This window comes from Cololabis saira, chromosome 5, assembly GCF_033807715.1.
Source record: "Cololabis saira isolate AMF1-May2022 chromosome 5, fColSai1.1, whole genome shotgun sequence".
In the NCBI taxonomy this organism is placed as follows: Eukaryota; Metazoa; Chordata; class Actinopteri; order Beloniformes; family Belonidae; genus Cololabis; species Cololabis saira.
Window position 1 is genome coordinate 12881739 of NC_084591.1, and position 66163 is coordinate 12947901.

Here is a 66163-nt window from a genome sequence, read left to right on the forward strand (position 1 = left end):
TTGCAGCTTGTTTTTATCAAACAAGTTTGCCCCACTGAAACAACCGCCCCGCATCAACCTCTACTCTGCAGTGTGCGGAGTGAGCAGCAGATGGCAGTTCTTACTCAAGAAGATAAATGGGCAAAAAAAAGTACGAGCCTGTCCGCACGAAATGACTGACAGCTAGATTAAGGGGAAGCTGTTTTTCATATGCATGCCACTTGAGGAGAGTAATTAGAACTGAACTGAAAATGACATGCTATTTTCAAAGCAATATAGACATGACTGGGAGCTCAACGACACCTACAAAAGGAAGATGTGGTCAGACAATTATCTGTGACACCGCAACGATTAATCACAGCACAGCCTGTCAATGTCAAACCAGTCTGAACAAAAAAAAATAAAAAAATCAGTCAAACGCTATTGATCATGCCCACTTTGGGTTCAGCTTTGCACTCACACTTTATCAGATGGAGCTAATTGGGAACATATTCAGTCTGTGGCCCTGCGAGATGTGCTTGTCAGGAGTCACATTCCTGCTCCGATTCTCTGATAGCAAGTAGCGCCTGCAGTCTGGATGGAAGACAGGCAGTGGGAGTAGATTTTAGGAAGGGGGGGGTGTATGGCAGCACATTCAGATCTGAATAGGTGAGTAATAAGCATGCATCCTGAAATTCTCATTGGGCATGTCGCTCCGACTGGATTAAATATGTGCTGAGGATTTATTGGGCATAAAGGCCTTCTGGGGACTCAGAAAAACTTCACACAACCTCCAACTGAATTTTTCTTTTTATTTACATTTTTTAAATACATATTTTCAGGCTTCATCCTTTCATCCAATTTTTCCTCCCTTTCTCAATCCTTTCAGTCCACCATGTGTATAAATGTGTGACATGACAGATTCTGGGATTGTTAAGATGTTTACTACTTTGGCCTGTAGGCCTTATGTCAAGGAGGAGGGCTGAGGGAATATATCAGAGCGATGGAAGGAATATTCAGATCTGTCCTCATAAAAAAAAAAGAAATAGCTGAATGTATTAAAAGTATCCCCAAAGAAACTAATAAAGAATTTTCTTATTATCAGGACATTTTTATGTTCTGCTCACAAGGCCACCCTATAATTTATCATTAGTAACTACAGTATGATATAGTGGAGTAAAGATGTAGGGAATGCATAATAAAAATACAAGTACTTTTAGTTTGTAAGCAAAAGGAACATCTAAAGAAAAACAGGCAATATTCAATAATCTTTAGTACATCCATCCATTTTCTATAGCTTCCTCCCATGGAGTGGGATGTGGGGGGGGTTAGAGTCAGCTCAGCAGTCTGCAGATGAGAGGCCGGGTACAAGCTGGACAGAGACAAACAACATGCACACTCACCTCGACAGGCAATTTAGAATCACCGCTTTACCTTACATGCATATTTTTTGGACTGTGGGATGAAGCCTGAGTACCTGGAGCACGTGTAAATGAAACAGAAACCATCTTGTATTTGAAGCAGGAACTTTCTTGCTGGGAGGCGACAGCACCATCGCCACATAGCTCATCATTTTGAGGCATAATAAAAGATATGGCATTGGTCTGTGTGGCTGGCTAGGGTTAGGGTTGAAGCTACAACGTCTGCAGAGCCTAAAGAAATATATCTGGAAGGATTACCTTTTTAGAAAAAAGTTTATTCGCCTGATAGTTTGAGCCCTGAGAAAGCAAGAGTGAATTTATAAGGTGTCAAAATGGCCTTCTGAGCGCTGCATTAACTCAGTGTACCCTTTTAATTCCTTCACTGCCAAAACATCTTGTTGTAGTTTTCCATTTTCTTCTTGGTTTTTAGTAAATCTTTTCAGGAATGTGACAACATTTGGGAATCTTTGACACATATTTGCGCACGTACAAATATTCCTTCCGTCTTTTCCAGACCTCATCATTTTAAGTAACATCTTTACATAGACTGATTGAAAAATCCCACAGTTTGTCATCGTTAAAATCCTCTAGACCTTCCATACTTGGCTAGTAAATCTGCTTTTAGGAAATCTTTACATATGTCTCTGAAGCTATAAGTCATTTTCCCTCGAAAATGATCCCCATATGTTCAGCAGTGTTCCAGGCTTCTGATGAACCAACAACACACACAGCACAAGAGGCTCTGGGAAGAGGATGGACAAGCAGCAATAACGCAGAATAATAAATGTAGCTGCATGTCTAGACCACATAATATGCATTAGAATCTAGTCACAGAAATTATGTGCTTTATAACTCCAAAACCACTGACTTGTGTTTCCATGGATGAATGGTCGAGAAAATGAAGCAGCACAACACATGAAAACACTCTCGAGGGCACTGCAGGAGCGCGAGTGAGTGGATATGCTCTTATGGGTCAAAGGTGAACTTTCGTCTCTGCTGCAAGCTGAGAAAAAGAGTCGTTAGAAAGAATAAACCTGTCGAGCACAGTAGAAAAATGAGTTTCATAACTGAAACCTTGAGATTTATTCCCTTTTTACACATGAATACTAAGGTAATCTCACTGTTATTATTATCTTAGTAACTGATAGCTGGGGTTCCGTCTCAGTCGGCCAACTGTCCACATTTTCTCATTAAAACAAAATGCAAACTTTCATGATAAAGTCCTGCTGGAGCAATTATTCCTGTGACAGTAGGTGACCTCTTGCACTGCACATCATGGTGACCCAATAAATTCAAACTTGGACTATTCAGATGAGCATAAAAAGAACTTCCTAGTATAAATCTAAATCGGACGCATACCTCTTTCTCATCAAGCATGAGTGAAAAGTAATACCATTACCAGGAAGCAGACCATGGCAGTATATTTCTCTTTAAAGCAATTGGCGATGGAAACTCTAATTAAGGTGGTGGAAAGAGGTGGCTACCTACTACTTTAAAAAAATCAGCGCAGATGTGCAGGTAAGTAACCATGCGGCAAATCCTGGCAACACAGCGCCTGCCTCAGTGCAATTTCCGTCTCTAATTGGACTTCCCACGCAATGCCTGCTTCCAATCACTGCAAAGGCACACTGGTAGGATGGCGGACAGGAGTCGGACGAACCGGGAAGAACTCAAGGACAGAAAACTTAGCAGGGCAGGACCTTAAATTACTCATTCACACGCAGTTTTTTTTCAGCAGTGAAACGATTCGAAATATTTCACTAAATGCACAGAAGTATTGCAAAACAACATTAGCTGTATGTACAAACTATGTGCAGGTGTCTGAGCCTGCAAGCGTTATTATTTTTCTATTTCACAGCTGGTCAAGATCAAATCCATGTAACCTTACTTTTTATGGAAACATCTTCAATACGAACACGCCTTTTATATTAATCGGTCATTCATTTTAATTATTTCTCCAACTGGTTTGATCATTAATTGATAGTTGGACATATTTTCAAGGGAACAATAGCTTTCAAATTTAACTATAAACAGCAAGTGTTGTTTCTATATTACAGGTAGTTGAAGTTTAAAGATTGTATTTTGTGGATGGACTAAATAACGTACCTAATCATCCTGCAAGTGATGTATAATTTAAGCTTCACGTGACACCTGTAACCCTGAACAGGAAGAAACAAATACAGATGATGGATGGATAGACGGACGGATGAGGTTAGTGTTAAAATTGATTAGGATTTAACTTATATGACATGGAATTTCAATGTTCAAAATAGACATGTAGAAAAAAGGCAAATCATTTTCCTTGTTGTGTTGGGGAGCAAAAGCATCAAGTAGCACGCAAAAGAAATACTCACATTTTTAACGCTCCATTTTGCCTACAAAAATGAATCAAATGTAAAAGATAAGTAAATAGATAATAGTTGATAAATAGATAAAATAAATATGCTTTTGTGAATACCTGGAATACCTTTTATTGACACTACCCATCCTAATAAGTCACATTTGAGCCGCATCCATTGTGTACACCTGATGTTGTACAAATAGCTCTCTCTAAACTCTGCCAGTGGCATCCTTATTTGAGAGTTCTTGTCTTCTTTTGGATTTCTTCTCTTTCAAAGCTTGCCTCACCTGGATCCAATCTGTACAGTAACACAATCAAAGTATCCTAACATGAAAGCTCAGTTCCTCCCTTTGATAGTGCATTTCTCGCCACACTTGTTCCTTTCTTTTCTCCGTGGTTAGGCTAACAGCCATGTCTGGAAAAAATTCTGCTTATAGTAGGGACTCAGTCAGTAAGCATTATGCAAATGCCCTTGAACGTTCACTGGTGCTCTGCTTTTTGCCTCTGCAGACAAGAGAATGGTCCCTTTGTCTGACAATATGTGAGTGTATTGAAAAGAACCAAAAATGTTGCTTTCTGAGAAACTGTAAACAGTTTTGTGAAGAGCATCAGGAATCTCTTGTTGGGAGCAAATAACATCAGCAATATACACAAGCCATTCAAGATGAGCAGAATAGAATAAAAGCCTTTAATCTAGTTGCACAAGCACAAGCAAATTCTCATCTGTGAAAAATGGAAGAGAGTTGCTCTTTTTCTTCATTACTGGATTGCGTGTATCCATCCAGAGCGGTTTATTGCACCTTCAAGTGGGGTTGACACTTAGAGTTTGCATGCTGCCTGCTCATCATCCATCCCTCTCAGCATCAGAGTATGTCCAGGTTTGCAGAGTGATTTAAGTCTAATAGCTGCATTTTAAGAAGTCCTGGGGGATTGAACTTCTGAGTCAACATGCCAGACCCCATTTCCTCCTCACTTGCAGCTGCCTCTCAACACCTTAGCAGCTCCAGCCATTGTGGATCTACACATGCGACTTGTGTAGATTGAGAAAACCCTGCAAGTGACCCTGCATAATGCCTTAGATATACATGGGGCAACTGCGCAAATGGACGTCCTCTTCCTGCCAATTATTAAGTCAATGTGAGTGGGAAGTTTTTGCTTTTGTTTTCCGGACAAAAATGACAAAATTAAAAATAGGAGGATTTTCTGTTGCTCTTTTCTTCCTCATTTGTTTTTTTCTTCTTTAAATCGTTTGCGAGCACCCCCTCGGTTGAAGCTGAATGTCAACCTTCATCTTGTGGATTTTGAATTGTGGTGGATTATTATACTCTAATCGAAACCATCGTCTTTTTTTAAATTTCTTAAAGACAATGTGATGTTTGTCACCAAAATGCATTTGTATTTAATTGATTTGATAATTTTCTTTATCCATTAAATATCCCATGTGCCACTGGCAACTTTGTCAATCCACCTCTGTGATCAACAGAGAGTTAGAGAAGGCCAATTTTCATGAACTTCTACATCAACTCATAAACTGAAGGAACTTCTTAAATTGAATTAATCTCAGCCAAACGGAAAAAACAAGAAAAGATAGAGGCTTTGTTGGCTATAGTATCCCACAGACGAAAGGCCGAGACAACAACATAAATGTGTATTTGAGTGATACAACCATTCTCTCAACCCTTTTATTTCATGAATTTATTTGTAAATGAATTATTTTTGTTTATATTGTTGACTTCATTCTCCTCTCCTTCAGCTGAAAAATAATGCGTATATCCTGCATTACACTGCTATGTATAGCTCTTACAAACTAATTAAGCTCTGATGTCTAATGTGGTTTTTCAAAAAATATCACACTTGAAGAGACTTTTTAAACGCAGGTTTACCCATTGTGTGTTGAGAGCTGGGTACACAACTGTACCTAGATCAAATATTATTGGCCCACCCACCTCTCACTCTTCATAGTGCTTTGATCCACACCATAGACCCATCACCCACAGGTTTTCTTTTTCTTTTTTTTTTTATTAATACTCAGAGGTTCCAGAAATAACAGGCCATAAGCCTATAAGCCAGTTTTCTCATCATTGTATGGAGCTTTTTTTTTTAAACATATGTAGGCCCGGCAAAAATAGCGTGTCAATCACAGTTAGCAATTTTAGCTTGGCTGGCTTAGCTCATGCCAACTTATGATACTAATTAATATTACATTCTGATCAAATCTGTCCAAACATCCTCATTTCAAACAATCATTTGAAACAATATCCTTTGGAGGTAATATGAGGAAATATTACTAGGACATGATCTTTAATCGCCCTCAAGAATGTGGATGTAAGTGTGTACTTTTGTGTTAATTTTGCTCTTATTTTTACATTTGGAAATGTATAATACTTAATCCAGACAGGTGGGATAAGCTCCAGCCACCAACAACTCTGGACAACACCAAGTGGGTGTAGAAAAATCCTGTATAAATGGATGGACTTTATTTTGTGAAGCACACGTAGTCATAACAAACACAAAGTTAACATATTAGCTAGGTTTCTGTAGTTTAACAGCTTTCTCTGCTTTTACACATTAAAGCACTAGAGATCTGCTGCAAATGGAAAACTTAACCTAATTTATTTACTTTATCACCGTTAAGAGGGAGAGAAAGAGAGAAAGAGAGAAGGACAGAGAGAGAGTTTGCAATGCATCCAGGTCGGTTGGTAGGCAAAGAAAGACCTTGTTGATTTTTCTGTGTGTTTTATGGAAAACGGTGGATTTTCATATTAACATCTGCTAAAATGTAAAAGATAGTTTTGCATCTTAGGAAGGTCTGAGTGTGAAAAATGTGTTCGGATTGGGTGAGGAGTGTAGAAAAGTCAGAGTCAATTTCATATAACACACTGCAAAAAGAGCCCCTTTAGAAATAAGCTTAATATTCCGTAAATCTGGTAAAAATTGTCTTGTTTTAAGCAAAAACCTCTTTTCCGGTAGGGTAAGAAAAAATATTCGTGACTGGAATTCTAAAAACTAACAAAACAGTCCAAAATAATCTTCATATTTTCTTGAAACAAGACTTTTTTTCTTCTGCTCATCCCCTTTTGCAGTGCAGCATAAGGAACAAGAATACAACAGATGATGATAATCCTGTTGCCAGCAATAATGCTCGTCTCGCAGCATTTGCTCTTGAAATTTTCTTCTCGAAACTCAAAAGCCAGATGGAAGTGGGTGTTAGTTGTTATTTGACAAGTGTGGAAAAAAAAAGCTCTAAAGCTTCAGTTTAATAAAATTTAGCATGGTGCTCTTTTTCTTCCTTTCATCGTAAAACTTTGCACAACAAAAATAGAACACTATAAACATTTGTGTTCATCCACATGCAGTAGTGTCAACACTCTATTCTCAGAATCATGCCACGGCATCTTATTAGCAGGGACTTATTTTGTACATGAGGTCATCCACATCCACATCAATTCTTAGCAACCATGAATATTATAATGTAAAAGCTCCAACTATGTGTATTTTTCTAGCCCTAAACAGGTATTTTGTATCTTCAAACCTAACCATGTGAATATATTCAAACCATAACCATTCACATGTGACAGCAAAGTACAAAGGTGAGAATCACAGGAGGGAGTGATGTGTAAAGTTAAAAGGGCTGAAGGAAAAGGTCATTTGTACAGAAAGTTACATACAAAAACGATCATCCACTCATCCTCCTACAAGCGGGAATAAAGTGTCAAATGCATGTGAAAGACATCCTCAACCCATGACACATCACAGGGTAATGCCATCAACTTAAGTGTAAATGCCATCACTTAGTAAGGACAATGTAGTCAACTAGCAACATAGCAACTGATTCACTGTATACATAAAATGAAATGAGTGGGGAAAATATATAGTCATAACATTTTTTTCATCTTTCTATGTGATATTGAAGATTTTGTGCAGCTGGCCAACATACAACCCTGTACTGTAGGTCTGTTTTCTTCCTGCACATTTAAACCATTCACAGAGTAGTTTCAGTGATTTTATCCCACGTCCATTTCTCCTTTAAATCTGCTTAACATGTTTGCACCAGATTCAAACGTCCATACTTTTTCATTTTCCTATTTTCCACAAACAAAATGAAGCAGGGATAGTAAATGTCACTAAATTACAGGCATTTGCATAGTTAGGTTAGCAGATACCCATGTATAGCCTGACCAGTCATCGTTTTCCTCTTCGATACAAAGAATGAGTCTGGTTGCTCTGGATCCGACTTGATTTCCAGGCCGCAGTACCAAAGAATGAAGCCCAGTCCCCGCCCGCTGCAAATGGTTTGGTACGTTGTGAATGTGAGGGGCATCAAACCCATTTCATGAGAGAACATTTTCCCAAAGTGAATGAGTATGGCGGGCCAGGCTAACCCTAGTATATTATAATCATGAAAACACAATTAGAAGGCAGAGCCAAGGCAACATTATTTACAAAGCACCGTAAAAACAACCACTGACCAAAGTGAGGCATATAGGAAGGAAATTACATCAGAAAAATAGAAATATCTATTTTAAAAAGTGCAAGACACAAATGAAAGCAAAAGTGTAATAATTAATAAATAATTACTTGGAAGTAACAACAATCCATGCAGTGTTAAATGGAAGTGCAAGGAAAGTTTGCAATACAACAGCACCTGGCATTATTTGCTTTCAGAAGTAATTATAAAACATAACCACATAGGTGGATGCAAACCCCTAATTTTCCACTGACATCAAAACTGCCCGATGGTTCCAGTGCACAGAAACATTAATTTGACCTTTATCTTCTTGCGCTTTGCTGACATTTCACAGGTTTTTTTTTGCTGCTTTAGTTCAGACAAAACAAAATGAAAACAGTGATTTGGTGCTAATTCCCCTAACGCAACGATCATCAGCATGCTTTTGCAGGAACGGGACGAGGCAAATGCCAGCGTTTGATCTAGGATTCATGGCGGTGCTTTCCCGAACTGAAACCGAGGACTGAGACGTCTGTCATAGTGCTGACATTTTAGACATCGTGTGTTGAAACTTCCCACGAACAACAACAACAGCTCCCGTTATCCACCATCCAGTGGCCCGGCTTAGACAATGTATGCTTCTCCTCCATGTGACTTTAATTGAATGATTAGATGTAATTCAATAAGCTATCGAAGGGCAGTGCGCGTGAGTTTGAGGCGTAAAGCAAAAGAGCACTGGTGAGTGGTCCCTTTGTCCATGACCCTCCATCAGCTACCTTTCAGGCGAAATCACGCGGACTGGTCGGCCTCCGGCCAGCACCTCCATGTGGACCCTTCCACTCTAATTTCCTTGGCCACCAATTTCAAGAACCACACGGTTTGCAGGTTGAGATCTTGGGCTTGCGATGTCTTGTGTTTGCCATGTGAGTCACTATCTTTAGACAGAGGTCAACCTCATAAAACATCCCAGTTATTATTGTCTTAGAACAGAACTTCTACAAATCCATTTACATCAGGTTTAAGAAAAACATGTCATTAGTCAAAGCATCGTGGCAAGTACAGAAGTTTTTACAAGTGTAAGAGGAAAGATTTTAGAAACATCAGTAAAATAAGGTTGTGAAATCAGTCTGAATTGTGACACAGCTTATCCTTGAGTGAAATATTATCCGTGCATGCGGACTCATTATCCCCACGTTCACACAGCTGTTTACTGTCAATCTGCACCACCTCATGCAAATTTGCCAGGAAATGGCTGGCATGATAAAAAAGAAAAGGAAAATGTCGCATACCAAAGCCTTTCTATGAGGCTGAGCAATAGTTCTATAAATTATCTCAAGTCTGCTAATGCTCATAGTAAATCAAAGTCTCCAGAAGGTCTGAAGTCTGTAAAAAATAGCTCATTATAAAACTAAAGGGTCACGAGTCCTCAATTGAATTTAGAAAAATAAAATAAAAAGTCAAAGATGATCATTAAGATTTTTTTCTCTCTATCTCTCTCTCTCTCTCTCTCTTTCTCTCTCTCTCTTTTTTAAATGTCATTTTAAATCCATGTCCTCAGAAATGTCAGAAAAAGATCACCACCTTAGTGGAGCTGACTCATGGAAGCCCCCCTTGGCAAACATGTCTGAAAAATATGCGTATTATCCAACATGTGTCTTTAATACATGATCAACCAACATGCCAACTGTCATATAGTTAAAGATAAACTGCTCCCCCTCTGTGGTGCCAAGGAGGCACCACAGTAATACCCTCTACTGAACAGAGGCCTGCAAGACAACCACCATTCCCGTTCTGTAAAACTTTTAAAGGTTTGTTGCTATAATTGTTACAGACTCCTGGGTGCAGTCATGACTACTGGAGCCTACTCAGATCACATCTGAACCCACAAATCATAATTACATCAGCCTCACATGCGGTGCTTTTGTGTGACTTAATCAACACCGTCTTTCTTTAATAATACACTATGTAATACACTACTGGAAATTGGGAGATTTCTTTATGCCTTATTATCAGTTCAGTTAAACTTTATTGTACCCAAAGGTAAATTTGCCTTGCAATAAGGTAGGTGGTCTAGCGCAGTGGTTCCCAAACTGTGTGGCAAGTCCAAGTGTGCCGTGGGATTTTGTGACAACCATAGCCTACTGCAATATAGTATACAACTAGACAAAAATAATTATTTTAATTTACTATATACTACTTTGAATGCACTCATTCCATAATACAGAGGCAAACTCTTTATCTAAAAACTATTTTAAAAAATCCTCAAAGAGGATCCCACATTTCGCTGTTCGCGCAGTTGCGCAGGTGGGAATTTTAGACTGTGACACATCAAAGGCAGTAGGTCAACACAACATTAAAACATAAACAAGAGGGAAAATGGAGCGCTTTCTCGTGCGGAGCAAACCACCAATCTGGTTGAAATGGGTGCGTTTGATGAAGCCCAATTTGATAAAGTTTAAATATTTTTGTGAAGTATTTTGTTAATAAATATTTCACGAGTAGAATAGTTGTCTTTGTCATATCTTATTTGGCATTAGTAAATAATAAACTTAACAGATAAACAGATGATATTAGTGATAACACGTGTTATAAGGCTATTTTGCACAATAGGTGTGCCTTGACATTTTTATTTGTCCTTTGGTGTGCCTTGGGCACAGAAAGTTTGGGAACCACTGGTCTAGCGAGCAGCAACAAGAAACCATTAGTACACATACAACATACAACATGAACATAAACCATAATCACAACATAAAATGCTAAAACCTTATCAATTCATTTAGTATTACATCTATCAATTATGGACAGGTTTGTCCAAAAATGCATCATAATGCATTTAAAAGGTTATATACAAAAATACCCAATGGTGTATCAAAATAAACTACGAAAATATAAGAGTTTCTTCATGTTTTAAAATAAAATACTGTATTTTTATAGTTTAAAAACACTTGAAATACTTTCCCAAAGTTTCTATACTTGGCTGATTAAGTGGGCAGGCTCCAAAGCTGTGGGTAACTGGGGCATGAATCTAATCAGAGAAAAAATTGACATAACAAACTATGTCATCAAATAGCAATGTTCTTTTTTAAAGAAAAAATCACTTTCCGTTTAAAAGAAAAACTACACCAATGCCACTGAATTATGCTAAAAGTGCACAATGGTTCTGAGTTATGACAATGGTAAATGTGTATCACTATTAACCTGTTGATGTGTGATATATGAAATAACACACAGAAATCACACGTTTTTAAATTTAAAGTGTTTATTATATATTGAAACTTAAAAACAGTCACAATCTATCCTAACAGTTTTCTAATTCATATTTGTGTACCTTTATGAGTACATTAGGTCATTTAATTTATGTTTCTATTTACTGTATCTATTTTTTATTGCATAAATCAATTCTTTTTATTATTGTTTTGATTATGTGGGTGGTACAAAGGTATATATCAACTATGCAACATCAGGAATATAGGCGGTTAACACCTGAACTGATGTGATCCAACATTTATGCAATTTATTTTAAAGCTGAAATTGCATTTGTGTGTCCACTACTCCATGAAAATATAACCCTAATATATATGTGTTTGTTTTCCTTATTTATTTATTAATTTTATGACTGAATGAAAACAGATATTAGATAACAAAAAGAGTATTTTAGTGGACAGGAATCACCTTCAGTACCTCTACACACAATTCAACTGCATGAAAAATCAGAAGGTAGTTCAGCATAAAACATATTCACTAATGGGCCTTTTCGACTAGTACCTACTCAGCACGCCCCGACTCGGGACGGCTCGTCAAGCCTCGTACCGCCTCCACCCGCTTTGTCCTTGTTTGTTTTTCGACGCCCAGGTGAGAAGTGGGCGGGTTGGAGCGAAGCTGCTGTGACGTATTCGATTGTGTGATCTAAACAGAGAAGACAACAACACTAAAGATGTAGAACTTGGAGGAGATGATAGATGTGCTGCTGGGTCTGTGGCTTGTGTTTGATATCAAGTTAAAAAATGGGAGTGAAAGAAGCTTCAAGCGGCAAGGTTTTTTTAAAAATTTTGTTCGACAGCGCTGATGAGAAATAAAGCCTGAATTATGGTTCTGCGTTAAATCGACGGCGTAGCCTACGGTGCGCGACGCCGCGTACCCTACGCCGTAGGCTCTGCGTTGGTGTAACGCGGAATCAGCCTTCAGCTGAGTGCAGTGAGCGGCCTGGTAGATCTGGTCGTTCCTTATCGCCCGTCTAGATCCCTTTTTAATTCCCTCCTCAGCCACCAGGATTATGAACATCTGCACCTCAGAGTTGGATCACCAAACAGACTTCTGCACTGCCATTGCCTGTCGGATAAAATGAGGAAGCCGCAGGCTGCTCTCGCACTGACTCCCGCTTCCTGATTCAAACGTCTGACGGCCCCCCGACCAATCAGTGGCGTGTATTGTGATGATGTCAGATACAAGGCCGACTCAGCACGCTTATGGCCCTTTTCGACTACCTACTCTGCGCGCTTCTACTCGCCACGCCCCCGTCTTGCGCTTTTCCACTACGGGTCGAGACGGGTAGAGGCTGGCCAAGTATTTACTTTTTCTATCTCTCTCTCTTCAAAGCCTACCGTCTTACAATGGTTTGAGATCCACTTCAAATATTTGTATGATTAACAACATCAGCCGGGTGACCTTGACGCATGCATTTAAAATATTGTTTCACATTGTAGGCTGTCTAAAGAGAATTGGTGAAACTTACATTCTTAATTCTTGAGTCTATAAGGTAACAAAAAGATAACCTTTTTGAATTGTAAAATGGGTTTGGCTAAATACAATCTTTGACTAAAACTAGACTAAAATGCCATCAGTTTTCGTCGACTAAAGCCGGGCATAAACTGTGGGATTATCGGCTTGTTTTGAGCCGATTTTCCAGTCGTGCGACTATTTTTTGGATCGGGCCCGATTTCGACCCAATCGTTGGTCGTGCCTCGTGCAGTGTACGTGGGGTAACGACGAGAGATTAACACCTCACGACGAGCTCCCGATCACAAATCGTGTGCTCGCAACAAAATCAAACGTGTTTGAAATCCTGGTCGTGCTACGACCCGATTTGCCTCATCCTTTCGCAAAGAGCATGCGCAATCTCTGATGTCACGTCAAAAACTATTATTTGTTACGCTGCGACCCGCAACGTACGGGGCGTGACGCCACGTGACCTACGCAGTAGGCTCTGCGTTGGTGTGACGCAGAACCATAAATCCGCCTTTAGTGTGTGTGCTGATCTGAACACTTCTCTTCTGTGTTGTGCTCATTTTGCTGGGACGTCGGGTCCCTCCGCCGAGACACAACTTTTGCGGTATGCGTTCATTGTTGTGTCTAAAAATGATGCGCAGTGCCCACCCAGTCAGAAACGGTACAGATATTTTGGGATTTTTTTTATATATATATAAAAAAATAAAATTATAAAAAAATAAAGGATCCCCATAACCTTTGATTGGGTGGGCAGTACGCACGTTTGGGTGGGCATAGCCCACCCCTGCCCCAAAACCGGCCTCGAGTTCCAGTAACAGAGGTCCGACGGGAGGATTATGATCGTATAGTGTAAGCAGACGGGTCGCATCCGAGCATCGGCTCGTACAGTGTGAGAACATAAATCGTGGGCTGTGAACTTTTGAACTCAGCGATCTAGTCATGCAGTGTGAGATGGGGCTGTCTCAAACGATTTAAAATATCGCACAGTGTATGCCCAGCTTAAAACTAGACTAAAATGTCATCAGTTTTCGTCGACTAAAATAAGACTAAAATGCTCAGACTTTTAGTCGACTGAAACTTGACACGACTAAAAGGAGTATGAACATAATAATAATAATAATAATAATAATGATTGGATTTATATAGCGCCCTTCTAGGCACCCAGAGCGCTTTACAGAGATCATTATTCATTCATACACATCCTCACTGGTGGGCCTCACTAACGGCCCCTCCGACCACCACCAACATTCATACACATTCACACACATTCACACGAGGCAAGGTGGGTAAGGTGTCTTGCCCAAGGACACTACGACAGCAAACTGGGACAGAGCGGGATTCGAACCGCCGACCTTCCGATCATTGGACGACCCGCTCTACCACCTGAGCTACTGCCGCCCCTGACTAAACTGAACTAGACTGAACATGACTAAAACGAATAAAATCTAAAATGATAGCTTTACCCAAAGACTAGACTAAAACTAAAATTGAAACAGGCTGCCAAAAACAACACTATTTCCAAGCATCTCATACTATCACAAAATAGCTTGTGTTGATTGGCAGAAAGTTGTTACCTAACATACAACGGAAGGCATTGGTAAGTTGAGACACTATTTTCATAGATTTTGTAGCCCAACACGATCAATCTCACCATTACACACACATTACTTCCCCGTATTTACCATGTTAAACAGTCTCCCAACACAAGGCATTGATGATGTTATATTCCCTGCATGCCAGGCAGGTCTGTCTCTCGTCCTCCGGGGTGGGACGGGCAGAGGAAGCCCAGCAGGTGTGGCTCATCAGTCATCACCGGCTGCTTAAAAGGAGGCTTCATCCCTTCAGGGGTAGGCATCCCCTGGTCCTCGAGTGCCACTGTCCTGCATGTTTTAGATGCTACCCTGCTTTAACACACCTGATTCTAATTAATCGTCGTCATCAGCTTGTCATCCAGGGCTGCACAATTCTGTTGATGACACAGGTACTTTTATCACGGTGTGCTGAAGCAGGGTAGCATCTAAGACATGCAGGACACCGGCACTCGAGGACCAGGGTTGCCTACCCCTGCCTTAGACCAATGCTGGATCGTACCAAAGATACTCTATACAGAAGATAGCGCATTACCGTTACTGCCAATGGTATGAAATGGTATACACTTCCTGTCTCCTAAGTGGGCGTGGTCGCCCCTCTGACCTCACTTCCTGTCTCCTAAGTGGGTGTGGTCGCCCCTCTAACCTCACTTCCTGTCTCCTAAGTGGGCGTGGTCGCCCCTCTCCCCACATCGTTTTGGAACATACAACACTAGATACAGTACAACTTTCTTACAAAAAGACTTAAATAATAACAATAACAGTATTATTAAGCAAAGAAGCAAGTTTTATTTTAGTTTTAAACTTCATTTTGGCAGTTCTGCAGTGGCCGACGACTCTGAGGAGAGCTATGTATTATTATTATATTATATTATATTATTAGCTATGAGAGCCAAATCTCGCGAGAGTGTGTTGCTCAGACAGAGACAGGTTTCAAACAAAGATCATTTTCTCCTAATTTGTCGGTCTGAAAATTGCCATTTTGGTGTCAGAATGTTCAGAAGGTTTGTGGCTTTTGAAAAATGGGTCCCATATTTACTTAGGTTACTATGGGGCGATGGAATTGGTAATAATCTGTGCTCACGTTCACTTTTCCCATAGGACTCAATAGACTCAGGACCTACTTCCGGTCTCCTAAAGGGGCAGTGGGGAAACCCACGTGACACAGATACAGGAAACACAACCGTAGTGGGCTGTCTCGTTTATTGAACGTCTCTGATCGTACTCAGTACCGGTGGCAATCAGGCCTCCTCCTCAGGAGTGGCTATCTGAAGATTAACAAACGCTGATTAATATTCTGCCCTTTCCACACCACAGCCTTGCCGTCCTCGTGAACCCTCCAGCGGTCGAACAGTCGTCTGAGCGGGTCAGCCCGTCCACCCTCCAACGCTCCAGCCCACCAACCATCCTCAGGGAAAAGGATAAGACTCCAGAGACCTCCACCATCCAGCATTTTCAATAAACTTTCAAACTTACCATCAACTGGTTTAATTGCTGCCTGCACCAGAGTCATTTCCTTGCCATCATGACAGGTGTCAAAACAACTATGAAAACACTAATCTTTTTTACAGGCACTGCACAGCTGATGCTGGATAAAGATTTCCCTAAACATCACAATTTAACTCTTGTTTGGAAAATTCAATTTCTGACAAAATACAATTATGCTTGGACTTTTATGAAACACCTCAGACGTAGCCATCCTTGTGACCGGACTGGGGTGGATCTGAACAAGCATGGACATCTGAGTGTTAGCCATCGCAGAAGTAAGACAAGTTGCATTTCCTCGATGGGGATTTGGACCGCTGACCAACTCGATCTCCACTGACCTCAAATTAAAATGTCCAACTTTGCAGCAGAAATAATCATATTTCCCACCTAGTTAAAAACTGTTTGCGTCTCCTAAACTCTATTTCACATCTGTGATAACTATACAGCAGGGATATTCAATTGGCGGCCCGCGGGCCACATGCGGCCCGCCAGGAGCTTTTATGTGGCCCCTGGTCATATTTCAAAAAATATTTTTTTATAATAGTGATGCACCGAATGTTCGGCCGAAAATAGCAAAAAAAACACTTTCGGTGTTCGGTGCAATAAGTGGGGAAAAACATGACATGCCAGGAATGCGTTCACACAAGGTGCGATTTTTATTTGTAATGTGTGCAGAGAATGCATATCGCATTTAAGTTTAAGATGCTTGGTAGCCTTTTTTTAGTTGGTTAACGATGCATAGTGTTTGTACATGTTAATCTCTGTTGGCCTGAAATTTTTTTCATTTGAATAAGTGAGGACTTTGCATTTCAGATGGAATTTCTAAGCCTCCTATAATTCGTGATTGTTTTGTTTTGCTGATATAATGCACAGATGTGTCATTAATAAAGGAGCTTATGGTTAATATTTTGGTTGCTTATTTATAACATCAAACTGGCTACTATGGACTAAAATGCTTGTGCTCAATGCTTAATATAATATTCAAATAAGGAAATCTTGGTGGAAAGTGGTGCTTTGTCATTATGGCATGTTTTATTAAAAGTAGGTCAATATCAATTTCATTAAGTTTGCACAATGCATGGTTTCAAAATGAACTTGCATTCAAAATAATATTTCTTTATCTGAATATTATATTTAACATTCACAATTACTAAATCTGGAGACAATTAATACATAATTCATATGTAAACTAGATATATTCAAATGTATAATACAAATGTATTATATTTACATAAGTCTTCGACTTTGAGTGCAAAATACATTTTGAAAACCCCCACATTTTCAAATTGTGCGGCCCTCTCCATACAGTCCTTTTGCAGATGTGGCCCCCGGCCGAATCTAGTTGAATACCCCTGCTATACAGGGAGTATTGGGGTATATTAATGGGTGTAATGTTTTGATTGACAGCTGGCATAACCAATAATTAGCTGTCATCATTTGTGCTACTTAGGGATTATCACTGTATTGACTTCTGAGCATAGCTGCAGAGCTGTCAATAAGGACCTGAAAGAGCATTGTTCATTCATACTTTTAAGGGAATCGATTTTATTGTTCTGCTTATTTTACTAACCGTCTCCTGTGACTGGCTGTGGGTTTGCCTGGAAGGAGCGGAGGACGAAGCTTTGGTAACCGGCATGCAGCTTGTGCTAACTGAGCGTCAGCCAAATGCCACCATTTGAAACGGGAGATCCTTTTGCAAGTATTGGCCGGTAGCTCTGCAGCTCCTCTGGAGCGGATCAGTCGAAACAGCTGGGAGCTACAAGCCAGCTCTGCTAGAACTGCAGTCAATCAGCCCGTCAGGCCAGTAGGATCCAAGCCTGCAAGTGTCAAGTGGAGGGGGAACAGTGAGCTCAGCGAAGCTCTGCTAGTTCTCATTTCAGCTCTGGCAGCACTTGTTGCTGATGTTTGGACAAAATGTGGTTAAATATTACTAATATAGGCTAAATATGAACAATATATTTAAATATAGTCATACATATAGTTTAATATCACTAATGTAAGTAATATGAATTCGATCATTCATCAATCATCAGAGGTTAACCGAGGCTAAGCCAGCCAACCTAAACTGGTTAACTGAAACTAAAGTAAGGTAGTCGTGTTCCAGCCGACCGACGAACCTGCTCATTTCAACTATTTATAAGATGGCACTAAAAAAAGGACAAAAACAAAAAGAGGCTTCAAAGCACTCTTCAGATAACATATGGATGGCATCACAAGTCTGTGGTTCTTAACCATGACTGTGAGGCTGTATGCATTGTTTTCCTGTCAAAGATGTCTGGGACAATATTTTATAGTATTTATAAACCACAAAAGACAAAGCACTTTAGTATTTTTTATAAAAACTGTTGAACCTTTTTACATAATCTCCCTCATATACAAATAAAAAATATTGTTTTGTATTTGGGATACACATTTTCCACACAAGCATCATTCATATTGTCCATACCTTCTCATGTATGGTTTGTTCTAAGCAATATTGTTAAAACTTAATATTTCAGAAACTAAAGAAACTAAATACATAATAAAACCCCCCAAAACAAAACCAAAAAACGTGTTGCTCTTATGTACCTCCAATAACCCATTTTGGCAACAATGAATAAATAGGCTCTAAATTATATGATTCTACAAGAAAGAGAAATAAACAAACCCAATCAATCAATACTTTGCAAACTTGTGTCTTAGTTTCAACGCCAGTGCAACCCTGATACAGCTAAATGGATGTTGAGTGTCTTCATAGACTCGAGTAAATAATCAAAGCAGGGCGACAGACAAAGCTGAGACATTGTGTAAGGTGGCAGCGATCGGATGTAACGGCCGGCGGCTTGAGCCGGGCTGTGAACTAACATTGTCCTGCGGTGGTTCTTCGGCGGTGGGTGGGACTCCAAGTCTCTGCAGCTGTTTGAAAGAGGACAAGGCAGCTGTTCAACAAGTGTCCTCTAAAATTAAGTGCGGGGAGCATGACTCTGATTAGATGCCATGTGAAAGAGCCTCTTTCTCGTCTCAACAAGAACATTCCTGACAATTAGGAGTATGAGTACAGCTCTGTTTGTCTCTTGGAGGCGACCCTGTCCGTTGGGTCAGAGACTACCTGGGAGTCTGTTTGGAAGCACAACAACCATGTGATGCATCTGGATACAGCTCTGCTGTGCCAACAGTAACATTCACAAAGGGCAGGTTGGGAGCCACAGATAAATCAAGTTTCTAATCATGAAACATATAAGATCCCAACAATTACGGTGAATATTGTCACTGGTAAAAGGATGAGCAGTATAGAAGCGAAACAATTAAATGACTGACATGTTAGCGGGGCCAGCATAGCTTCAAAAGTGTTTGGAGTTAGGAGACCTGCTCAGCTGGAGAGCTAACCAACAACATAAACAGGAATATCACTTAGCCAGGATCTTTTATGGCACAACCACAAAACCAAATCCGGATATTGCCGCCTGGGATGCTGAGCATTCCTCAACTTCATAACAAGTGAAAGAGACGGAGAGTATACGAGCGATGAAATGTCAAATCAATGGTTTGCAAACCCAAGTGGAGGCCAGGGGTTATTTATAAACTAAGAAACAATGAAAATGTAAACTTTTAGAGGGATGTAAAAGCAGCTCAACCTGGCAGCCCAAGAGGACCATTAGCCTAAACAATATTTAACTTTTCTTTATGTAACGCAGAGAGCATATTTCCCTCTAGACCAAATCCTTGTCCTTTTAGGGATGGCATTGTGATTTTCTGGTTCTGACTAAAATAACTCAGCTATGTAAACTATAGATGGAATTAACATTACATTTTATATGGAAACCTAAACTATACCCTTTTAACTGCAAAACCAGACATGGAGCAATCTTTTTCATAACACAAATGAGTTATTTTCACTTTAAAATTAGAGTTTCGGTTTCATCTGAGAGAATATTTAATTATCTTTAAGGTAGTGTCGCCAGTCTCCTGTACCTACTATTGTCAAAAACCACCCAAAGTAACTTTGGACTCACGTCTCAGTCAGCTGACTGTGTCACAACAACGATGGCCAGTGACGGCTATAGGATGAAGCTAGCTCACAGCACTACAGTAGAAGTTATGGCAGAGACAAAAACAAGAGAATGACCGAGCAAGAGATTAAACATCTTGGACAGTGTCATGAAATTAACTTCAACTCTGTGTCTTTACAAGGAATCACTGAGTAAGAAATTGCAAAAGTGCCTTTTTACGGCTCTAACTGATGAATGTTATCATTATTTACCAGAACCTTCCTCACATTAACAGATACTCACTTGCACAAACATGCACACACAGATGTCCCAAAGAAGCTCTTGAAAAATAAAAACTAGGCACATAGAGGGAAGGCAAATGCACGCTCTGATAAGATCATTATAATACTATTATATCCGCACATAGTCAGTAATTGTTTGCTGCTGTAAGGTGGTTTAAAAAAATCACATACTGAACCCTCACAAAGGTTTAAGGCCGAAGAAGGCAGCGGCCTTTTGGATTTTTTTTCTTTTGGCGGGGAAAGCAATTTTTCCATGAGATGAATGACTTTGGCGGCGGGCTTTTTTTCTTCATATATGCTACAGTTTTAACTCTTATTTGTGGATGCAACATTTTTTGCTCACAAACATTTCAAGTAGTATTACTGCGTCTGTGCAGTGATTTAGACAACAGACACATGTGTACAGAGAATTCGGCCAATTAAAATAGTTTTCACGTTTACATTTCCAAATATTCCTAAATTGTTGAACTGCTCGCACACACAGTCTTGCACAGAGCGGCGAACCCCTCCTAAACTTTATTTCTAAACAATCCAGCCTCTCTGGGATGCTGAGATTATAAACCCTATCATGTTACTAACCAGTATGGCAGTTTGTCTTATATATTTTCTACCTGTCCTTTAGGGCTGTTCGATTTTGCCCAAAAATAAAATCTCGATTTTTTTCTCTCAAAATCCGATTTTCGATTACGATTACGATTATTTTGTGAATTGACAAAAGGCAAAAGGCAAAGAAATGATTTCAAATATGCTGTTTTTTTATTGAACATTTGCCCCATTGGGCTTTAAGTGCAAACTTTGCTCTTATTAAACCAAAAATGAATGAATAAAGTGCAAAACTCTGTAAAATAAGTTGAAAAAAAGTTTTAAAAAATATAATAAAATATAAAGTTTTATCTCTGAAAAAAAAAATCAGCAAATCAGCACTTGCAAACATACAGTAAGTTATATTTCCAATTAAATAAATCAAGACATTTTCTAATTAAACTAAACTGGGTCTTTGCATGCTAAATAATAATGCAACCCATGAAGGAGGTAGAGGTGTGTAATGTCAGTCATTACATTTGCTATTCACATTTGCAAGTTTTTTGCTGGAACACGAGCCGGTCTACCGCATCTGGCTTGAGGGATGCCCGGTGGCATGTTCCAACGCCCCCTCCTACACTAAAGAGCCTCTCCGATGGGGCACTTGTCGCAGGTATTGAGAGGTATTTCCATCAATCATTAATATGGTATCAATCATTAATATGTGTGCAGACAATGTTAAAAAAAAAAAAAAAAAAAAAAATTTTTAAATTAAAAAAAAGTGAAAAATCGATTTTACGATTTTCACATTTTAACATCGTTCTAATTACATAATCGCGATTACGATTTAAAATCGATTAATCGAACAGCCCTACTGTCCTTTATGAAAAATCTGACTCAAGAGAACTCTTTCAGCATTTAAAAGGCCTTTTCACTGTTTTCAGTTAAATACAGAGAGTAACAATAAGTAATATAGTACACACAATTTTTATTGAAATGTGACATCTTCACTTTTTTTTTTTTTTTAAATGGACTTGGCATTGACCAAATACTTCGTTTTGGAGCAAATGATCTGAAAACTGTCAAAAGAGCCCAAGTTGTACTCAGTGCTGACTGAATACTAACAAACAAAGCTACTTTATCCTTTTCATGAACCTGGACCGATAGCAATGTTTGCTTCGCCTGCTGAACGTCGGCTTCTCCTATCGCCTCAGATTGCTGCTGGCATGGCGGTAGACCTTCAGGCCTAACTGCTACTGGAAACGATAACGATGATAACCGGCTTGTGTCTCCCCCTTGAAGAAACAGGGGCCGGTGGAGGCAGCTGGGTCGGTCACTCGGTCACCCACATTGTCCTCTCGGTCAACCTCCTTTAAAGTGAACTCTATTGGATTAAAGATGGCCCGGGGGGAAAGTGGGCAGAGGTAACCTGAACACAGGGAAGAGGGGGGTCGGACAACTGTTTCAAGTGAAAGTGGAATTTCGGGCATCTGTGTTTGTTTGTAATTGGGTATGTTTGGAACAGAGTCTAACATCCTGAAGAGCCTAAGGGGTAGGGCAGAGGTTAGTCATCGTAGCCCCGGTGTGCACTCCTCTCGTGCTTGAAAATTGTCCACTGGCTTCTCCTTTTGCTGAGCATCTTTACATTTCAAAGGCATCGGGTCGGAGAATAAAAGTGATATCGTCAACAATGACCTCCTGTTCAAGCTCTCGAGCAAAGTATCCAAAGCCGGCTAGGTGTGAAGATGTCTGCACGCCCTTATTGCAGAGATAAAAGACGCAAGCAGGCTTATGATGACAGCTTTTCTCCTCACCTCCTCAAAGAAATTTGATTTGCTGAAGCCGGCCTCCACTTTGCTATTGTTTTCCTATACCTGTGATTTGAAATCCGATTCATATGATTTTCAGTCAATATTAAATATCAAATAGCTTTTTGAAGTGAAACACTGGAAGCAGATCTGCAGAATATTTGAATTTTCCGTGTGCTGCAGAGCGACACGGGATAGCACAGAGCTACAGGAGCTGCCTCCTACGGTCCACCTCTGAAACTCCCTGGGTGAAAGGTTACTGCTGTGACAGTGCCGGCTCATCTGAGGGTCTCTCTTTACCCCAAAAGCAAAACACTGGAGGGTAGAATGCTGGGCTTGTCTGGCCACCCCAGTTCGACTCCCCAGGATCCCGGCAGGGAGGCGGAGAGCCCGGGATCAGGGCTCTCCCCCTGCACAAATACAGACGGGGTCGCGGGTCATCTGGGGAGCTCACACAAGGCTTTCATCCCATAGAAGCTCATTTCAGGGGAATGTGGCTATTCCTCCATCTAGATAGAAGTCTTCTCTGAGCCCTGTGTGGCGGCGCTGAACCCTGGATTGACAGACTTGTTCACTCAGACCCGTTTGTTTTGTTTTGGGCCCGCGTCTCTGAGCACATCAGTTTGCTTGGTCCAGACACTGCTGTGGGAAGATCAGGCCGGGTCAGCACACACATGGGATCCCGTTTCAATCCAAACACTTACTAAAACTGTATCGAACAGGCAGATGAAGGAGCACCAGAATTTAAAAGAGATGTATTTTTAGCTTGTACTTTGCATGGCCCTGAGTTGATGGAAGCAGATAATATGCTATGCTATATGACAAGATTATAACATACTGATATTTTTCACACAAAGATGACTAACAAATAAACATTTTGTATGTAAGAGCTTTTGGTGGACACTAACTCACTGTGTATTTATTTTCCTTTGCCTCCATAAACTAATGACATATGTAATTAGGCAATTACATTATGTAGATATATGGCATGTGATGTTATGTTTTAATTAAACAAACTTCTTCTGCTGCAAACACATAGCTGTAACAGATACTCTTATTAGGTTCGATTTAAATAATCGAAAAGGATGCAAACATCATGAGTCTTTCAGGTAAAATACCACAAGAAAAAAAGGAAAAAAAAAAGAGCGCTTGAGCTACAGGAAACAATTAACACACGCACAAGGAAATGTAATAAGTGCTATTTTAGGAGTCAAAGCATTTGACTTGCATTAGGCTGGCCTTGAATGTGAGTCTCTGTATGGAACTGCTCAGGAGCTGCAGCAGCCAGAACCCTCTGCTAAATAAGTGTCCAAAAATAGTTTAATAATGTCTCAATCGCATTTGATTGGTGTCAACAAGAGGGCAATGACAGAATACAGTACTTTATAGATGTAAATTGGGGTGCATTGTGGTTACTTTGTAGACAAAGCTCATCTGACTCTATGTAGACACTGAGACTTACATCAAAATGACAGGAAATCAGTGCAGTGTCTCGAAAATACTTGTCATGTAACTGTCTGCAATAAATTCAGATGGCATTAACGGTGATATTCATTATCTTCTCTACATATTTTTTGCAGCAACTGATCTTCTGTAAAATCCCGTTGGAGATGCCCTCGGGCTGCCGTTAAATAGTGCTTAATGTAGGGACATTTACCATGACCAAAGACGTGTTTATTTCCTTTCTTCTTTTGGAGGATATTAGTATTTTGTGGGTGTGTTTGGGAGAGAGAGAGAGAGAGAGAGAGAGAGAGAGAGAGAGAGAGAGAGAGAGAGAGAGAGAGAGAGGGAGAGCGAGTCAGATTTTTTATACCATTTGCTGCGCAGGTCCACAACTGTTCAATTTCATCCTGTGAAGTCTTCCACATGTCTTGAATTTGAACAATCAACAAGCTGCTACAGTTTTGGATTATTAGGGCGATACACCTCAGTGAATATGTTAACCCTGCAGCGTAATAAATAAACTCCACATTCGAGCTTCGAAATTGAAAAAGTTGGTTCCATTGCTGTAGCCCTTTCCTCTTTCAATATTAATAATATTTTTTTCCTCCAGCGTGATTTGAATTTGGCTGCATTTGTTCAACAGGCCGCGCGTCAGCAAAGACATCTTTGATATAAAACAAGCCTCAAGTTTAGGCTTTGCTTTTAGTAGGTTTATGTCACTAATGAAAGAACTGTGTAAGTCAGTGATCTCTTAGGTCTTCAAGGGCTGCGGCCCTACATGTCTTAGATGTGTCCCTGCAACTGGACACCTGATTCAAATGACTGGATCACCATCAGCTTGCCATCGTGGTCTGCGTTCCAGGCCGTTAATTATGCAGGCACAACTTCAGCACACCTGGCTCAAATTATTGGATCATTGACAGACTTGTGTAGACCTTGAGAACAAGCTGACAGTGATCCAATCAGGTTTGTTTGAGCAGAAAAGCATCCAATACTTGCCAGGGAGCCACCCTCAAGGACTGTCTGGGAAACACTAGTGGAAGCAATGGAGTCACGCGAGGTGGGTTTCCATTTGGAGTACAGGATCATTGTCAAGGCCACAAAAGTAGCATCGGTCTCCAGCAGCAGGAACAAGAATGTTCAGGAATGTCTTCAGGACAAAAACATGTCTTTTCCATAGGGAAGGTACTCCAGAGAGGCTGCATGAGGGGTACTGTTGACTCTGTGCTTACTGGGTATGCTGGAGGCAGGAGCTGATGTTATTTAGCCATCTCAATATCATCTTCAAGTTCTAGTCCATCCATCCATCCATTTATCCATTTTCTATACCCTAACTCAGCGGTCCCCAACCTTTTTTGAACCACGGACCGGTTTAATGCCTGACAATATTTTTACGGCCCAATCTAAAGGTGTAGTTGATAAAAACTAAATAAAATACGAAATAAAAGATCGGAATTCAAAACTGTGGTATTTTCTCTATAGTAATAATAATAATAATAATAATAATTAATAATAAATAAAATAATTTTTTTTTTCGAAAAAATAAAATAAAATAATGGAAATTGTAAATTACCTTTAATATGAGTATTTCTATAAATGTTTTTTTTATGTCTCATTAACGTTATTTAAAGCTAGGCTTTTATTTTTTGTTATATATTAAGGAGACCGATATTTAGTGCTTTTATTTTGAAGGCAATTTGCCGAGACCTTGTAAATATCCGGCGCTTCGGTCTTTAAAAGGTAAAAGTTTAACAGCAGTAGAAAGTGTATCTGAAAGACTAAACTAGTGTCGGGAATGCTAAAGTGGTGCCTAACTGACACAAAAAGCACCTGGCTGATAAGGATTTGTTTTCTTTGCAAATGTTATGCCGTATTTAGATTTAGATTCATACTAGTGTCAATGTCGTTATTTTATGGTTTTTGCATGTGTAGGATGAATCCATAAATGAAATGAAAATAGCAGTAAGCATTTATATGTTATCACATAAATGACTGAATATTAAATAAACTAAATGTTATTCCCTGTGTGAATTAATTTGTCTATTAAGTTCAGTTTCAGTTCAGTTTCAGTTTATTTAAAAAAGGACAGTACACATTAATCAACATTACTGTAAATGCACCAGTTTTAGCCAACTGGCTAATTCGCAACTGTAGTCCTTTTGGCAAGATGTTATAAACTATAAAAATGTTATAAAAATAAAAAAGTAGCAGCAAAAAGGGAAAAACACTTGCTAAATATCTTAAAATTGGATGTTTCACCTTAAAGGAACCTAAAGGAACGCACGTTTGGCATTTTAGTACCTAAACCGGGTGTTTCTCCAATAAAAAATGATACAATAGTAGTAACTTTTATTTTCTGTTAGATATTTTATCAGAGATATGTGCCATAATTTTACTGGTAAAAGGACAATCTTTTAGAGCCCATAAAGATGTTCCGTACTTTTGTTTAAAAATTGGTAAAACAAGAAATTTTTTGTCTAATCAGTAGTCCTTTAAACAGTTCCTTATTGGAGCTGTAAATGATGAATGTATAAACTTTAACAAACATGACCCAGCTTTGTTCAAATCCAGAAGCAAAAGCGTGCACAGGACTTTCAAATGATATTATTGTAAAAATTATGGAAAAAACAAAACAAAAAAAGAAACAAAAAAAAACCAACAACCCAAAAACAACTGACAAATACTACAAACATCTAAGGCTGCTATGAACTATTGTTACTTTTTATGATTCATTTATACTTTTATTTATTTATTTTGGTCTCAGTTTATCATCTCACCTGTGAAACATGAAAAAAACTGAAAATAATCTGATCAGTTTAGCTGTTTATTTTTCCACCCAGTTTTTCGTAAGAAAAAGAAACGGGTGAGTGGAACGTCCTCAAAACTAGAACGCTGTAAATAACAAAGATCTAACATTCTTCCTTTTAAGTGGACAAAATCATTCCACTTTAACAGATCAACAGCTCGTTTGATTGCCTAAATACTTCAGATCTACAAAGAAATTCCTCCCAAAAAATAAAAATGATATAAGTTTTTTCTTGTGCCGATTAGGAGCATCTTCTGTGTTTGTGTTCTTAAAGGACAGCCTCAGCGGTGATGCTTGGCGGTTTGCTCCTGTGCACCTCTGCTCATGGGTTAACTATCCAGATATAGCGCTGAGATGAAGGCAGTACAGCATCCCCTCTGTCTGCTCCTACTTGGCCCTGTTTATTGAATTATACATCAGTACGACCGCTGCGTCTTTTTTCTCTCCCCTCATCTCTGCTTAATTTGATCAGAGAATCTGCTGATGCAGTGTGTGCCCAGCTCATGTGAAACCAATTTAGAACTACTCATAAAAATCTGGTGTCCCCTTTGCTCTCAAACTGCACATAAAAAAAGGCCACGATGTGCTGTTTGTCAGCTATCAGAGACCCTTCTCTAGTAATAATGTACTTGTGTAAATCTCAGCAGGGAGCACCAGCTGCAAGCTCATCCACAGGTGAGAGTTCCCTTCAGATCCAGAACGTTGAAGCGCTAACTGTGAATCATGCTTATAAAATGTTTGTGGTTTAAAAGAGGTTGCATTGGTACCACATGCAAATAAATCATTTCATTGTTTCATCAACATGGCAACAGATTTGTGGATGAAACAAGCACCTCATATGCCACAGATGTATTTCTGATGCAATGTGTCTCATTAACATGACATGATGACTCTGATTTGACATCCACCAGAGAGATGTTAAACTCAGAGCTCTTCTAGAAATGTTTAAGACGCATTACTTCATTTTTGAGACCTGCTTCATCTTGTCCAGGGTTGACGAGGGAAGCTGGAGCCTTCCTCATCTGTCACCAGGTGAAAGGCGGGGTGCAACCTGGCCGGGCCGCCAGTCCATCTCACAAAGAGACCAACAAGACAAACAACCACCAGCTGATTTATAATCACAGATCAGCCTAAAGTGCATGTTATAAGACCGTTGGAGGAAGAAACTCCCCCAGAGACAGAGGGAACATCCAAATGGAAAGGAACAAGGAAGCTCTTTGCTGTGATCTCCTCACAAACCACGGCACGTCCTGCCACATTTCATCCACATTTATCTAAATATATAATTCAGCTCATTTGAAACCTGCAATAATTTTCTCATGTCTTCTTTTTTTTTTTAACACACATACGCCTCTTGACCTCTAGAAATGTTGAGCAACCCAACGTTTCTACGTACGCAAATATAAACTTTTCTTACTCAGTCTGCATCAAGTTCAAACATTAAACTCGGCCATTACTGGCTTTCAAACTGTTGTCGTTGGTGAAAGATATGTTCAGAATCTTAATTCATGTAAAATTAAAGTAAAACAAATTTAACAAAGTAAAAATAATCCAATACAAGCAGAAGTTGTGCATGTACAACCGTGGTTAAGTAAAAATACTAATACTAAAAGTACAGGTTTAGTTTTTTTAAGGAATTATTAACATTGAAGAGTGAGTATTTAACCAGGATGCTACTTTTCCTTCTTTTTTAAGAGACAGAAGAGAAATCTTATGGGTGAAAAAAGACAGAATTGCTCTGATGCACAAAACTTTTCTCAGTTTTTTTTTTTTTTAATTTAATGTCAGATCTTTGTTGAGCTAATTTGAGCAGTTGGGTTTTATGAAAACACGTGAGAAGCTTAGATAGGAAGATGTTTGGTGGAGCCGTTGGATGCTCACAGACATCTGGAATTTCACCCTGAATTCACAACCAGAAGCCAGAAAGCACTGCTTTAACCTCAAAATGCTGCTGTTATTTATTTATATCAAAATATAATCTATTGTGTAAAATCTTGACCTAAAACAAGTACCATCTAAAGTTTGTTAAATTGCTCCAAAAATGCGTGGAGTGGAAATATACATATATAATTGAAATATTGAGTCACAGTACCAGGATCTTAATATCGTTTGAGTGTTTAAATGTATTTGAATGAGTGCATCTCTTCAAAGTTCAAACATCTAAGCAGATTAACAGTAACCCAAACACCCTTATAAACGAAAAGGAGATTTTAATATTCCCCTGAAGTCAACAGAAGATGAATGAAAAAAGGGTAAGTGAAGCCATAAAACATGGAGAAATGTTGCCCTTAAATTAGACTGTGGCTTAAATGACGATGCCAGATAAGATCTTCAGAGTCTCAGACAGTTTATGAATTGCCAACATTCCTTTAATTAGTAATTGTTCCCATGTAGGAGGCATCACAGGAAACACACACACATTCAAGTTAAATTTCACTTTTTTTTTTTTTTTTTTTTTTTTAACTTTTTGTGACTGCCAGAGGACAGTGAGCGCTCTGCATGACAAAACTAAAATCACAACAGTTGTCCCACTTCGTTTTACCTAAAATAAATAAATGTTCCCCATGAGCCTATACTGTAACGACACTTAGTGGGTTACGTTTTTCCCATCTCTCTTTCCCAGCTTTCCCACAGTCAATCTCAACGCGAATGAGACAAAGCGGTCTAACCTAAAGCATTTTCTCCAGCCCTCTGCGGCCCTGCCACGCCTCTCCCTTAACAAGCTGAGGAGAGGTCTGAGCCACCACACTGCAGCCCCCTCATCCCCTCCGCTCCCAGTACCTGCTCACGGTTCCTGGAAGTTAAACAGACAAGTCACCGTTTAGCTGAGTACACCATGAATGAGGGAAGAATATTTGTGACAGCTGAGACTTTAGCCTGTGGCACCGGGGTGGTTTATATTAAGGCAGGCTTGCATCCACAGCAGTAAAAGAGAGCTCCTTTTTCTTTTGCTTTCTTTTTTTTTTTTTAGGTTTGTTTAGACAACTTTTAAGTTTAAGATTCTTAACTGTGGCACTAGTATCTTAAAATGTTTGTTTCAGCTTTTGCTGTAAGGATAGTTTACTCTGAAAAGAAAACAAAATTTAAAACCAAGGAATGCAAAATAGAAAACAAAACTTTTTTTGGTCTCAATCTTAGAAACATGCATGGTACCCTTTCTTTTCTTGGTTGTGCATTATGTTGAAAAAAAGCAAATGGGATTAGAATCGTTTAAAATGCTGAAGTAATCTTTTTAAAGCCTATTTGTGCCAGACAAGTATTGATAATAACTGTATATTATTTATTGACACTGATAAATGTTGAAAAGACCAGTAGTCTAATCTGCACATGTTCTCTTGGCAAGTCGAGAAATAGCCTACTGTATAAAATGTCCTGAAACAAATGTCAGGACTCACACAGCCAGGGTGAGACCGCCATACATTTAATGTCACCTCTGACATTGATGAAAAAAACTCGAAGCCAAATTACATATTTCCGAAAAAGCTTTCTTTAGCAGAAATGTACTAATAAATCAATGAAGAGGTCTAGAGGCCCGTTAATGAATACCTGCACAGCCAGAGTGGTGCCAGTGGTTGGAAAAAAAAAAAGAAAAAAAGAAAAAAGAGTTGCCGACATCAAAATGACTTTCGGTGCGTTTTTTCTCTTCTCCTTTTCATTAATATTTTTTTCTTAACTAGACGACCACGGTTTAAATACGTGACCTACCTTCTTAGATCGAAATCCTCCAGACGAGACTAAAGGCCTGGCGCTTTCTTTCTTTCTTTCCTTCTTTCTTTCTTTTTTAATCATTTTTTTTGTGGGGATCACAATATAAGATTAACGAAGAGAATGTGATTCTCCACGTTTGTACCTGCTCCATTTTCTTTTGTAATTTTTTTTTTAACAAATATGAATAAATGTTATCCTTTTTCTGCGTGAGTTGAGCTGCGTGAAATGCCGACGTCACGCCCCGCACGCCTCGTGCCACAATTAATGTCTATAGGCACGTGCTTAAGAAATTCAAACACGGAAAAAAATAGTTTCGGATCTTAAAATAAAATTAAAATTAAAACATGTCGGCTTAGTAAGAGTAATGTAGAAGTAGAAGTAATAATAATTATAATAATAATATTAATAATAACAATAATAATTGTAATAAAATAATAATAATAAAGGACGGCGGTCCTTATAAACTAAATAACCAGTCAAGCTTTAAGTAGTGTCGGATTTAAAAAGATTGAACATTTATTTTTCTAATTTAGCAATTCAATATGCTAATTGTTATTAAACCATTACCTCCAAATTAGAGTAATATCCCAAAAAATTAGGCGATATAGAGAAGCAATTTGTGAGAACTTATCTAATTTAAGTAGCGACGGGCCTGGGCCGTCTTGTTTCATTAAAAGCCTTTGATGGGTTAAGTCCTAAAGAAAAGGGGCACATTACCGGCGCGACGTCGTTTTATTTGCGTTAGTGCGCGAAGCCAAGCATTTCAGTCAGCGTTATGGATTTAATGATTTATTATTGACTCAACATGGCAGCAGGGAAGGTTGTTTGAAATGATGCGGCTCTAATTCGCCTCCACTGTAAGCGGATACTATATCCACACTGACAGATTTTCTCACATCATGTTCTGGTCAAACGGTTAATGCTGTTTGGTTTAATGTGGGCCTCTAAAACCAATATACAAACAAAATATTTGCAGGATATTTAAGCTCTAAATCAGTTAACTTTTTTGGCGCTGTTGTTGCGCCGCTTTCCTAGGATTGGGCTCCATATTCATCTGCACATACAAGGGATCAAAGATAACACAAATGTGATTTCCCACAAGTGTGATCCCTTTGGCAGAGAAGGGAGAACAATACTTTAAAGCCTGATTTGAGGATTTTCTTTTCTTTTTTTCCCCCCGAAGTGAAAGGTTAGGGTCTTAAGCCACAGCAATCAAAGCACTTGTATTCATCCTCTAATTACATTAATGTCATGTGTTGTGTATCCCGAGTGTTTACTAAAAAAGCTTTCCCCCTTCTGAGCTTGACCTCCCATTTCTCCCGGCTGCATAATAGGCTGGAGCCCACCGAGGGCCTGCGTAAAGACGTGCGTAAAGCCTGAAGGCTGGAGTGCTGCGTGTGCGTGTGTCAGATCCACTGTAGGCTACTGAGCCGGCATCATCTTGAGCGAGGCATTTCTCTTTACCCCGACAAACCTTCAGGGGGCTTTTAGCATTTGTTCGGTCTGAGGTATCTGGAAAACATCTGATTCATTTTTTAACCAGTCCCAGATGCGCCAGCAGCAGCAGCGCGAGTGTGTGTGTGTGTGTGCCTGAAACGCTTCAGCGTCAGTTTGTCAGCGCATGAGAATTTGGGGAGAATATTTGCTTTCTAGAGTAGGGGAGGGAAGGAGAAGAGGAGGAAGAAAAAAGGAAGAAGAAGAAGAAGAAGAAGAAGCGAGTGGATTTTTCAATAACAACGTCTTAGGTATGAACGCAGATACGTGCGTCTCATACTGCGACATGACATCCATGGATTCCTATTATAGTGCGTCCGCCGCGCAGGGCAGAGATCACCAGGCGAACTCTTTCAGGACTTTCTCCAACACGGAGACCAAATACAGCCCCACGTTCATCCCGGGCAAAGGGCAGGCTTACGCGGAGAAGTCCCGGAGCCCCTTCCAGCCGGAGTGCCAGTCACTGGACGGCGCTGAGGAGAGCAGCTTTAACAAATACCAGCTCTTCATGCAGCGACCGACCTGCAAGACTCCGCCCGAGGGCGGCAAGCTGCACCCGGACAGCGGGCACAACGGGTCGCTCATCTCCTGCTACGGTGAGTTCACACACAGACCACAGAGGAGAAGTTCTCACGAAAAAACGAGCCTTTTCAGAGCGCTGATGGAAATGTACTGTATTACTGCATAATGTGTGTTATCTGTCATGCAGGGAAGAGCAGAATAGAGGTGCGCACGCTTCCAGCAAGGTCATTTCTGATGTGTGTGGACCGCTTCCCTGCAGCTTATATAAAAAAGAAGATACATATATATTTAATATAAGAAATGATGATAATGATAAATATTATAGTTATCAGGCTGAATATGTCAGATTTACTAAGTAACTTTAAACCATTTACGGGCATCTGCAGCTCCAGATCCGCGCTTTGGCCTTTACACTTTATGCACACATTTCCAGAAAGAAATAGCGTTAACGTTTCTCTTATTCTTATTTAACGGATGTCTGACAGCTGTCACTGAAATTTAAAATGGGATCAGTGTTTTTAAGGTCGTAACCTCCCAAATGTAGTTTTAATTTAAGCCCCGGTGAAGCGCAGCGACACAAGCACTGGCCTCCGACTCAGGCCAGAGTTGACTCTTCATCACTGATAAAAACATTTATGTCAAGAAATGTTTCATATTAAAAAACAACACAGGCCACTGATGGGGTTTTAGTCTGCATGCAGCTGGGAAAAAAAGGAAAACCAGACATTTCAGAAATGAAGAGAAGCCAAAAGTGTTAAATATCACTAAATATCAGTCAATTACATTAGCTTAAATCTTATTCTTTTTATTTATCTATTAAATTGATCCTATTATATATGCGCGTGATTCTGTAGGGATGAAACAATTAAGTGTAACTTATCTGGGGAAATTAAGGACTATTTATCACCTGTACAGAGCTTTACAAGTCCAAGCAAATGACAATTTATAGCCATATCCAAAAAAAAAAAAAAAAAATACTGGTCAGTTAAACAGTCAGACTAAATGTAAAAACTGCCAGCCAGCCTGAGAAACATTAATTTAAGGATAACGTTTCAAAGCTTCAGAGACTTTTACAATTCTCTGGATTAGATCGTTAACTTGAGGTTAAAGGAAACATTTTATTCTACTGTCTCTTTTATGGGACAGGGGGCTTTAAAACAGAGTAAAATAAAATAAGAAAAAAACATTTTCATTAAATAGACAAACTGGATCTGACTTTTTCTTAAGACTAAAGGTTCAAAGACCAAATAGGGCTTAAAAACACAATAAAAGTAAATAAAAGTACAGTTAAAAGTTAACACACTGCACACGCTTTTATAGGTATGTTACAGCTGCATAGCTTTACATACATTTCGGTTAGCATCAAACTATAGACCCGTTGGCGCCTTTTTGGGCCTCAATTAAATTCCAGATGTCTATCATGATGTTAACAGAGGAAAGCATCTGCCATCGCTGGATTTTTGTTGAATTGTCACCCATGCTGATCATAACCCGGTTTTTTGAATCCATATTTAAATCATCAGTATGACATTTGGTATTTGTGAAAACAGAGATAAAACATTGTCATGAGCACACTGGAATACTCGGAGCGGTTGTTTGCGTGTTTGTGGGCCTACGTTCAAGAATTCACAATTAAAACAGAACTGCCCCCAACTGAACACAGTGGGACACAGCGAGGCCTGCAATGGAGCTCATTTTTTCTGTGCAGTAGCCAGTACCACCGTCTGCCAAAATACATGAAGTGCAAAGCACCCCCCCCCACCCCCCCACCCATTCACTGAAACAACTGGACTCACTTTTTGTTTCACTCTGAACTGTCACTTTTTCTGCCTCCAATAAGTTCAGCGCCCCAGCGCTGTAGTGAGTCGATTTGGCAAGTGCAGTGACAGAATCATTTAAACACCATCATTAAATGCAACATGCCTCCCTTGAGGAAGAGCTGTGCAACGTTATTATTGAAAATGTTGCAGCCAGATGAAGGCATCGTGGCTCTGGGGAGGATGCTTTGGGTTCCTGCCAAAGCCTCAGGCGTCAACAGGGTTATGCTGTTATGTGTGGTCCTCAATGGGAGATATATTGCTTAATGCCGATGCTTTATCTCCATCACGACGACAAAGTTATTTAATGTCCTGAGGGAATTTTCTGTGGCAACTTCAGCTACAACGATAATGCTGTTCACATGGCAACGCATCATATTTTAGCTGTATTTCACTCTGAGCGTATTTCAGCCCCAGTTCAAATGAAGTTTGGACTCTGTGTAAAATGTAAATAAGAACAAAATGCATTGCAAATCTCATAAACTTATATGAGATGTTGACACTGGGACACATTGCCGTTCCCTGGAAAATATTAGTTCCCTTTGAATCTCAAAAAAGTTGGAAGAGAGTGATGTTTACCATGGTGTAGCATCTCCTCTTCGTTTAACAACTGTCTCTAACTGTCTGGGAAGTGAGGAGACCAGTCGTTGGAGTTTTAGGAGAGAAACATCGCCCCGTTCTTGTTTGATGCAGGAGTCTAACTGCTCAACAGCCCTGGGCCTTTGTTGCCAGATTTCATGATGAGCCAAATGTTTTCTATTGGCGCGAGGTCAGGACTGCAGGCAGGCCAGTTCAGCACCTGGACTCTTCTCTCGGGAAGCCATGCTGTCGTGATGGAGGCAGTATGTGGTAGTGTTGGCCTGCCGAAATATGCAAAGTTTTCCCTGAAAGACACGCTGTCTGGAGTAATTGTTGCTCTAAAACCTCTGTGTACTTTTCAGCATTGGTTGTGCCTTTCCAGACGTGCAAGCTGCCCACACCATAGGCAACCTCATACCATAAGAGATGCAAGCTTTTGAACTTAGCACTGATTACAAGCTGGATGGACCCTCCCCTTTCTGTATCCCAGGACACATTGTCCATGGTTTCCAAATAGAATTTCAAATTTTAATTTAATGGGCCACAGAAAATTTTTGCTTCAGACCATTTTAAATGAACTTTGATGCAGAGAATACAGCAATGTTCCTGGGTCATGTTCACGCTTCTTCTTGGCATGATAGAGCCATAAGCGGCGAACTGTATTCACAGACAGTGAGCTCGGGAAGTGAAGTCCATGCAGTGATTTCCAGTAGAGAATCAAGCCTATGCTGCCTGAGGAACCGAAGGTCATGAACGTCCAGTTTGACCTTTGGCCTTGTCCTTTGCGCACAGAGATTCCTCCCGATTCTCTCAATCTTTTGATGATATTATACACTGTGCATGGTGGGATATTCAAAGCCTTTTTTACACTGAGAAACAATTTAATGTTGAAAAAGATTTTCCAGAAAATTTTCAACAATTTCTTTCTTTGATGCAGTTTGTTACAGATTGGTGAATCTCTGCCCATCTTTATGTCTGAGAGGCTCTGCCTCTCTGAAATGCTCCTTTTTACACCCATGTCATGTTACTGACCTGTCGCCAATTAACCTAATTAGTTGTCAAATGCTCATCCAGTTAATTTATATCATTTACCTTTTCAGCCTTTTGTTGCCCTTGTTCAAACTTTTTTGAGATGTGTTGCTGCCATCAAATTTAAAAAAAAAATACTATTTTCAATGAAATGGCAACTATGTCTCAGTTTCAACATCTTATGTCTTTATAAACTATTGGGAATAAAAAATGGGTTCATGATATTTTCTTTTATTTATGTTTTACACAGCATCCCAACTTCATCGGAATCAAGGTTTTACATGAAAAAAAAACTGTTTTGACACAAAAAAGCAGCAAAAAACCCCAACCTTCTTGCTGTCATCGTCTTGTGATGCGTGCTGAAATTGAGGAATGGTAACGTTTACATAAATTTGAAAGGATTTCTTAACAGAATCCTTTAGTACTGTATAATATAAAACATATTTGGAATAGGCTGACAAGAACATCTCCCATTCACATGTCTGATGTAGCTCCGAAAAAACGGTTCAGAATTTGGTTAGAATCTGATTAACTTTGCACATTTTTATCATTCAAACACCAAAGTTTATTGTCTAGCGTTTTGGCACATTTATGTTGCTTAGTGGTGAATGCAGTTCAAATCTGCCAGAGTTTAAATCAACATATTCTGGACTTCTGTGGTTCCTATTGGTGGGTAAGTTTATTCAAATGCATGTTAATCCATGTGACGGTACTGCAGCGAGGACAGGGACAGGGCTGTCTACCTGCTCACACCACAATGAATGAAGTAAATGCCCCTGGAGCTGATCGAGCGCTGAGGAATGCGGGTCAGCACTGCTGGAGAGATCTGGATTAATGTAAGGCAGATGTGCATTACTGGCTCCTATGGTTATTATTCATACTCCCAAAACATCAGATCTCCAGAGCTACAAGAGAGTCCCTGAGATGACAAAGTGGGACTGGTTTACATAACCTTGTCTCAACAATACCTTGTACAAATAAGCAGGGAGTCAGAACTGGTCATCAAGATTGGGTAATGATTTGAGAGACTTGGGAGAAATGAGAAAGTTTCTGGGAAAGCCTCACATGTGGGGGAATGAATGTTTACATGCAAGCACTTTACTGAACCCACTGCTAAATCTCAGTTCGTTTTTCAGATTTGGACCTTGATCCGGACAAATTGATGTAATTTGTTTTATAAACACAAACTTGTGAGGAGAATAGTCTTTCATTTGGAAAAATCCATGAAAGCACAAGTGGAAATGATTTTAAATTCTGCCACAAAAGAAAAAACTAAAATGTCACCTAAATGCTGGCTCCACTGCATCCTTCATGCCTGACAGTGCGTCCAAAGTATATTATATCACCAAAAAAATACAACATTCAAATGTAAGCCTTTATAGTTCCAAACAACCCTTCCTCCCTCAAAAGGAAATTGAGCATCCTGTGATATGTTAAACATTTTCTGAGAATATGAAAACCAAAACACGACTTCAGAAAGTCCTGGCAACGCTTTAAAAAGCATCCTGTCAAAATATAGCACTCTAAGTACATGTTTAAAGGCTTGTGGAAGTGATGTCACACGACATGCATGTACAGATGACGAACACATTGTGTGGATGGTAACAAAGGCACAAGGGTGACACCTGTGATCGTGCCAGTGTGTCTGGGAAGCAGAATAAATTAGAATATGTAATGAATTAATTTTTTAAAGGGCAAATTCCTGACTTGTTACAAAGTCGCCGCTTATACGGAATAAATGCGAGGCATTAAAAAAAGCCCTGCCTTAAAAAAAACAACAAAAAAACTCAGAAACTTTGTTAATAAAACTCTTGTTTTCACATGGTGCTGCTTTTCTGAGTGTCAAGTTTCAACTTCAATAAAGATTCCTCTGATAACTGCTCAAAAAAAAGGGTTCCGACTTCAGTCTCTTCATCCACTTTCTCTAAATGTTTTTCAGCAAATGCAGTTTGCTTTAGCTTTTACTTCCAGACACCTTTCTTGCAGGGAAAGGCACCCTCCCCCCCGAGACACCGGCACACAAAGCAGAAAGAAAAAAACTATTTACAAAAACAAATAAAGGTGCGCATTAAAATGTGTCCCTTCAGTGTTGTGTCCCGCGCTGTAGCTTCACTTTCATATTTTCCTCCGTTTTTATCAGTGGACTGCCTCCTTAATTCAACTTCCATAAGAGCTTTTGTATTTTGCAAACATATGGCCACACACTATATTATGTTTTGACAAAAAGAAAAGGGATATAAAGGCTTGGAAACTACTGGTATGATCACTTCAGGGACAATGCTTTTTTTTTTCTATTTTCAGCTTGCTTTCAGCAGAGGAACATAACTCATTTGATTTGATAGATATGGTTTAATGAAAGCCAGGGGTAATCACTTACACTGCCAGCTTCACAGAGTTTCTTTATGCCTGTCGTTGACTGCAAAGTGGAAAAAATGTGATTCCAGCGTGACCTGGACTACAGAAATTTATTTGAGGCTACTGAAAGATGAGGAGGGATTACTTGCCTCAAATTACATCATGTGGACTTCTTTTATAAATACATTCAATGGAATTTCATATTTTATTTTATTATTTTAATTCATTAAACACTTCTCTAGATATTTTTTTCAATCAACTAAACAAATTGCAATACATTCACTGTATTAAAGAGATTAGTCTACTAAGTTACCTAAGATGGTCTAAATTTTTTCTCTTAAGAAAAAGCAAAAATCTCACCACAATAGCCCCGCCACCCTCCCCAAAGAAAAATCGTATGCCCCTTTGATGCGAGGCAGCCACAGCCCAAGGTATTCTGATAGTAGTGAGGTCATGATTGCATCAATTTCTCAAGAGCTGAGGTTGAGCAGAGAGGTTTTTCTCTTTCCAAGGGAATCTGCATTATTGCATGAGCTGCTGGCATAGATCTCTCCCGAGGAACATCTGGGAGCCTCACTTCCAGCGAGGAAACAAGAGTCAACGTCAGATCTTAGACTGAACCGTAGAAAAAACGATCCTGCCCACAGCGCGTCTGCGAACCGAAAGTGAGTGTAAATTATCATTCACCTGCTGACAACCAAAGCAAATGGAACATATGCGTTTTCTTCCTCCATACAATGTGTGATACATGCATCGTCGTTGTGGCGTGTGGCTGTCAGCTTTAAATGTTTTGGAAGACGATTTTTAGAGCACTCTGTTTAAAAGCATTCCCTTCCCCATTTAGTGTTTGGTCATTAACCCTTCCCCAGGTTACTAATTTATAGTGTTTCTTTTATTTGGCTTCACTTGACCCTCCCTGTCCCATTCCATAAAAACTGAGAGGGTGCCCTGTTGCTTTACAACCAGTTAAATTACACTTTGATGTTTTCTCTCTGTTTTCAGCAGTGATTAAATTGCTGACCCTAGTAAACATCTGACCCCGGCTAACTGAGGCGGTCTGCAGCGTGTCACAGACAAGCTGGCAGATTACAGGAAAAAGTCGGCAGTGTTCAGTGCATTCATACATACGGAACGTTGATGAATGTTGAAGCCTTAAGAACTGTCAAAAAAAAAAAGACCCACATTCCTTCGAATGCGAAAGACATTTGGAGCCAACACAGTGGAATCTTGGCTCCCAAAAGAAAGCAGTGTGAGATGGCTGTGTTTTCCAGAGCAGCGTGCAGAACAGACAGCTCAGCATGCGGGTAAAAATTGTTTGTGGCAAAATGAATCTATGTGGTAACCAAGACACAGAGGAGGGAGATGAGTCTGGAGTCAAAGAAAGAAAAGATGGTAATCACTGTGGAACCCAGTGTTAAATATTTTGATGAAGTATCGTTGGAGACACTGGAGACAGAAAGAAAAAGGAACAAAAAAACGTTATTACCAAATTTATGAAAAACCTGTGTAAGCATCAATTATCAGGCAATACGTTGAACATAAAGACTGGTTTATAGGAGTGACAGCAAGATCCTGTCAAAAAGCCCAAAACTACACCTACCCGTATGTGTCTTGGGTGTCTAAATAGGCTAAGTGATGCTTTAAGGTGAGTGAGGTGTGTTTTCTGTTTCTTGAATAGTTTATTGTGTATTTTGAATATCTCTTAAAACTCCCTCTCAATAGTTACTACAGTATGACACAGTTCCTGAGCTGGGTGCATTGTTTTTATCGTGATTATATCCACCATTACTTTACAAACATTTGCACGGTACCCGATTAATGGAATGCTACTGGAGCATCCCAAAATGACGCGTCACCACGTCTTCGTTTGCATGATTCATCTGAAAGACATGTACATCTCTGAACATCGCGTTATCGCTGCACTAATGTCTACGTCGTACAGGAGAGCCAATCACAGCTAAGTCAGTAGTCAAGGATGTCACATCCATTAAAGTGTGCTTATTGACATAAAACATCAAACCTACTGACTGCAATGATTAGAAAATGATTTAAAAATGCTGCACAATGAAAGCTGCTCTTATTATTATCTCCGTGTTATTAAATTTACCTGTAAAGATAAAGTGATACTGTGATGGTGCCGTCAAACTGTTAGCATTAAATCTCTATGAGCCCTGGTGGACAGGTGAGTATGTACTAAGCTGTTTCGTGACTAAGACAAGTTCCTGTTGTCTGACTGATCAGGGCAAAAGTGAGACTAATGTTTGTGGTTTTCAAGCTGCAATGACTAAAGTACTAGCATTACAATATCTTTAACTACACTAGTTATGACACCATGAGGAGTCATCTGACTTGTTTGCTTGTTTGCGGTGTCACATATTTTGTGCAGACACGGAAGCGTACAGACATGCTATCTTCTGATCTAACGTCTCCTAAAAAAAAACTAATATTTAAAAAAAAAAAAAAAAAATTTAACTATCCAAATTAAAGCAGAAGCCAGAGTAAATGTTATTAATAAGGCTGAGAATCTTTCCCCGAACCATCCTGCCCTCTTCACATCCCCTCATCTGTGCATCCAGCTGTACCCTCAGCTGCTCAGGATATGTGCCTTGCTTAAGGGCATAACCGTATTTTCTCCCACTGATGCTAATGCCAGGCAGGAACCGGGACCTGACCTGTCTTACTTTGGTAACGCTGCAGCCGTTGCTGCCGCCCAAAGGTGGAATAAAATTATTGAACAGTGCACGAGGATAGGAGGCCGGCTCGGGGGGTTTTGGTGATGTCAGAACATCTGTCTGCGTGGAGACTGTAAAAGGATCTGACAGGTAGGCCACGGCGGTACGAGGTTGTGAACTCCAGCTGGGTAAGCTGTGGCGTTCCATTAGTGTCTCGGTCGGGGCAAGTCTGAGGCCGAGAGCAGGGGAGGTACCGCTGCAGCTTTGAGGGGATGACTATTGACATTTCATTGAGGGACACTAGCCAAAGGCGTACTAATCTATGAAAACAAACATGCATGTTGCAGACAGCCACCGCCTAGCTTCATCAGTCTAAAACTATTCACTCATAAAGAACTAAAAAAAAAAAAACCCGGCTCAAAGAGTCACAAGGGCCAGAAAACATGAACTCTCTTTTGTCAGATTTGTTTTCGGAGAATGACAAGCAGGCATTACTACATTATTCAAAACAATAATGCAAAGTGACAAAGGCAAATACATGAAAATAAGCACATAACTGTTGGGTTAATCATCGTTAAACTCCCAAAACTGAAAGACAAATGTTGTTGGATGAAGTCAAGCCAGTGTTGCGCAAGACTCACAAATCTGTTTATGTGTAGGAGACCATTATGTGCGCTGGTTTCCGAACCAATGCTTCCAGGACAGGCAGCGCTCCGTGCCCATTCGCAGGAAAGGCAAACAGAGGCTGAGCATGCTCACTGTTCCCACTGGCCCGCAACCAGAGCCCCTCTGATTATTTATTCACACAGCTGTTTGTTTATTGAAGGAGCAGGGACCGCTTTCTTCATCCCCACAAAAAGAAACAAAAAAGCCAACATGCGCTGACAGAAACAGAGCATGGTCTGTCACGAAATGGACAATCTAGAAATTGAAGGTGACAAACACAATGTTGTTTACATCTGAGGGGCAAGGCTGTGGGGGTTGGAGCGGCCCCCTCTCTCGTACACAAGGCCCACCACACACACACGAGCCAAAGATGGAGCAGATTTCATGTGATTGCAGGTAACACGGCCGGGAGATGTGAGGGAGAGGCTGGGTTTGTCACAGGTCACACCAATTTGAAGTGACATACATTTCAAACAAAAAAATGCTTTTCCTCTCTGTGACTTTCAGACTTTTGGGCTCACAAACGAGGCCTTTGAGCCTTAAGATGAAACACACAGACATGAAGTCAGTTTAAAGTAAATGCTAAATTTACAGGGAAAGATGATGATGAGCAGACACATCCTGAGGCGCTGTGGTTGGTCGTAGCCACATTATGCAAAAGTATCGCTCTGCTTGATATTCCTGTTTCCTACAAGACTGCAATTGACAAGTTTGCACGGTTGTTTCACTGAAAATAATAACTTAACATCAGAGGTGTCAAAAGTATTCACATTCATTACTCAGGTAGAAGTATAGATACTAGAGTTTAAAAATACTCCTGTAGAAGTTGAAGTATCAACTCAAGTTTTTTACTCAAGTAAAAGTATAAAAGTACTGGTTTCAAAACTACTTAAAGTATAAAAGTAAAAGTAATGTAAGGGGGGAAAAAGCCATAAAGGACAAAAGCCATTGAAAATGAATGCATTTTAGTATAATGTAAATATATTAAAGAACCATATATGTGTATTATTAAGCATTAACATGTGTTTCAGAGAGCAGGAGATATGATGACTAGTTGCCTATAAGTATTGTAATGGTGCAAAAAGTCAAACTTCAGGGGCATGTTATCATTTATCCTAACCTTTATTGGAATGTACATCCAAGTTTAGTTGCAGGAATCTGAGGGAACGGATGTAAGAACAAAACTGGACAAGAACATCTGAAACAACCACAACCAAATTCACTCTATCCGGATGGAGCAATTTAACTGGATAGTTTTTTTTAAAGACCGAAATGTAATAGAGTAACGAGGCTGTTTTTAAAATGTAAGGAGTAAAAAGTACAGATAATTGCGTGAAAATGTAAGGAGTAAAAGTAAAAAGTCGTCTGAAAAATAATTACTCCAGTGAAGTATAGATAACCAAAATTTCTACTTAAGTAAGGTAACGAAGTATTTGTACTTCGTTACTTGACACCTCTGCTTAACATGCACATTTTGTATGGCTTTCCTTTCAAATGACTAACTTTCAAGCCTCTCTATCGATCTTAATCTCACACATGCAGGAAAAGACAACAGCGGTCTGAACGAGTCTGAGTTGCCCCCAAACGTGGATGCTCCGGGGATGGAGGGCAGTTACCTAAACCTAAAGGAACCCGGCGTGAAGGGGCCAAGCGAGAGACCAGGGTCTGAACTTTCCAGCCCCATGGACAAAAGCGAGGCGGAGAGCAACAAAGGCAAGAAAAGACGCAATCGCACCACATTCACCAGCTACCAGCTAGAAGAGCTGGAGAAGGTTTTCCAGAAGACGCACTACCCAGATGTTTATGCCCGAGAGCAGCTGGCGCTGAGGACAGACCTGACGGAGGCCCGTGTGCAGGTGAGAATATCCCTTCATAATTTAACTCAACTAGCAGATTTAAATGTTGTCATGTTATGTATCTAGATACCTAAAATCTCACATGACGTCTCAGTGTATCTAAGCCAAAAGAGTCTGACGTCTCTGACATGGAACATTTAGACAGAGGTGGGCAGAGGAGCCAAAAATTGTACTCAAGTATAAGTACTGTTACTTCAGAATATATGACTCAAGTAGAAGTAAAAAGTAGTCATCCAAATAATTACTTGAGTAAAAGTAAAAGAGTACTTGGTGAAAAAACTACTCAAGTACTGAGTAACTGTTGAGTAACATCTGATTTATTTTTTTTAACACAACCATTCAAACAGACAAAAGTACAAAATAATCATCTTCAGGCAAATTAAATCAATAAAATAAATTAAAATTAATAAAAAATAAAAAATGGCTTAAATTAAAATAATCTTAAAGTCAATTCAAGTACTTTAATAAATAATAAAATAAATAAAATAACAGAATAAAAAAATAAATTAAGCACAAGTAGCACACAATTTCAAGCCTTTGTACTTTTCTTTTTTAACCAGGCAGAACTAGAACAAGCCCATGAACTCATAGAAACTCTGTGTGTGTTTGAGTCTGTGTAAATGTGACAAAACATGCAAAAACAAACATTTTTCCCAAAGAATCACTCAGTGATGTCATGAGATTGACGCGAACGCGGATAAAAGGGATAAAAGAAAAGTAACAGCTCAACGTAGCCTAATGTAGCGGAGTAAGAGTAACAGTTTCTCCTTCACAAATCTACTCAAGTAAAAGTAAAAAGTATAGTGATTCAAAACTACTCCTAAAAGTACAACATTTCCCAAAACTTACTCAAGTAAATGTAACGGAGTAAATGTAACTCGTTACTACCCACCTCTGCATTTAGACTTTTCAAATACAATATTTTACATCTGAAGATCGCCTTTTTCGAACCCTAATGAAATAGCTATGTTGCCTAAAACTAAGTTATTAAGGTATCTAACTGTAGCCAGTTTTTTCTCTTAAACATAAAACAACGTAAAACTAAACAAATGAAAAAACATTGATCTCACGCAGGACTATGTTGTATTGAATATCGGCAATGATTAAATCCACCGCGGCTCCTCCGAACTCCACATTTGTGCCCGTCATGAGCTGACACAGCTTGGGTTTGTGTATATTGTAAGAGTGGTTTCAAGGTGAGTAATAGTGGATCAAAAAGGTTTTAAAAAGGTTTCTAGACAGCACTCATGATAACTGTTTACTTCAGCGAATGTCACCGTGCTCGTTGGGGCATTGACGTGAGTCACTAAGTGCGTTGGAATGCCATGTATGTTTCTCCTATTTTAGACTCGCCGTTTAAAATTGTCAGTTTTTTTTTTTCATAATGTTTGCCATAACAGATGCATAAGACAAAAAAAACACTGAGGGATTCTTTAAAGTTTCTTTATAGCTTAAAATAAATCTATCTTTTCTTGTGTGATGGTAAGAGTAGTTTTGCATGGCGGTTAAACGACATACTTAAAGTTTTGAAACAATTACGACCCTGTTTAACATGATGTTGGCACATCTTCAGCAGGGAGCGTAAGTCACTTGAACATAAACACGCAGTATCGTGAAACACTTGCTGAAACCTCCGGTGCGATTGTTGCATCCTGGTACGACAGATTCCATAAGCTCTGTTGGATGAATGCAGTCGTTCATGTTTGCATGCTAATAATCACTTTGGGACCTGACAGAGAGCGCTGGGAGAGTTAACACTGGCACTTTGACAAAGACTGTTCGCTACAACAGACAGCAAGGCCTATTGTTCTAAATCTCTCTTTCTGCCTGCCAGTTTTAGATCAGAGTGGGATGGGTGGGACTAAGGGAATACTGCTCGTAGCGCTTACACGGTGCAGGCTCTGCAAAGAAGGGTCACAGGCCAAGGGTTTCTCCCCAGCACTACCATGTTTCAAAACTGCTTCACTGCACAGCTCTTGAGGCACGGAAGGAAAACACATGGAAAGCCATCAAAGCTATTTGGCATGGATAAAAAAGACACTCTGAGATGCCAGTTTCAATTTCCACGCGCAGTCTTAGACAAAGTCAGGGACTGAGATCCTGGCCTGGTCCTTGTGGCGGTACAGTAAAATAAGTACATTCATGTAGCATTCACACAGACCCATCTATTCCCCAGATGAATATAATTAACTTTTTTCATCTGACAAGCCCACAGCACATGTCACAGTGAGGTTTGACCCAAACTTCTAAAATCAGACCCCAAATATGCACGCAATCAAGACTAAACCCCACAATTTTAACTGAAGGTCCATCCAGACAAAGTCCAGGGATATCCAATTGTTGAATACCGAGGGGCACTCGAAGCTTGCCAAGCTATTGGAGAATCCTATTCATCTTCTAAACAACAGCAATTGAATTTCCGACTGCAGATGTTTTTTTCTGCCAAAATACCAGCATTAAGGACCTTCAGTTTGATCCTCAGCCCTGCTGATGAATGTCTTCATAAAGTCTGGCAGCAGCTTTCCATAAGCGCGGCTGTGACTTCTGCTGCCACTAGTTTATTTAGTACAATTAGTTCTGAGCCCTCAGACTTGAACTTCACCATGCTGCCTACTTTTATGGAGGAGGGGGTTGTGCGAGAGCGAGGCCGTCTATCAATTGCAGTGGACCTGGATGACAGAGATGAGGTGAGACGGCTGGACTTCAAAGCTGCTTTTCGGAGCAGTGGACTCTGCCCTCCCTCGCTCCCTCTTCCTCTTGCTCTGCCTGCTGGCTCTGGAGCATAAATAAAGCTCTATAATGGGTCTGTAAGCTGCATTTTGCTGTCAGCGTCTTTAGCAATTACTGTATCACTTCCAAGCATTATGAGCTCCGAGATCACTGAGCCACCTTCTTCGCAGATGTCTGTTAAATAATATCAACAAGAGTAGTAAGTGTTTGCAGTCTGTAAATTTGATCCTTTTTGGGTTTGACGTACAGGACGGGCCACTGGGGTTCATTGTGACGAATATATGTTAATTGGAAATCTGCCTATTCAAAGTCACCAGTGGCCTTCCTTTCTCAAAAAAATAGGAAATAGGAGGCATGGAACAACAAAGGACACATCTGACTTCATAATTATTCCCGCATTATATCTCCGGCAGAGCATTTGCCTGAGGTCTCATTCCTACTGCAGCTCCAAAAAATAGCAATGCAGAGCTCTGTGAAAGATTATGCACTCCGTACTCAGAAATCAAGAAACGGGAAGTAAATGCGCTCAGACATGTTGCGTTTGTTTATAAAACAGTTCCAGTAAGTGTTTTCGAGGGTCCAGGTTAAAATACTGCGTTTGTTAGCGAGCATCTCTAAAAAACTGGATTATAACGTGGTATTTCTTTGTGTGAGTGTGTGTGTGTGTGTGTGTGTGTGTGTGTGTGTGTGTGTGTGGACGCCTGGTCCAGTGCTCTCGTCTGCACGCCTCCAAAAGGTCAGAGGGGTTAGCTGCGGAAAGCCGAGGGTTTAGGCGTCAGGAAATTAAACATGAAATGAAAACAAGCTCCAGTTTGAACATTCTCCCATCTCACTTTCAATATCCCCACTTCCCTTTCACTGACTTAAAAGGGAGGTGGGAGGAGAGGGACAGGGAGGAAAGGGGGGTCAGCGCATGGGGGTGGGGGGGCGTTGGCGGACAGCAGACTACGAGCTTCAGCAGAGGAGTGTCAGTGCAATACCACGATTAACATGAGAAGATGAGAAACGCTATTTCGATTTGTTGCCATAGAAATGACCACAGACAAAAGTTTATATCTTAAAAGGAAACGAGAGCTTTCAAACACTTCTGAGCTCCGAGGTCATTTACAGCTACCATTTATTTTTGGCAAAATAAAATAAAATAAAATAAAATAAATATCATCTCACTTGTAAATAATGTTGAATAAAAGTGTCTGCTAAATATGTAAAAGAAACCATCAACAACGTCTTTCAATCCAACCAAAGCCGTTTCTGTCGGGATTTTTATTTGGAAACCTGTGATGAGCTCATGTAACCAAAGACCCACCAAAGGAACGACATTAAAAACCTTAAACAATAATAGACCCCCAAATCCTCAGTGGGAGCCTAACACAGACTCAGAGCCCCCCTCTAAACATATGATATAATTCAAAGGGCAACAACCCTTCACCTTGACGTTGGGGTCCGGCAGCATCCTCAGATATCATCTTACCATTCTGGAAGGGTAACTTGTTCTCGTATCTCAGCTGCTGACCCCAGCAACGCCGGAGTCACAGACCATCGCTCTATGAGGTGCGTCATAAATATACAAACAAACTCTATATGAACCATATTATAGCTGTTGAATTGTTTTCAACAAGAATATCTCCTTGAAAAAGTCTAAACTAAAAGTTCGAAAGAAGCGTGAGACGTGTGTGCGAGCTTTGGTGCAATTACATTGTACCGTCTCTGGATAGAAATGCACTCCCCCATCGGAAAACAATTTAAGACCCGTTTTTACTTTCATGCACATCTTGCAAAATAACATATTTGTATGACACTGCTCAATTCTGTCACCAGACTTTACTGCGTTTATCTTGACGGAGACAAATGGTGAGAGCGAGAGACGAAACAGGGGGTTTGAAAGGACTGACTGAGGGGGAATTACATGTGAGAGACTGTGAAAACCACAAGCTGATTGGGCTGGGAATCAAATCACAATCCAAGTTCAAACCCTTGTGTTGACGCGGGATCGCACTCTAGTCCCTTTGAAGAAGATTCCCTCTTCTCTCTTGGGAGGATAAGATTCAGACAACCAACAAATAGATACAGATAAACATTTGGAGACTCCCACTGGACCCCCGGCTCTTCTATGCTCTTGCGTCGAGATGGGATTTCTTTCTGGTGGCCTTTTTTTTTTTTTTTTTTGGATAGTAAGGGTGAAAAATCAGAACAATAGGGCATCTTATATTTCAGGACTTAAATGTTATTAGTATTGAAATAATAAGAACATCATTTTTATCAGTACCATCTAAAATTCTGTTAAGTGAATTTATTAGATCATGTTTTTTTTATTTTTTGTCACTTTCCTTTAATTTTGATTCAATTAATGACCAAATATTGCTTTTCACCCATCTTTACCATCCAGTTAATGACTTTTATGTCGTAATTTAACCTTTGATTCACTGACCACTCTGGGAATCATATTATTGATTTATCAAAAAATTGAAAACACATTTTTTTTGTCACACGTTGTGGCCGTACAACAATATTTTTTTATGAATATCACTTAAAAAAACAACACGTTTCTAACCACGGTTCTTCGTAACAAGAGTAATAAGTCACCACAGCCTCTGTGAAAAAGTTAGGGCTTTTATAAGCACTTTATACATCCATTTATTTATTTTATTTGGGTAATGTAATTCATCCCATTCCAAAATTTACTCAAACTGTAACAAGTCTTTGTATCTATTTATTTTTTCAAGAGCTTTTTTGTGGCTCTAGTGGTCTTTATTTTGAAGATGGCTCAACAGGAAACTTTTGTAGAGAGAGATGGTTTGTGGGGTGGGGGGGCACCAGGCCAAACCATCATACTTCAGCAATGACACTCATACAGAACTAAGATTTGTTGCAGTTCCTTGTCTGACCAGTAGGGGCTGGCTCCAAACGCGAGTCGATCTCCTCTGACTCCCATGTTAAAATGTCCAACTTTAGAGCAGAAATAAACATATTTACAGTCTGGCTCGAAAAATTATTTTAGTCTCAGTCATTAGATTTCACACCCATGGCAACTCGGAGGGAGGTGAGTTTTTTTGTATCACGCCAGGATAGTTTATATCAAGCAATACATTTATTTCTAATATATTTGACTGACAGCCGGCTCAGCCAATAGGTAGCCATTATCACGTCAACATGTTAAACGGTATATCCTGCTGTAAACGTGTGACAGCAGGTCTGCAGATATTTCAGTAGGGTTCCAAAGCTAACTTTGATTGACATGTGGTGGGTGTGTTCCCATCGCCAGAGGTGTCAAAAGTATTCACATTCATTACTCAGCTAGAAGTATAGATACTTAAAAATACTCCTGTAGAAGTTGAAGTATCAACTCAAGTTTTTTACTCAAGTAAAAGTACTGGTTTCAAAACTACTTAAAGTATAAAAGTAAAAGTAATGTAAGGGGGAAAAAAGCCATTAAGGACAAAAGACATCGAAAATGAATGCATCTTAGTATAATGCAAATATATTAAAGAACCATATATGTGTACTATTGAGCATTAACATGTGTTTCAGAGAGCAGCAGATATGATGACTAGTTGCCTATAAGTATTGTAATGGTGCAAAAAGTCAAACTTCAGAGGCATGTTATCATTTATCCTAACCTTTATTGGAATGTACATCCAAGTTTAGTTGCAGGAATCTGAGGGCAACGGATGTAAGAACAAAACTGGACAAGAACATCCTTCATTGTGCCACAACCACAACCAAATTCACAATTTAACTGGATAGTTTTTTTTTTAAAGGCCGAAATGAAATAGAGTAACGAGGCTGTTTTTAAAATGTAAGGACTAAAAAGAACAGATAATTGCTTGAAAATATAAGAAGTAAAAGTAAAAAGTCGTCTGAAAAATAATTACTCCTGTGAAGTATACCGGTAGATAACCAAAATTTCTACTTAAGTAAGGTAACAAAGTATTTGTACTTCGTTACTTGACACCTCTGCCCATCGCCTTGCTGAGCAACATGGCTGTGCCCCAGAAACCACTTGGTCACGTGACCTAATGCTTCGTCCATTGTTTTATAGAGTCCACGAAAGACACTCAGTAAACAGCCACAGGCCGGGATTCAAACCTGCACCGCCTGAAGGCGATAACTTCTGAATATGGTGCCCCCGCTCAACCGACTGAACTATCCAAGGCCCCAAGTCTTTTTTTTTTTTTTTTTTTAATCCCTTAAACCAATATAAAGAGCAACTGGAAACCAAAGTACCAAATTCTTAAGAAAGTATAGGGACACAAAGGTTAAAGAACACGGTCTCTAATCAGGAATCAAACAGTTAGTGTTAGTTTGTTTTTCTTTCCCCTTCTGTTTTTACAGCACAACCTTTTCCTTCTCAACCTTCACCACTTCGTTTGTAAACTATCATTTTCAAGTCTTGAGTTAACTAATATCTTTGGAGCCGGAAATGATGTGCACGGGAATGGCCATTCACCTGTCATTCAAATTAAGTGCTTGATAAAAATACGTTCAAGTAGTTGAGGTATATGAAAGAAGTCTCCTCACACAAACGTGGTGAAGAGAGAAATTAGAGATCAGAACTTTATTCGGGTCAAGCTGTAAATGTGATTATTATGTTAGCAGTAAATTCAGGCATTTTAACAGCGTGGTCTGCATGGTTTAACTTCAGCTCAGCTTTTGGAGCCAACCACAAGTGGCTTTTTATGGAACTGCAGTATTTGGTTACTTTTTTTATACGCTTGGCCTTTTACAAACCACGTAGGTGTCCAAAAATCAATATTTAACCAATGTCAAAGTAAATGTAAGACTTAAAGTAGAATTGAAACATGAGTGATGTGACGACAGTGTATAGCAAGCTATTTCACTTACACTATTGAAGACGAACACTTTAATAGTGTACGCATTTAAAAAAAGAAGAAGAGGACAGATCACATAGTTTCCAAACCTCAGTATCTATAAAAGGAACAGAGAGTTTAAGGATTGTGCAACAAGCAAAGACTGGGCAACATGTGTCAACGACAGTGGACTGAAATAAATAAATAAATAAATAAATCAGAAACGATTTTGATTTCACTTCTGACATATAAATATTGGGGAATATCTCAAAGAACTCTTTCAGGCTGTACAGCTTTCTGCTATTGACACACTTTAACCTCCTAACTCTCTAACACCCTTCAGTCAAGCACGCCCACAGTCAAGAAAAGGGCTGTACGGCCTGCACTTAGTCTGTCAGCAGCTCAGTGCACACACTTTCCCTGAAAATTAGCTTATGTGTAAATCTGTTGAGCCAGAAGACCTTCAAATAATACTTAATTACTCCAAACGTGGAAGTATGTTTGTACATACACATACGCACATATGCCGTCTTGGTCAAAAGTTCAACATTTGTTTCATGGATTGTTTTGAGGGATTCCCCACTATATCACGCTGCGCTGACATGTGGGAGAAAGCACACCTTTCTCAGAGTGATTTATGAATGGTTGCAGGCCCAGATGTGGATCTGTCGATGCTGGCAGCCTGAAGGGAGGCAGACGCTTGTGTATCAAAGGGAGGAGCTGAAACATGCAGCACCAGGGGAGACTCACCATTTTCACATCAATAGCTCAGTGTGGACGGCACTTTAAAGACATGTCAAGTCCTAAAACTACAGCCTGGACTTTCATGTGCAGTATAATTTATACGCTTTACTGTCTTCAGTTTATGTGGTTCAGTTTCTTAACTTTTACTTGCCGAGTTTTCGGCGGAAAAAAAAAAAAGTTTCCTGGTGTTACGGATGATTCGAGGGCTTTGATAGCCATGTTTAAAAATGATGTCAAGAGTTTAGTTTGGTAGAGCCTGGTCTGTTTCATGAGATACGCCCTTGACAGATACTTTTCTCCTGCAGGTGTGGTTCCAGAATCGCAGAGCCAAGTGGAGGAAGAGAGAGCGTTTTGGCCAGATGCAGCAGGTTCGCACGCACTTCTCGACTGCTTATGAATTGCCTCTACTCACTCGGCCTGAGAACTATGCACAGGTAAAGGAAAAAAGAAGTCTTCTCATTGAGCACTGCACGTCAGAGTCATTTGAGTCATCACAATCACGGAGAATATGTTATAAGATCTGCAACAACTGATGTTAGCCTTGTTACAAACAATTACTTTTATTTATTTTTACATCCAAGAGTTACAAAGCAACCTCATAATTAATTAAAAGTAATATTCCAAGCCTCCCGATGAATGCATATCAATATTAATTAGGTTTTAGCTCAAAGTTTGATCTCTGTCAAAGCCCAAGGAAATGTGTGTCCGGTCAGCAGCTGAAGGTTCCACATCATTCATCAGCTTGTTTCTAGTTATATTCACCTACTATGGGCTACTACTTGAGGCATATAATGCATTGTTAGGCCTTTTCCTTTGAAAACAGCTGCTAACTGTTGCTAAAAAAAAAAGTGATAACATGAGTGAATGAACATGAGTGAGATCTGAATATCCTGTTGCAGATAGTGCAGCAAATGTTTGTCTCATTCTTCAGTTGCACGGTCGTAAACATCTCCATCGGAGGGAGTATATGTGGCTTTCTGCAGATAACCATGTACCCGATGATGTGTTGTGACCAATGCTGACTCGGTTTGTTGTGCAAATGCACAGCAGACGTGTTACTGTAGGGTCTGGTCTGCTGGGATGCGGTCGCTCATCACGGCGGAAATGAACAGCGACATCCAAAATGTCTCCACGGGGGAATTACAGTTGGCCTTAAATTATTCTCCATTTTCCCCACTTAAATGCACTCTTGGGTACTTTGATTTGCACAGATTGGCCCTGGAGCTATGTTAGACCTTCGTAAATCCAATTAAAGAAGTAGAATTGGGAGGCACTTTTATGTTTTTTTTTATGTAATGTTTTGTTTTTAGTTTATGTCAATGTCAGTTGTTACTTTAACCCTATTTCCTGTTCTTCTTCTGCAGATCCAGAACCCTTCATGGATCGGTGCCAGCAGCGGAGCGTCTCCGGTGCCAGGTTGCGTGGTGCCTTGTGATTCTGTCCCCTCCTGCATGCCCCCCCACCCTCATGGTCCTGGTGTCTCTGATTTCCTGGGTGTGCCCAGTCCAGGGAGCAGCCACATGGGACAAACACACATGGGCAGCCTGTTTGGGGGCGCCGGGATCAGCGGGGGAATCAACGGCTACGATCTCAATGTGGATCCAGACCGCAAGTCCTCCAGCATAGCTGCGCTGCGTATGAAGGCCAAGGAACACAGTGCAGCCATCTCCTGGGCCACATGATGTCCCAGTGCAGTTTAACCCTGCCCCCATGTGGCCCCGGCTTCGGAGCAGCCATCAGCAAGCACTGAGGGGGAGGAAGGGGTTTTCCTGAGAGCACTAATGATAGCACAGGTCAAATGAACAGGGAGAGACTGCGGAGATAAGAGAGGCCATAACAGCGGCCAATGCAAGCAAGATAACTATGACAATCAGCAGATGTTTAAAGTGAGAGAAAAATGGAGGTGTAACATAGATGTGCAGCCTTGATTCCGTCATCTCTCAGGTCTCATTGAAACATGGTGTTTGCCATGATAAAACGTTTCAGAAAAATAAGAAAAGACAAATACATTTTTTCAGAATATCTGAATTCTGGCTCTACCATAAAGTATCTTCACTTTCTTTCAGCGATGACTATGATTCACGTTATCCTCCGACTTTATCATACTTGTATATTATTTATGCGACTGCCACTTGTAGACCCTTCTCAATCTGTGTACACCAGTTTAAGTGCATTTCTAAACTTTGTTTGCATTTGGTAAGCTGTTTAAAAACACGTCCACTTTGCATGCAAAAAAAACTAAAAGCTTATTTTCTGTCTCGTTCTATCGCAAACTACAAATATGACCGAAAGGAACAATAGCGTGCTCTTTTGTTGTGGGTAGTTTATGTCCCCGCGAATAAGGACGGAGACTCAAAGCAAAAAAGTGAGACTAATTTAGTGAGAGCAGATATGACGTATCAGTTTAGTCCGGGCAGTGATCACGCATTGGATTGGCAGTTATTTCAAGCCGTCTTGTCGTTTCCCCTCACAAGGCTACCTCCACAGGTTCCCCTGCTCGGCTCAGGCTTCAGGTTACAGGAAACAGTGTCTCCACCGGCAGACGCGGTGTAGCAATGCACAGCAGCAACCTTCAACACCGTCTTACCACGCCAGCTTTAATCAGCAGCCAACAGCAATTGACAAACTTGATTAGCATCAACATGAGCTGTCCTTCCATGTGAGCACCAGGACACGTCACATCGCACGTGGTGAAAACACCATGCAAACATGTCGAAATAATCATTAGTGTTGGTTCAGCAGGGATGAGCTGTTTTGAGGATTAGCAGCATCCCCACAGACATGAGTGGTCCTCCATAACAGCGTTCTGTAATGTTTGGGGCAGTGAGACGACATCAGGGCCGGGCCGTAGGAATGTGGTGAGCATGCCCAATGATTGCAGGGGTATCAGTGAGCTTTAGCACGCCTGTAGAGCTGAGATTCAGGCCGGGGCCCGAGACAGCCTCCTATAGTCATTAGGCTGATTTCTCTATAATGCCTCCTTTGCTACATATCCGTTTTCTTTCCCATGTGTAAATGATGACAACATAACATCCTCAAATGTCCAAAGGGGTTCAGTTTTCTTGCCTTGAAAGATAGTGAAAAAAGAACAAATTGAAAAAAATAGCGGAAGGATAATTGAATCGACAAACTGTCCATGAGAATAGTGACGGACCGGTTCACTGCAGAAGCATTGCTGCACGTCTCTAGCATTGAAAAGTTCCCACAGTCAGAAAAAAAGACTGTTTAACTGAAGCTCTTTCACGTCATCAGTGAAGGAAGTAGCAGTATTTGAGGACATGCTGAATGCTTTGACACTTAGAGTGTTTATATATTCTACACACAGGGTTTATTATCTTAACTCAAACAAATGTCTTCAAATAAAAGGAAAAAATTACGAAAATGACTTAAGAACAAAGCATGACCATCCAATTTTCAATATAAAACAGAATCCGGCCAAAATAAATAAATGCCGATCTTCAAGTATGACTGAGTTTGAACTTTGTCATATTGGCTGTGTATATGGACCTTCCTCAGTGCTCCTCTCCTCTGCAGCTCCATAAACGTTGATACTACTGAAATAAAGCAATTGAAGTCCGTGTTTATAATGTTGTATTGAATGAATGTGAACAATATAATTATTGTTCTTTTGCTTGTACAATTATTTTGCTTTTCTGTCAAAAAATGAACGCGCAGCGATAGACCAATGAAGTATTACAGAAATAACGCCAAGAAATGTAAACTTTTGTTTGATATTCTGAAAAGAAGCATTGGAGTTTTACTGAGGTGTTTGCTTTTTGCATTTAGATTTTTTTTTTTTATGGCTTTAAGCAGCTTTTACATTTTTTTTTTTGTATATTAATCAATATTTCTACTTTTAATTGTGCCAAATTATGCAATAAGTTATTGCACTTACAGTGTTCTTTGATATATCCCGAGACAGTTGTCTCATTTGTGAAGCTAGACGTTGCATAGCTTTTAGTCCCAGCCAACAAGAACTGTCTCCGAAGCCCGTCCATATTTAGTACCAGGAAGAAGCACCACCGGGGTCTCCTCAGGTGCTGGACTCAGTTTGTACAGAATTAACTTCTTGTTTCTGTCAGTGATGATTTTGAGTTGAATTTGAAATAAATGCATCTCCATTGATTGATTGTGTGATGATAATTTTCTCTTTCAGACTCTAGTTTATGGAGTCCTACCTGGTCAAACTACTTTCTGTCAGAGTTTGAATGTTTACAATTTCTTCGTCATCTTCTTCCCATCATGAGTTGGATGGCGTTCAGGTGGCGGGTGCCAGATGCTTTTACTAGTATCATATGCAACAAAAATGAGTTAGACTTAATTTTTTTTTTGGTAAGCAAACTACTGTATCTTTTTGAAACTTAAGAACCAGCTTCAGTTTGCTTTATTATAAATAAGTATAATGGTTTGAACAGCAAGCTTTAGAAGTGTTGCTGACCAAGTTTCGGACAGTCAGGCAATCCAACGATCATACATAAATGTGATTATTTTTGAAAATAAAATAAAATAAAATAAAGGGTATCTAAAAATAGTATCTAAAAAAAAACAACTTTTTGTGGTCAATATTATTTATAATATTCAAAGTCACAATAGACTTAAAAATAGACTTAAAAATGTAACCATATCACAGCTCACACACATATCATCTTCTTCATCTCTGTCTGACCTTACCTCACCCTACATGTACTGTACCTCTGATGTAACTAGAGCAAAGCTGTCACACTCATTTCAAAATCCTGCAGAATATCAGGTTCCACCCTCCTTTTTAAAAACGATGCTGTAAAAAGCTTTTAAACACAGCTGCAAATAAATGTCTTAAAAATTGCTTCTAAACTGTATTTACTATTTTGGCCAGGCACATCACAGATATTTCATCAAGAGCTCAGTGATTGCGTCCAGTAAGGTGATAATATGAAAGTACTTGCTTCCTATTTTATGTATAAATGCACTTTATATAGTACTTTGTTTGTACTGTGCAATCACACTAATGTGGGGGGGATAGAGTGGTTGTTTCAACGCATAAAACCAATCTTGTGGTTGCCCGACGCCCATGCTGATCCACAGCCACCCTGCATAACTATCTGCAGGCAAGGTAGACCCTGAGCAGGGAACACCAGTTCATCACAAGGCCACACAGACAGACACAGTGCAAACATGCACGCTCACACTCTCTCCTACAGTAAGCTAAGAACAACCAAGCAACCTAAGTTGCATTTTTTTTTAGACTGTGGTTGGAAGCTGGAGTAACTGGGGAAAACCCATGCGGACACAGGGAAAATGGGCAAACTCCACGCAGAAAGGCCCCAGCTGGGATTTGAACCGGGATCTTCTCACTGTGACCACACCGCAGTTCACCAATGAAGACAAAAAGCTACAATTTTCAGGATCTATGAATGTACAGTAATGAAATTCAAACTTCAGATACAGCCCGCTTACAGCACTGCTAACCCGAAAAAAATCGTCAACAGATATAATATCCTGCTATGATATTTCTACATCAGTTTCATCCTATTCAGGGTCAATGGAGGGCCCATCACTCAAACTACTGCACAGAAAAACATTTGAATTATCAGTAACTCAAAATGAATGTGTGACTGTGTTTACATGTGTGTTTGGACACACAGATGTAAGTGGTTGACATGTAATCCCACTGTTTTTCTTGCATTAGCAGCTTTTGGTTGGGATGCTCTGTCCAAGCCATTAGGTCCAAATTAAGCCTAATAAGTGCCTTACGTACATTCAGGTGGTCTTAGGCTAACAATGTCGCTGCAGACGGGTGCTAGAAAATTGAGATGTAATGCAGTACATATGATGGTTCCCCACAGATGTTTTTCCTTTCCACAATACACACTAAACCGTGCAACACAACAGCCTTCAGAAGAGAAAAAAAAAAAGGAAAAACATTTTTGGAAGCACTTAAAATTCTTTTTTTCAACAGAGCAAAATCACTGTCCACAATCAATCCACCCTTTATGTAGAAGATCTTAAAGAAAGCTTAAATGTCTAAAGAGACCAAGAAAAGGCATGGCCAAGAATAAATAGATATAGAAAAAAATAATGAAATAAGCCGTTTCACATGATGCCATCGCTTTGGTCTTTAAGCAGGACAAAAGGCTGCTCCTCGCTCATTTCTGTTTGCTCTCTGCTTTTCTGTAGTTGTGTAAGAGTCTAACTGGACTTTAATCTGATTGTAAGAGAATGGCAAAAGTCAAAAGAAGCCTGTTGTGGTCAATTAAACCCTCCAGTATGATGGAGGAACAAAGGATCCCCACTACGTGGAAGGAGAGAAGAGGATCAGCTTTAGTGCAACACAAAAACTATCTAGTTGTTATCATAAGAAAGTAGATGTAGAATTCTCAAAAATAAAGACAATGTGAGTGAAAGAAGAATTGAATGATTTCAACCAACTTTACAATATCTCTAAATTAAAAACAGGACATGACAACATGAGGAAAATGAGGAGTTTCTTTTTGAAGGTATTAGAAAAGTAAAAAAAGTTGGCTTATACTCGTGGAACATCTTTTTGTAAATACATCTAAAATGTTTAAATGCACCAACATTTTTAATTTGTTGGCAGGCCAGTACTGCAGACGGAACAGTTGCTGTTGTGATATGTGGTTTAGCATTCTTTTGCTGAAATAAGTGACGCATTCCCTGATTGTGCTCCAGAACATTACATGTCTTCAGCATCAGCCGTGCCTTTACAGATGGAGGTACCCAAATATGTCATATTGCATGTCCCTTCTCAGACAGCTGATGGAGGACATTTGATTTTGAGGAATTCTCCAGCGTTGGTGGCATCGGGGACAAGGATGGGTTGTCTACATTTATTTTATTTTTATCAAACTGCAAAATCTCTAATCATCAGCCTTCCTCCTCTCGGTCTGACGGGTGTTCTGGAGGAGATTAAGCCAACACCCCCCCAAGGTTTAACCTAAATCAATCATACAACAAAGCAAAACAAAATCAGACAAACAAAGAACAAACTTTCCTTCAGCTCCAGTTAGATTGTTGCAAATCCGTCTTCAGTGAGCTTGGACCCACAGAAGGTGGCGGTGTTTCTGATGTTTTTAAACGTTTCAATTTTTCTTAGTAACTCTTAGGAGCATTTATGTAGGTAGTGACAAACAGTATTACCTAAAAAGGGTACTTGAGCCCAAGGAGCAAATTTCACGCTAGAACCATGTCTGTTTCTAATGTAGAGCTGCTCGAGGCCTCAAAGATCAGGCCATTCACTACAGCTTTTGGCCTCATTCCAGTTTAACTTGAGAAGTGTTATTCTTCGAGATTAGTGAACCCCACCCAATCTTTACCCCTCAAACTCTCTGCCCCTCTGCATGTCCTTTTTATGCCCAATCATATTACCGACCTGCTGTGAATTAACCTAATCAGTTACACAATGCTCCACGTTTCACGTCCCCTTTCCTTGTCTCAACACTTTTTAAACATCTTCAAAGTAAATATGAGCACATACTGAAACAAACACCACAGACAAAAGGCCCTGACGAGTGTTTGATGTGCTCTCTATGTATTATTATGTATATTATTAATGTATTACAAGAAAATATAACATTTTACTTTCATTTATTATTTAAAAGGTGTGTTTTGGAGAAGGTTTTATAGAATAAAATTCTTTGGAAAAGCATCACACAGTTGCAAAATTAGGAAACATTAGAACTAAGTTTTGTTTATCAAACAATCCCGTCATTTCTGACGGTCAGTGTGTTTAGATGTGTTATGCAATGCTTTCTGGCTGTTCTGGTTGTCAGACAGTCCCTGTCTTGTTGGGCCTTAAAACTTAAATCTTGAAAGAATCGAAAATGTGTAATTTCACTCAAAACAATTGAGTGACTTGTTAAAAGAACTGTGTGTTATTGTAGTACTGAGTTGTTGTTGAAAATGGAAATCTAAGGATTGTAAAACTAAATATTCATGGTTGGTTTTAGTTCTTTCAAAGTAAGAAAATGCATAATACCAAAGGTTCTTCATTGATGAATACTTCAGTCTCCCATCATCCCCTCTTTTGGAACATGGAGCTCATGCAGATGCAGGTAGCTGTTCATTGCTCTGGAAACCAGGGAAAAGACGGAATGAACTGGGATTTCACAAGACATTCCCCTTGCCCTTGCAATTCCCTTCTGTTGATAAATAAACAGTCACAGAGAGGAAGAAGAGCAGCCCAATGTGCCCTGGGCAGCACTCATTAAATCTAATGGGTCACGCTGCTCCAGCCAGGCTCCACTGACACCCCTAATAGAAGCCTGCATGGTTAAGAGACCATGAAGACCATTAGGGCACTTCAAAGTTCACCCCACTACATTAGGGCCCTGCTGATATAGCAGAGACGGGACGGATCCATTTCCTCGTTCGCTACTTTATTTTTCCATCACTTGACCTGTCAATCAGTCTGCTCCATAAACAAGTAGATGCTTGAGCTGCTCATTATAGGCCATCGTTAGCAAGACCAGAGCTGTAAATCAACCCTTATATCAGCTTTCAGCAAAAAAATCTTATAGGTCATATTTTAGAGCTGGCTCTTTGGCTTACAGTGTTAAACGATCCCTCTAAAAGAAAGCTGCTGTTTGCACTGTAAATCAAACACGCTTTTGGACCAATGAAATGGCTCTTATGAACTGTAAATGGCTGGAGCCAATGTGACAAGCAAAGAAAGAAAAAAAAAAAAAACCATCCCTAAGAGACTCACGCATATGAATTCACACAGGCGACGTTGGCTGTAATGAAACCGAAGTCCCAGTGGCACGTTCTTATAAAATAAAAGACGTTTGATATACTGATTCTGTCCGAGGGGGAAGTCCAAAGAAGAGCAGTCTTCTGTTTCGGCCATAAGCGAGCACGACAAGCCATCTACAAGGCCATGTGGAGAGTAACAGACGTCTGAAGAGGAAGGAACACATCATACATCACTTTGCCCAGTAAAACCTCTCTCATTACAAGCCTAGAATGCCAGTAAACAATTCGGTATTGGCCATAACGTTTGACGAAAGTTTAACCAAAGAAACCAATCCCACAGAGTATGAATAGTGGCTGATCTAAAACTAGTGACATCTGCCCCCACACACACAAAGTGCTACTTGCTGGGATATATAATGACAATTCTACAGCCCAACTCCAAATACTAGATCTAAAAGGAAGCCTAAAGTGTGTCATCTTTATTCACAAGGTCTGATGACTGTGTTTGCAATAGGAGTGGAAGTTTACTGAGATGGGAGCACGGATACTTTCCGTCCCTGAACTCCTTCTAATGGTGTCTCTGGCTCCAGGACACACTTTCTATCGTATTAGCTTATCTTTATTTAATAAGCTTTTGGTTGTTCTCTTGTATTTGTCTTTTTTTTCCCCTTGACGCTTTTGTGTCTCTTATAGCAATGTGCTAATCTTTACAGGTATACAAAGCAGACAATAAACCATCACCATGAACACTGAATCTGTTTTTTTTTTCATGCTCTACACATGCATGAGCACGATGGTGGATTTTGGGATCAATGTCCAAAGCTGGAATGAAACCTTAAATCAGTCCCAAGATTAATCTATGTATGTTGTAGTTGCTTTCAGCTTTTTACATTAATTGTCAGTCAGTTTCTGGCTTATGCTCTATTTTCTCATCAGCTGACTGCGACCATCAAACAGCTGATAGCCTGCCAGCTGCCTCACAGTCATCTCTGTGGTCTGTAACCATAGAAATAGCCTCAAGATGGCTCACATCATTCACTGACGCCCACTAATAAAACTTAAGTTTATAACAGTGTGGAAACATCATGTGTGGTTTTTTGATGCGCCAACATAAACATAAGTGGGTGTAAATATGGCCAGACTAAAACAGGTAAATGGAGTGTGTAGAACTACTGGATAAGAGGGTCAAACCATAACTCAAAGACTGTTAAACACGTGCAATTGTTAGGTTAAGAGAAAGGATATGAATGTGCATATTTGCAATACAGTTAAATACATAATAAAATCAGAGTGATAATGTTTATAAAGCAATTGAATATTTAATACAGGGGTGAATTCCCTGGAATGAACTGGTTTCTTCATCAATTATCCATAATATGTGATCTGGTCTTCATATACGCCAAAAACACACCGAGTTCAAGCTGTTAACGCTCAAACAATGATCATCTCTTGTGTTTTTAGTGAACACACCCATTGAACATTCACAGTTCTAAGGAAGTGAATCCATAACATGTTTTCCTAAAAAGAAGGTAACTGGAGATAACAGTTTGGAAAAGTGAAGTCCAGTTAATAACATGAGTCTGAAGGTGTCAAACATGGAAGGTGTGGTTTAGAGCCGCTTTCACAGATAAAAGAACCAAACATTTTATGTTTGCTGTTCATAAAAAAACATCTGCTGTTGAGAACCATGCTTTGAAAAAAGGAAATCTCTGAAGACAATCAAGAGTCATGGAACTGAATACGGCTGGAAACGGATACAAAGTTAGTTGAACATGTTTAGGCATCCATCAGACCACAGTTTGACAAATTGTCTATAAATAGAGACAGTTTAGTACTGTGGCTATTCTTCCTAGAAGTGGGCGTTTAGCCAAGATGAGTCCAAAAGCGCAGGGGAGAGCCCTCAATGAAGTGAAGATGAAACTATGAATAACAGCTAAAGTCTTGAAGGCATCACTGGACCTGGCAAACATCTCAGTTCATGAGTCTACCATATGTACGTTATTGAGCAGGCTGAGAAAACTGCTGCTCACCAAAAGGCTTTGTTTTGTGTTTGAAGTTTGCCAAAGAGCACCTCAATAATCTGCAACACTACTTGGAAAATATTTTGTTTATTGATGAAACAAAAGTAGAATTTTTAAGAAGGAGGGCTATGTTTCATGCATGGAAGAAAAGACGCACAGCTTATGTGCATCAACACATATTCCTAGTGCTGGAGTATGGTGGAGGGAGCATCATGATTTTGTCTTGCTTCGTTGCAGGAGAAAAATGAATCACTAAACCAAGTTTACAGGACAATGTCAGAGTGGAGGTCTGCCAGCTGAGGCTTTGTAGACGTCATGTGATGCAGCAGGACAATGACCTTGAATACAGAAGTAACTAAACCACGTAATGGCTTCATAAAAAGTAAATTATCCTTTTTGAGAGGGCCAGAGTCCAGACCTTTAACCTAATGTAAATGACCAAAGACGGTTGTTCACTGCAGTCAACCTGCAACTGTGTCCGAGCTGAAGCAGTTCTGTTAAGAGGAATAGTCAAAAATCCCCTCTGAATATTCTCAGAAATGCTCTGATCAAGAACTAAGGAATGCTTGAACTCATCGGTGCTAAAGGAGCTTCAACCATCCGTTAACTCCCTGAGCACGTTTAATGGGTGTTCAATAAAGACATGAGTGTATAAAGGTCTCTGTGTTATCAGTTTAAGTACATTGTGTTTGTCTACTCTTGTGACTTGGATGAAGATCAGATGACATTTTTAGGGCAGAACAATGCAGAAACCAGTTAATTTCAAGGCATTCACATACTTTTGCTTCCCACAGTAGATGCGTGTCATAGATGAATAATCATGGAGGCTGTCAACTCACGATGATCCCTTTTACTCCATCTGTTTGCAGCCCGGGAGCTTGTCTGCCGGTTTCCATCCTAGCACTCTTCAAGTTTGTTCATCCTGTGTTTTTAACCCCTTAACCTCTTTTTACCTCAGAGCAGCTTCTCGTCTCTCTACTTCGCAATATGCTTCCAATTATTAATCCCATGAATATGGAACAGAAGAAGCACCCTTTTGATTTATTGTGCACTCAAGTCCAGTCTTGTTTAATGCATTTGCACATAAAGGCCTCCTGCGGCAGAGGTCAAAGGTCAAACATACACAACAGCCGACCTCTTGCAGGCACATGTGCGCCGTGTCACTCTGGAAGTGATTGACAGACAAAGATAATGGCTCAACAGCACGGCCACAGGGTGAGAAAAGCTGGTGTGCAATGAGAAACTAAGCACAGCATTAGTCTCCAGCTGCGAGGAAACTTTGAAGCGAAGACACTGCGAGTATGCAGAGGAAAGATGAAGCAGACCCGGTCACTTTCACTTGAGTCATGGCTGGCACTTAACACGACTCCTTTTCACTGTAGCCAAAGAGCATTTAGTGGTGTTTTCACATGGGACAGTTTGGGCCATTTTGTTTTAGTCATCAGCTATATTCAGGTTCTGCAGACTGAAAACACATGCTCCAGAAGTAAGTCACAGGGCGCAAACGATCTCTCAAGACAGTAAGGATGCTTAGCCTGAGAAACAGCTCATCCCTACAGACTAATTTCCTGGCATTCCCAGCTCACTTCCTGTTTCGCTTTGGGTCATGGGCACCACACTCTGCGCCACAAAAGCTACATGGTTAAGTCCAAAGCCACAAGATCTGTGAGACTCTGGTATCTCTGGGACAGCTTGGATGTTCTATATCACAACAAAATGCTTGTTACAGGGAAATGCAGCAGTACTTGGCTTAATGCTTGATTCTTAAACCGCCCTTTTGGGCATTCTTCTCAAAATGTTCGTAATAGTTTTTATGGATGTATTGCAGCAGATGTGAATTCATAACCATGGTCAAGTTCCTGCTGAACGGACCTCAGCAGTTTCTCTGGGTACTAAACAGCTCCCCGCTGGACCTAACACCTTTCACGCTAGATAAACAACACGAAAGAGAAACCTACGTTTTATGTTGGAAGGTCTGTAATTACATGGAGGAAAAAGGGCTCTCTAATTCCCCTGGGAGGCTAAACACACATAAATCATTATTCAATGAAAGTTTCCTCTCCAAACAGAGTTAAAACAAACCTAACACAGGACCCCCAGTGCCTCACAGCTCCCCCATCCCTCACTCCTTCTCTCTTTTATGAGGAAAGAAGAGACGTGGTGGTGCAAGACTACTCTACAGCAAAGACGTAAATACTACAACTTTACTCATTTGCATCAATCTTATAAACAGAGTCTCCCCCTCCGGCAGAAGTGGGACTAGAAATTCAACCTGGGTAGCTTGTAACATATTAGGAACAAAGAAACATTCATTTGCCTTTTTTTATTTGTCTCTTAATCTCTGTTACTATGAAGAGAATCCAAAAGCTTTTGTAAGGCTGCTTCGATCAAGCTGACATTAGAGCAGTAATTAATTGAAGACATGCTGAAAGGTGTTTCACCACAAACTGCCACTGGGTTCATTTTTGCCAGATTTTCAATTTAAGCTTCTTTTCATTTAATATTAAGCGCCAAAATCTGAATCAAGATTTCTCATGTGGGGGGCAAAATGACAGCATTAATACCAGAGAAGGATGGCAGTATATTGTTCCGCAACAATGCCACCAGTACGACTGCGCTCTGCAGGGCTGCATGAACACATAATGATGTGACCTGAGCGTTCCAGAGACGGTAAAAGTTCAGGATTGTGAGCTGGTCACGCTTATCACCTGTAACAGTTTACAGCTGTTAAATGCTCAGTGAGATCAATCTGAACACTTCAAATGAGAGGAAGGTAATGGAGGAGGCAATATGACACACAGACCACTACCGGGGCCAGAGGCACGACTGGTGTACATATACAAAACACAAGCGTGTGCCTCTTACTGCACAAACTGGTTTCTGTAGAGGAAGAATTTGTGGTGAGAATGTGAGCACCTCATGCATTCTTCAGGCCATGTCTACATATGTTCTCGGAAAGTTTTTATGCCTGATATGGTGAAGTGGAAATGAAAAGACAACTAAACACACGTTCCCACAACCAATGTTTTCTTTTCCTGATTTCTTTCATTGATTGTGTATTTTTCTTCACTTTTTTATTTTAAATTATTTAATTGTGGGTGCAGTTTTGACAGTATTGAAAGACCATGGTATGAGACTATAATTAAAAGGAAAATTAGTAGAAAAAACATACTCGACAGCTATGCTTCACCTGCATATCTGTTTCATCTCATCATCTCAGTTTCAGATCGTATGATCCAATGTACGGCCCCCCATGAAGCATACTTTCTCTTCCTTTACTCATGTTTTCAGCTAATGTCTTTGGCATTTTACCTGTAATCCAGAAATTTCTTTTGAATAATCTCTGCTCTAACTTTACAGACTTGATCATCTCATTATCAATTCCCCCCATTCATCAACTAACTTGCTTTTTTGATTGCAGAACTAAAACCACCAAAAAAAGTCGGAATTCCTCTACTCTTCTTCACTGAGAAGTGTTCCAGTTTCCCATTCTGGAAAAATATACATCTTCTTTTCTTTTGCTTTATTCTCATATCTATAGAAACTATGATACAAACCGTTTCTACATACAAATTGTTGTCTGCATTCATCCATTGCAATACATGGGAGTGGAAAAAGGATGTGGGTACGAAGTGGGATTTCCACAAAAGAAC

General features: G+C 39.9%; 1 protein-coding gene across 1 annotated transcript; it reads left to right on the forward strand.

Moving 5' to 3' along the window:
* The first annotated feature begins 31905 nt into the window (after positions 1–31905).
* alx4b (ALX homeobox 4b) lies at positions 31906–55907 on the forward strand. Its single transcript, XM_061720952.1, has 4 exons — positions 31906–32616; positions 43203–43516; positions 52104–52232; positions 53163–55907. Exons 1-4 carry the CDS (start codon positions 32148–32150, stop codon positions 53478–53480), a joined length of 1230 nt encoding a protein of 409 aa, XP_061576936.1. The 5' UTR covers positions 31906–32147; the 3' UTR covers positions 53481–55907.
* Positions 55908–66163: the final 10256 nt, after the last annotated feature.

Excerpts from the sequence above, each read along its gene's own strand:
- alx4b (XM_061720952.1), top strand. The coding sequence starts at position 32,148 with ATGAGAATTTGGGGAGAATATTTGCTTTCTAGAGTAGGGGAGGGAAGG. Across the intron at positions 32,617-43,202 it reads GTCGCTCATCTCCTGCTACG|GAAAAGACAACAGCGGTCTG; the intron begins GTGAGTTCACAC and ends TCACACATGCAG. Across the intron at positions 43,517-52,103 it reads TGACGGAGGCCCGTGTGCAG|GTGTGGTTCCAGAATCGCAG; the intron begins GTGAGAATATCC and ends TTTCTCCTGCAG.